This window comes from Watersipora subatra, chromosome 10, assembly GCF_963576615.1.
Source record: "Watersipora subatra chromosome 10, tzWatSuba1.1, whole genome shotgun sequence".
Taxonomy (NCBI): domain Eukaryota; kingdom Metazoa; phylum Bryozoa; class Gymnolaemata; order Cheilostomatida; family Watersiporidae; genus Watersipora; species Watersipora subatra.
In genome coordinates, this window is record NC_088717.1 from 43,189,175 (window position 1) to 43,261,263 (window position 72,089).

Genomic DNA, 72,089 nt, shown 5'->3' on the forward strand with positions numbered 1-72,089 from the left:
TTAGTACACTGGTCAATTCTGATGTGCTGTGTTGATACTGAGACGACTACAACAGAGGAAGCAAGGGTCTCTGGTTAGCACCCTGGGCACTGTTCATGAAGGTTTTGAAATAACAAAAACTTGATATGTCTTATCTCAGTTTCATACATATTAACATCATATTATTTAGCTCAAATACATTTTAAATATAGTGAACTTTTATTATGGCGGTTGGTTTCTCAGTTAGTACTAAAAGCACTGAACTTTAAGGTTCAAAGGTAATTGGATAGTTACAGGTTTCTATTTAACTGTCTCTTTTTCTGCTTTGGGAAAATTGTAAAAAATCAATGTTTGTTATAAGTATTATCACATATGCAATGCTAGAAAATGACAACAACGGCAAGTAAGGCAACTGCAAAAACAGCTAAAGGTTTTAAGAGTATGCTACTAAGAATCACCTGTTCAGACCTGATGGTACACTGTTGTTTCACTGGGTAAACAGTATGACAATTCTAACAAAACTTGACGTCGCACTTTGGGTAATGCATTTGAAGACATCTTGCATTTTTTTCAATACTAAATCTACAACTTGAACAGGTGTGTCGCTGTTTTTGGATTGTCTCACATTCATCTACATATGGGGTTGGAAATGGGATCAACTAGCATGCCTTTTTAAACCAATCAGCATACGTGTTGCAGTATGTACATACAGTATTCTTTTCAAACTCATAGATCACTGATAAGTTCCAGATGTTTTAGTAATGTGGTAGATGCAAGAGTAGTTAGGTGAGGTGTTGAGTGACAATTTGTCTTCCTTGTATCTCACAACAAAGGGTTTCACAGGGCATTGATGACATCATTTCTGACTGGAACTTTTTCAATGCGCAGAAGCTCATAGCAATTTTTTGCAGTACAAAACAGTAAAGCGGGCATATGGACAGCATGTAAATATGTGCTGTCTCTTTACCCACCACAAAACGGGAGCGTGTAGATATGTGCTGTCTCTTTACTTACCATTAGAAGGCATCATGTGGATATGTGCTGTCTCCTTAACCCTAAAAAGATAGTACGCAGATATGTTTTGTCTTTCTGCCTATCATAGGAATGCATCTAGTGGATATCTGCTGTCTCTACCTATAAAATAGAACGCAGCTCTCCTGGAATGTGTGACCCTCAAAAAGGTCAAAAAATATCCAGGATATTGTGAGAAGTTATTTATACCGGAAAGCATGGGAGAAGCAACCGCCGTGTTGATGGCGCATGACGGAGAAGAGACTGGAGATGTACACAGACTGTTTATTATACTCTGTTTTTGGTTTAAATGTGTGAAGTTAAAGATATCTGAAGTTTTTAAAGATTTCATAATGGTTTTGAGTCTTTTTCTCTGTTTCGTAAAATTTTATTCTCAATCTCAGTAAAAACGTCATTATATTTCACTGTCAGTTATTATGCAATTCAAGCAAAAATAGACAAAGTATAATGAGAGGCCATCGAAAGAAACAGTAGCGGAGTTGAAGATCAATGACCAATTTACTACAAGTTTGAAAAGAAAAAAATATGTCTTTTTATATAGGTACTACATATATTACAGAGAGTGTTTTAGTGACTGGAGGAAAGAGTGGTTTCAGGTGCAAGACTTTTTACTGTAGCAAATTGCATTGAGCTTATGTACATTGATGACGTTTCAATCAAAAATGATGGGTTCAACACATCTGTGGAATATCTCGTGGCACAAAACAAGGAATACAAATTTGGTCCAACACCCGACTGCCCTCACATTTAAAACGCTACAAAAACTTCTAGAACTTATCACTGCTCCACGTAATTAGTAAGAATCTGTACATACTGTAACATAAATGCCAATTCGATAAAACAGGCATGATCAGCTGACCACAGTTTCAAATCTATAGGTAGATTAGATGAATGCCCGGCATAACTTGTGTGATAAAAAAGTCTTTGTGCCAAAAACTTATTTGTATTTAACATATACAATATTTACATTCTAATTTTTAAACTTCATATCATGAAAAAGTGTTTTTGTGCAGTTCAAATAGGTTGAGAGAAAATATAAACAATGAGTACATGGAAGTGTGTGTGTAACCAAGGTTACTGTCGCAGCAGAAACTCGTTGTATTCAAAGTTTGGATGGACAATACTTGTACCTCCCGGTACTAGTACAAACCTAATAACAAAATATGGGACTTTCTTTGTCTGACACCTTGTTTGACGAAATAATGTAGAGACAATTCCTACTCCAAATCGTACAATTGTTTACGTTATACGCATTTAGCTTTTACAAATTTACCAAAATCAGCAATATAAGTGTAACGGTACATTTGAAATGGAATGTTTGAAAATACTAATTAAAAATAGAAAATTGTAAAAAATTTAGCTTTTAAAATGTTCCAAAATAATTACAAACGCCAAAGGTTATATCGATTATTAATTAAAAGTGCACATTTACCACATGCAATCGCGAAAAAGATATATGTATGGTATATGGAAAGAGCGATGGGAATGATGAGAATGGCTTAACCTTGTAGTTACGTGTATTTGTTAGTAAACTTGCGGTTTGAATGTTGGGAGTTCATTTCCAGTACAAAGGTAATTTTTTAGTAACGGTGCATCTTAGGTCGGTACAACTCGCATACACTATCATCACAACCACATACGATGGTCAATAGAAAATAAATAGAGCATTTGTCTAACAATTTAGACCTGTTTAATTAACAGAATATAAATAGAATATTGAATAATATAATATTATTACTATTATTATTAAATGACATGGCTATTGGCCATGCCGAAGCAGTCCTAGCTGCAAACATTGTTACTTACTAAACATGGCCTGGCTATTGTTCAGTGGTTTTGCTGGCTGTTGTATTATACGAGATTGCAGCATGTATACTCATCTACGATTGTGAATAACAATAAATAAGAAAAAAGATCATTTTGTTGATGATTACTAATGTGAATACAAAGTTACACATGTACATAATTACTAGATGTACTGCCACCCTGTCAGGTACTTTTAACATGTACTGGCTAAATGAACAGGTTCCTTTCTTGAAAAAGTACTGGCTGAGGACCTTTTATCAAGTTTGTCAAGCATTTTATTCTTGCATTTTTTCTTGTTTTGGCATAATATTTTAGCTTCTAATTCAAAACAATCTAGAATTTATAGAGATGCTTCAGATCAATAATTTATAATATGTTGGTGGTATGAATTTTGGACAAGTGCAAACCTTTAACATATCATTTTAAACCAGTTTGTCAAAACGTTTCCTTTAGTCAACAGAACTGACAACAAAATTTGTTTGCCTTGTGAATGGCTGTTTCAATCACTATGAAACATTTTGTTTTCAAGTGCACGAAGGGGATATACACTGCCCGATTGACTAGCTTTCGGAACTAAACTACAGCCATATTCAAAGGATAACTTATTTGTGTAAAGGAAACGGGTGACAACAATGCAAAGGAAGACCGATAATCATACCGGTGTTGAACTTTTCCATCTTAAAATCGCAAACTGTAGTTTTTTGAAAATTAATTTAACTGTAAATATTCTAAAAAACTGCAATGATTATCAAATAATTGTTTTCAGATCTGAAAGTGTTTGTTAGCTTTCTAAGAACTCTATTTTATACTGAACCTCTGTTTGATTGTACAAGTACTATCTATATTTCACAACATAAAATCCTAAAATATGCACTATGTATGCAAAAATTATGAAATAAAATTACATGATATTGATGCCATCTTCTAACACAGTAGCTGTGATAATACTTATTACAAACTCCAACTATAATCAAACTCTAAAATTTTCTGTAATAAAAAATGTGACTACAAATTGCTGCTCCAAACTGAATACGAATGACTGCCTGTATACAGGGGTTAGTAATTCTTCTAAGAAATCATTTAAGCAAACCAATGTTTAGTTTGTTGCTGATAAATATATTTGGGCTCTTTCATGGAACTTTTATGCACTCACTCAAAATGTTTCCAGTGAAGGATATATTTTTTAAAAGCGCTGGCTCAGTTTTGATATCTGACTATTAAATTATTTCCAACAATATTTAGAACAGTCTGGTTTTATTTATCGAACTGTGTTAATTGTAATGGAAAATTAGAATACGAAATTGAAACTTGTAGAAATCCAGTAATCATTGTACCTCAAAGTTAAGTGAGCTTCTACTGCTGACTGAGGAATAAAAAACTATAATAAAGATCTTCATTTTTAAAATTTAAATTAAGTTATATTATACCAATATGCATGAAACTGAGATAAAACATCAAACTTTGTTATTTAAAAACTGTTATGAAAATGGACAGGAACATTAACTCGAGACCCAAGCTTAATCTGTTGGAGTCGCCTCAATATCAACGTGACATATCGAACACCTTTTGTTTGAATTAAGCCACCGATCGACAGACTCCAGACAGACAGACAGGATAAGATGAAAACAAGGTAGTTGTCTACAAAAAAGGTGGGATCACCTGTATATTTGTAGACAAACATCCATTTTTGAAGATAACATTATGTACATTATCATCAACGATTAGTTTAAGGTTATTAAGGAATTATGCCCTCTTGTACACGGGTATTTTTTAAAGATGTGGTTGCGTCAAAAAGGTCGATTTAATGAAATTAAGACCAATAAAATGCTAAAACATCAGCTACAATTTGATGTCATTTTTGTCTTTGTAGACCAATCCTGTCCATAGATATATGCATTTGAATGAGGCCATCTTTTAAAAAGCTCACACTCCGGCGGGTGCTTCATGCGTGACATAACTAGTGATACATCTGAAAAGAGTCCACGAGCGTTAAATATAAAGTCGCTTCATTAGCCAATCATCAGCACGAAATTTTTATATAGGTCGTAATAAATGTTATCACTCGTAAAACGTGTTGTCTGTGATCTCAAATTTATGGATTTTAGTCTATTATTAAATCGCATGGACATCGATATCTACTAAATTTATTTACATCGTTACTTTAATGAATTACTCAATTGACACGTTTTATTGACGAACAACAGAATTGTAAAAATTGCTGTAAAGTTACCTCGAAGGTGACTTCGAGTTTTCTGGGCATCAGGTGGTTAAAGTGCTACGGAGGATGATAGAATGGAGGTAAATTTATCTTTTGCTTTGAGTCTCCTATAGATATACTGTTGAGTTTACATTCAGATTATATTTCCCTGCTTGAGGTTATAATGTAATTTCCTGCGCATGCAAGATATGTATGTACAGTGAGTTCTTGACGGCTTCTTTTTAATCTATAGCATCTAGCAATACAATGGCTTAGATTGATGAATATACTAAAGGTAATATTTTTAGTACTCATTAATACATGTACTAATTAATAAAATTATAACTTTTTGCTATCACCAATCAACGTTTTATAATCTTTTATCGTTTCATTGAGCTATATTTGCTTCAAATTTTCTGTGGCAGTTTTATCTAGTAAATTAGATTTATGATTTGACTTTAGACATTCACTTCTCACTTGTAGAAAGTGAAAAAAATCGATTGATCAACACACATCTATAACTTCCAGAACCAAAGCTGTGAATCGTTGGCTTGGCGTACTTATGCCTTTGCTAAACATTTATTCATTTTTAAAATTACACTCGCAATCTATCTAATTCCCAATTTGAAAGCTTTCAGTAGATACGCGTTAGAACGACATATCTATGAATGAAATATATTTATTGCATCTGTTTTACTGATTACAGAATGTTTATGTCGTCCCACCAGCCGAAGCAGCTTTGTCAGTATGGAAACTGCCATAAATGGGAAAGAGATACTTGGATGTGTGCTGCATAAACCATGATGTTTTGTTTGAGTTTGTTGCAGTAGATGAACTTGTCTTATTGTATCAGCTGAACCTGTGAGTGGCCACGACTTGATGGATATTTTTAATAAAAGCTTTATGCAAAGACGAAATTTTTTTTGCTTGTAAAAATTATATAATAAAATAATATTGTTGAAGATAATGCAAAACATGATTTGAAGAACATTGAATATATCATAGCCCCGTTGACACTTGTGCTGAAGTCTTTTCTAATTATTGGATTTATGAAATGCAATCAGAGCTGCATGGACAGGCACTTTTGCATCGCTCGACCATTTGTTTAGTACTTGAATCAACTATTCACATGTGACCAGTGGATTTTTGCCTACACATTGATACCAATAATGACTCGATAACGTTGCTTATTTTAACAGCTTGCTTATTTTAATTACGGTAGTAAAAAACTAGTTTTCGGTGTGGGCAATGATACAAAGCCCCACCCTCAGGATAGGTGACGGGCCTAATGTAGGCAGGGCTTTTGGGAGGCAGTATATCGTTAGTGTGGGTAGAGACGGAACTGTGCCGATAAAAAGACCTTATTCTACATAGTTTGCTTGACAGAATTACCAAAGACCGGGAGAATTGGTAGTCGGTACTAAGATGTTTACACAGTATTTAGAAGAAGCTAATATGACAAGTTTTTAATTTTTCTTGCTTGAGGCCTTTGAGACATTGGTAATAATCTATCTGTAGCTGGATTTAAATTTTTATTCTAGCCACTGCGAGCAAATACAAGATAAAATATATGCCAATAGAGCCGCGTAGGACTAGACTTTTATCGCAACAACCGATGTGAATACAAGATAGAGACAGGTTGTATCACGCGTTACATCATTCTGGGCAAGTCTGGACATGTTTATTTGGCCTGAGTTCATTTCGATCAGTAAAAATTTGATCTTATCGCGATCGAATTTTTTCGATTTTAATCTTCAGATATCTTGAAAATGAGATTGCCTAACACAACAAACAGCATATCAACTGATAGACAAAGAAAAATACTTTCTTTTAAAATAAACTCAAATTTGACGCGACCCCATATTTAACAACCAGAGACCAATCACCAACTCATGGCTGTCCAATGAGGTGCTATCAACAGTAGGAGTTTTAAGGATATTTGTCAGTGGCACGAATTTGGTCACTGCCAGCGACCAGTTCAAGAAATTGGTGAAAATTATTATATAAAAACCACTTTTATTAATTCTGTGTAATATATTTTCACAATTTTTTATGCTGGTATTTTGAGTAGTGACACAGAAAAATTAAAAATCCAGAGCTAGGAGAAGAACCTTTTCCAATAGGCAGTGCCATGTGCGCTAGCAAAATTTTATGTGAAATGGCTCAATAGTTGCTATAAAAACAATTACTGCTACCGATATAATTGTGGGTCATCCGCTAACACATCCGAATATTTTAAATACTTGTTGATAGAAAATTTAAGGCTATTTTGAGCTGATGTTTTGTTATGGAAATTAGTGATTGCTTACACAAAATTATTAAAATTTATTTTTTAAAATTGCATTATAAATATCAGCAACCTTAATTCTAGGACAGACATGCATATGAACTGTTATGTAGGGAGTAGTGAACATGTGTAGTCAGCAGTACCGGACAAAGGAAAGGCAAATTCCAAATAAGTTCATAATGATTGCGAACTGTGTCCTTTTTTTCGTTTTTTTTTTATGACTCTGGACGGCATTATTTGAAAATAACTTCTGTTTTAAATGAAATTATTGTCTAGTGAATAAAGTTAAATACACAAGTAAATATACAATTGACATAGAGTAACATGGTTTAGTTAGATAATTAACAAAAGAGAGAGGGTTGTACTGCTTACAACATGGTTGATAATAATATGCATCTGTCCAATATTGAAGTAGCCAATAGGAGGAGTGCTTCCAGCTGTGGTATTGTGACTTGTGGTAAAGGATGGCCTTGGAACTTAATTCCAGTTAGTGATTCTGTAAGTTATAAAATTGTGAAAATGACAAAGGAGAAGTTTAAGGCCATGAACTTAGAAGATCTGCATGGTTTTGGCTCTGGTTTAAAGACTCTGCAGAGAAGCTTTCCACATATCTATGCTGCTGTTGCGCTGACTGTAGAGTCTTTTCTCTGTATATCACACATAAAATTGTTGCAGAAATAAGGCAAATGCATGTAGTAACATCATAAATAGTTGGTGCTGTCAGTAGTAGGTAACCATGCCTGAAAGAAAAAAACTCGACATGGAAACAGCCAGCCATTACAGTACCATATCCTTAGTTTTGTTATTCTAACTTAACGCACCCAAATGCATGAAGGAAAATTGCTTGGCTGTAAAAATCTAAACTAGATACTCTGGGTGAAAAGATAGATCTGCAAAAATAAATTATTTTATTCGAACTATTAAAAATAAACTTGAATAGTCCGTCTTTAACTCACATCCATGAATACCATTGTCTTAGAGATTTTAGATTAGACTGGCCTTCATCTTTTAGGATCTGCTCTGGTGTGAGAGTGCTCAGTTTCAGGTAGAGATCAATTATTAGGATCGTCAGGATTTTCATGCCTCTGCCTCCTTGTATCAAGGCTATGCCATGATCTCTCTCTACTGTTTCTAGGACCGTCATCAGATTCATATGTATCTTCGTGCTGCACAAGATGCCATGGTCTGATGTGCTCTCTCAGCCTGGGTAATGGGTCCTGAAAGTACATATTACTCCATTTAAACAAGTACAAAACTGTGAGGAGCAATCAACTACAGTGATAGGCATCCTTCGAGTTATGAAAGCTCAGTAAATACAATGCATCAACAAGAAGGAACACAGGCAACAGTGTAACAGATAGAAATAGGTTTACATACTCTAGGTAGGGAAGTATAAGAAGAGGTGTGGGGAGCAGTTATATGGTGAGTCTGATCATCTAAGGTGTGAGTTTCAGTAGGTCTCCTTGCACCCTGTTGCTGCTACAATTAGAGCCATTAACTATGTCAATTAATCTGGTTGGAAGCAAAGACGAAAATGATGAAAAGCAGACATTCCAATGACATACCAGTGTTGAAGAATGAGAGCCAGGAAATGGCTCCACAAGCGGTCTTAGTGGACTAAGACTGCGTCTATGATTTTGTTCTCCACATTCATAATGTGGCCCTGCAATAGAGATATAAATATTTGGTGCATCAAGGTGTACATTCATCTCAGCATTGAGGCATTCAAGTGAGCTATGTTGGTTAATGCTAAATGCTAAAGAGTAAACCAGTTGTATGTTGATTATTGAAATGGCGTTTGCTAACTAACAAAGCATTTCATGTAATAAGCTCTTAGAAAAATTCACTAAAGACTCTGCTTCTAGGGAACAACATAGCAAAAAATCACAAACTATCAATTTTCAATTTGCTCAAATTCTGTTTTTTAATGTTTACAATTTTGAAGCCATAATTAGCCTGAGTATTTGTTACCCATTTAATGGTAGAGATTAGTCAAGAGAAGACAAGTCCTCCAGCTAGTACAAATGTCCTCGAACTCAACAAGATTGTTAAAAATGTGGTTGCGCAAAAAATTCGATTTAATGAAATTAAGACCCATAAAAGGCAAAAACATCAGCTACAATTTGATGCCATTTTTGTCTTTGTAGACCAACCCTGTCCAGAGATACATGCGTTTGAATGGGGCCCTCTTTTAAAAAGCTCACGTTCCAGCGGGTGCTTCTTTCGTGACGTCACAAGCAATATATCTGAAAAGAAACCGCGAGCGATAAATATGAGGTCGCTTCCTTAGCCAATCATCAGCGCGAAATTTGTATATAGGCCGTAATAAATGTTATCACTCGTAAGACGCATTGGCTGTGATCTCAAATTTAGGAATTTTACTCTATTACTAAATCGCACGAATATTGATGTTTACTAAATTAATTAACATCGTTACTTTAATGAATTACTCGATCGACACGTTTTATTGGCGAACAACATAATTGTAAAAATTGCTATGTGAGTGGCCACGGCTTGATGAATATTTTTAATAGAAGCTTTATGTCGGGATGAAAATCTTTTGCTTGTAAAAATTATATAATACAATTATATTGTTAAAGATAATGCAAAACATGATTTGCAGAATATTGTAGTGAATTGGATACGGTATATGGATGTCCGCAGAACTGGAGAATGCGAGTTCAAATCCAGTTTGCAGCAGACTTCTCATCCTTAAAACTCTATCCCTATGTATATTATTTTCAAAGGTAGTAAGGAACTAGTTTTCAGTGTTGGCAATGATATACAGCCCCGCCCCAAGGATAGGCGACGGGACATAATGTGGGCGGGGCTTTTGGGAGGCTGTATATCGTTAGTGTTGGTAGCGGCGGAAGTGTGCTGATACAAAGACCTTATTCTACAGTTAACTTGACAGAGTTACCGTAGACCGGTAGAATTGGTAGTCGGTACTCAAATGTTTACACAGCATTTAGAAAAAGCGAGTAAGACAAATTTTCAATTTTCGTTATTTGAGGCCTTTGAAACATTCATAATAATGTATCTGTAGTAGGGTTTAAAATTTTATTCTAACCAACATGAGCAAATACAAAATAAAACATATGCCAATAGAGCCGCGTAGGACTAGACTTTTATCGCAAATAGCCGATGTAAATACGAGATATATTGACAGATAAATTCACTCGTGACATCATTTTGGGCAAGTCTGGGCATGTTTTTTTGGCCTGAGCGTTTTTACGGCGACCAGATTTTTTCGATTTTAATCTTCAAATATCTTGGCAATAAGATCGCCTAACACAACAAACAACATATCAACTGATAGAGAAAAAAATGCTTTCTTTTAAGATCAACTCAAACTTGACGCAACCACATCTTTTAGCAAGTATTTCAAACAGTCATATAACTCATAGATTATATACAGTTACTACACTGACTTACCTTCAGAGCTGTCATAGTAACCATGGTGCACACAATGATCATTCCTAGTGACTCGTCTAAGATGGCCGTAGTACGGAGAATTGAAAGGAGAATAGTGAGGAGGGATTAGACTTGTGTAACATTCAAGATGAGCTGCAGACAAGATTGGATCATGATTGGGACTAGAGACCCGTGCTGGCTGAAAAAAGCCCCGACCACTAGCTGAATGGCGGTGAGTTTGTCTCCGCATACAGTTCTGTTGCTGCCTACAATGACACATGTTTCAGGCTGTTAGATGGAGCAAACTCTCTCTTGGTCTGCAAGGTGCCTACAGAAACTTATAGACCAACATCTCTAATAATTCAACATGTTAGTACTGAACACATCATATACATATTATTGTTAAAAATGGTGGCAGAAAGTTCACACTAATAACAATTTGACTAGTGTATATGTATAACTGTTAATTGGTAATGGTAATTATCTACAAAATTATGTTTTTTGTTACATGCAAAAGGCATGGAAAAATCAACACATGGAAATCATGAATAATTGACTTATGAACTCAATTACATTCAGTCCTGACCTCTCACACACTTAAACAACTGTACAAGCACAACACAATTATCATCAGTCAACTTTTTTTTCTAAATTACAAGCTGTTTAAAGATAAACTTAGACAACATTTTATTAAAATTTTCTCAGAAGGTATCAACATTTTTCTGTCATTTGCGATTGTTTTTGAAGTTTGAGGTGAGCTGACTGCCAGAATGTTTCAAGATTAAAATTAATAAAACTTCATCTCGATTAAAACGCTCAGAAGAAAAAAGTGTGCCGAAATGATGTCAATAACTGCTATCGTCGCTATAGTTTATATCTGATATTGAGTTCAGGTTGCAGCTTTACGGGTCTCTATTCTGTTGGTCTCTTTGCAACTATAGATGTCATTATTGGGCTTTCGCTTGATCTCATCAAGTTTTGTCTATTTTATTCCTATAAAATTCTACGTAAAAAAAATCCTATGCAAAAAGTTTGTGTAAGTTTGTTGTTAATAGTGTCGGTGTATGTAGCCTCAACTCATACTTAGACTGTGGGCAGACTACGTATTTCCTCAATATGTATCAGTAATCAGACATTAATTCTCATGTACTAGGTAACCAGTCGAACAACATACCCAGCAACTCTCCTGTAAGACTTTGACATGGGGTACCATGTTGAACTATGAGAGACATCAGAGTGTCTGTCATGTATGGGTGATAAAGTGTCATTAGGTGAAATCAGCAGTTGTTCTAGAGTAGACTCCGCTTGTTCAGGTTGCTGTCTAGCTGATCCAGAGACTTCTGGCAGAAGCTCATGTGATGACTGAAATACAATGATATTTATTAGAATGCAGCACAATATATCTACTAGATAATACATTATTGATTGTATTTATATATATTTGAGAAAATATATATGCCTTATACATGCAAAGCGGTTTGATTATTTCTGGAGTAGTGTGGTAAACCTGTAAATCACAAAAAATACTCTAGCGAACAAACTCTAGAAATTAGTGATGGTGCTGAAAATGTCATAAGAAAGCAACTCCATAGAGTAGACCAGACTAGAGTGGGTGCCTCACGTCGCCACAATACCGTTGGCAGGGCGAGATGTCCAATGCAGGGAAGCACTCACTTCTGATGGACTAATGAAAAGACAAGGCGACCGAACAGTTATATATAAACTAATGACATCTGTGACAGACGTTGAGCTATAAAAACAACAGATTTGCTGCAAATTATCACAACTTTTCGGCAACTGACAATCGCTAAAAAATTCATACCTACAGCTCGCATGTTAATGAAATCAATTTATGTTCATGAATGACTGTCAGAATATTATAGTTATATGTTCTAATTAGTTACTAGCTGCTCAAGCTTGTTTATGTAAGCTATAACCTGCCTACGCAATATAAATACATATACTGCCGACATTTATTAGACAGGGCAGCTTGTGTTTGGATCTTGAAAGAGACGAATGATGTTATTACTATCATGAAATCATTTATTTGTTGGAGAAATATTATTTCTGGCCGTTATTAAAAGACTAGCATCAAGCTTCAGACCGGATCTCAATAACATTTTGATAACTAAAGAGTTATTGTTTCTACAAAGAGTCGAGTTCCCTCCTGTTGGCTTCCGTGAATTGTATTCTAGGAAGTGTCGGGTTCAGCGCACTCTGTTAGTTTTAGTAGGCACAAGTGACTTGTTTTTAGCTTCTTCCTTTTGATTTAGGCAAATTGTATTTTAGGAAGCGTTTCATACAATGCATGCCGTCGGTTTCACCAGAGCACAAATGAGTTGGTACCAAGGGCGTATTATACAAACGCCAAAAGTTAGAATTGTTTTCACCAAATGCCCGGCATTGTACGGGTAATAGAATAATTACCTAATGAAGTTGAGTAACTTACCTAGAAAACTAGATCTTTATTAAACCCTTTACTAAAATAATACCATCCTTTTGGGTCAGCGTACCAATTGTTAAGCGTAACTGTCCACAGTCCTGGTTATTAACCCTAAGCAAGCGCTTCAGTGTGACTATCTTAACCAATGTAATGACCTGTGCCAAAAAAAATCCTTCGTATTCCGTAATGGTAAGCTTCGTCGCCTGTACAGGTACTGAGATCAAATCTACTGCCACGCGAGTTTTTCATTGCTAGATTTTGCTTGATAGAACTGGACCCAGAGTTTAACAAAAATACCAACACTGATGTGTACATATACACATATATGTAGATTAATTACAATTGTTGATTGAACGAGATAGACTTTTATGATTACGGTATTGTAGTGAAATTGCGAAAAAATTATAAAAAAGATTTTCCACTACTAAAACGAAGGGACCACTTCTTATTAGATGTTGGAGGCCCTGAGAATGGCCGAAGAGAGGATGGGAGCACATGCTAAAACTAAACTAGTAAATCAATATGGGCTCAAGTAACCAACTAGAGGATTCAAATTATGATGTGATTCAATGGCTAACGGAGCGGCTGGGCTATAGAGTCTGATTTATTGGCTCCTGCTCTGCTGGAGTTGCATGATACGTACAGTCTGTTATCTGCTGTGATATATAGAATATGTATTGTCAGGCCTTGATGGGGTTGCGTTAATATATCCACTGTCTGCTATATGCTGTGATATAAACTGATCCGTCTGATCTGAAATATGAATGAAATATGATCTGTCTGCAGCTGTGATATAAACTTTATCAGCTATTGCTAGAGTTGCGCTGGTATATACAGCGTGCTATCAACTGTGCTATAGCGAGTCTGTATTAACGGCTTTTACAATGGTAGTGTCAAAGTGTGGTTAACTATCGGAGACGTCTCGGTTATCATAACCAAGCGTCAGTTTCTGCTTGGACTGATTCGAAGTTGCCCTGATTTTACTCCAGTACATATATTGGTAATTACCGGTATATTGAAAGAGGATTATAAACTCCCATCATTCTATGTACAATAACATAATATTATTATTAAGAAAAGACGTTTATATAATTATAATAACATCGATTGAAGGGCTTAAGCCTATATCAATGTACATGTACTTTCAAACTCATTGCGTCAGTCACATTGGCATATTTAATGTGCGATGGCGAATGGTCACATTTTTTTTAAGTCTACCATACCCAGATAACAATAAATATCTTAGTTGAGCGGTCACGATTTGCGGAGCATGGGGCTGCCGCCTAAATTCATCACGACGCGAGACATCGCTGCTACTCGGTGAAATAGTTCTCGCGCACACTCAGCATAGTATGAGGATGGACATAGACGGGTGGCATGTAGAGCCAATTGAATTTATATATATGTATCGTTTCTTACTGCACCCGTCCATACCCTCTGCCACTCTGTAGCTTACCTGGTTCCCTGGAGGCTAACCAGCTCTCAGATAGTACACCTAAGAAATTGACGCAGTAGGCAAAAACTAAACTCGTTCCAACGGGATTAACCACTGATAGAGTAGTGAAGTTTTGTGCTTGCATTTGGCTAGTATAGCGACTTACGGTACTTCCAAACACTACTATGTAGGATCTATTTCAAATTGGCTGATCATACCAAGTTTGATTATATAAATATGGCTGTATTAGTGTACTACGTGTTTTGATCAATTACGAAATAACACCTGTGATTAACTGTGAGTGCAAGAGAAAGCCGAGCTGTACACAAATACAAGACCGTATGCAGACATACATAACAACAACATATTATTTAACAAAATACAACTTGCTAAAATAAGTAAAGACAAACTCACGTAGTCAAACAAACGTACTCAAAGAAACTTTTCGAATATCAATTTCAAGACAATTAATCAAATTAGCTACTATAGCCTGTCGTGTAACTAAATGGAACGACGAGACCTGTCCCGAAAGCTTTTTTTTTAACACCTCGGCTTTTCCAAAAGAAAACGAAAAGCCAGTAATTTTCTAGTTACCTTAACCTTAGCTTTTTTTAAGCTGGTATTCACAGAGATTTATAGTTACATCAATGTTTACAGCGATCAAACAGGTACGAAACACAAGCTATCAATAACTTTAAAAGATTTCATGAGCAACTAACTCTCAGGAAAGGCAGTGTTATATACTGACTTATATATTAAAGACTCGCTAATGAATAGCCTGACTACCTAGTTCACCACATTAGCTATCGTAAACGTGTATTCACAAAAGAGCTTGCGCGCTAAGTCAAGGCTGTTTAATATTTTGTTGCGTGGTTTGGTGCAATCGCTGCGGTTTCGTTCAATATTAGTCAGCGTAAGCATTACATGTTACCCAATTATCCATTTAGCTAAAATATGGATGCATTACCTTTTTATTATCATAAATAAAGGTTATAGTACATTTCAATCGCTTGCTGAAGTAGTCGCAACGATATAATTAATTTAAAATAATTTGTTGCAGGCTTTAATCATATCCTTTTGAGGCCCGAGGACAACTTAATTGTGCTGCAATGATGAAACTTGGTGTATGCAGTGTCTAAGTAGCACTTAGAACAAATATTTTGTCAATTTTGTTTTATTTATTTTATTTGAAACATAAAACGTCCCTCCCAGGGGACGCTGGACTTGGGTATCTGCAAAATTTTGACATGTACTTGATAATAAAATAGGTTGAGCAAGTAATTATGACAATTGTATTTTGTACAATAGTACTGGCACTCTACTATAAAGCATGCACACAGCTTATAAGACTAGGAGTGAAACTCCTGCAAAGTCCATGTGCCATTTAATTATGAAAGTCCAGAAAACAGTTTCTGTCCGGCACTGTGGAGAGGAAAACATCACAGTGCACACATTTCACACTTGTTTTGAATTTGCAACCTTCTCTTCGGCAACGCGCACTGTTTTTTAATCTCATTGCCATAGGTAAATGTTTTGCACCTTTTTCTCGACTTTTTTGTGTTGGGAGAGGTACGACTTGACGGTATTGACGTGGAATGTCATCAGGATCATCACTAGAGCTGTTGGAATCCCAAGCATCATCAATAAGTTGCTCTCCTAGCAAAAAACGGTAGTCATACAGCTGCATTATTTTGGAACCTGTGTTGTTCCTTCTGTATTCTAGCCAACAGTTGTTCACAGCTACATCTGTAAGATGCATAATAACTCGGATCGGCCACCGCTTTGATCGTGCCGTAAACCGATGGTATGAAACCATCTGATCACATAAGTCTACTCCTCCCATTGATTTATTGTATTCTCGAACGGCAGCTGGTCGAGGCAAAGTAAGAAATGACTTAGTCTTTTTGCACCATCTCCGGCACTCATCTCTTGGTTCTAAGCCATGTAAAGAAGAAGCAATAAGAATGCTCTTGTTGTCAAACCACTTTATGATGCTGATCTGCTCGTCTTTCTGGTTTGCAGAGACAAATTGCTCCATGGCTCCTCTATCTTTCTTCTTCATGACTTTATCTGCTGAGAACGTTACTGGAACATTCTTGAGGCTAATAGTCCCTGTTAGGGATATGTCCTTTTTGGCCAAGGGATCTATCAAAGGTATGGTAGTAAAGAATCTGTCACAAAATACATGACTTCCTTGCACCACATCTTTAGTGAGCCGCAGGACCGCTCCTACTCCTTGCCCACCCGAACCATCGTCAAGCTTGTAATCTTTAAATGTATTTTCACCCTGATATATTTCGAAGTCTAGTACCATGCCACTAGGAACTGCTAGCACAAAGTTTTTGAGGCCTGTTGGGGACGGCCTTCGCGGCACGTATTGCCTAGCTGGACATCTTCCGGTGAAAGATATCATCTGCTCATCAATGCTCACTTTGTCTCCCCTAGCTACCTGTGTGCAAGCAGTTCTTATCTGTTCAACGAAGGGACGGACTTTCCAAAGTCTATCTGCTTTTTTCTCGTGCTCATTTACCGAGAAGTTGTCAACTACTTTAAGATTATTTCTGATTTTAAAAAACCGTGTTTGAGACATTGAATTTGCTATAATTGGTACCCTCGTCTTCTTAGACCAATACATTCGCAGTCTCTTCATGTTGATGCAACCCATTATCAGGCTCATCCCAAAGAATTTCTTAATCTCTGCCATCGTTGTACAAAGACTTTTGCCATGGTTCTGGGCATGATACTGATTGGTCAGATCAGCTATTGTTTTGAATGTGTCATCATTCAGGTATGCTTTGAATGATTCCAGTGATGTCTTATCAAGCACTGGTGGGTTGGAGAGCGCAGGATGTTGGGAGAACCTACTGGAAAACGTGTCACCTTTCTTGAAATTATAGCTTCTCTTTTTGCTCGCATCCTTTTTTTTGGTAGGAGGTTGTGGTTCGGCAACATCATCATCTGTGTCAGCATCATAATCTTCATCACTGGTGTTTTGAGAAGCTACATCTTGTTCTGGGTTGTACTCATCTTCGCTTGACAAGTATTCAAGATCAGACTCATCCAGTTGGGCTAATAGATTATTATCACCATCCCCATTTAGTGACAAATACCGCTTTTTTGATGAATTTCCTACAAAAAATTAGTTTTATTGTCATAAAAACTTGGACAAATAAAATGCACACATGAGCATTGTTGACAAGTCAGCAAAATAAACTGTGACTGATTGTACTGGTACATCCAGAAAACCATATAGTAATACATCAACTGGTCCTCTCATAAAGGATGCTACCTCTTTTATTATTAAGAGAACCGTGCTGTAAGAAAGCAGTATTGAATTGTTATACAAACGGAAACAAACTTTTTACATTATGGATTGCAGCAAATAAATGAATTATGGTTTTACTTTATGACTCAAGTTAAAATTTCACAAATTAAAACATTAATCTTACTTACAAAAAATTACTGGTCTTTTGGAGTGTTTACACAAAACAAGTGCCCACTGACACAGTTGGAATAAAGAGGTTCTAAAATAAAAGTATTAAAAGTAATGAAAGTTGAGCTAACATTTCACAGCAATCTTATCAGAATTGTATACAAAGAGCAATTACACAGTATACTAAAGCATTTATCAAGAAAAAGACAAGTTACTGATAGAATTTGACATAATTTAAGTACTTACAGCTTTTGATGCTACATAATTGTATATGATTCTTTGCAATCCAAGTTAAGATAGGTATTAGAAAAATGGCTGACTTATTGGTTCAGTTACAGCTGAAAAACTGAGGAAGAAACAAACAACCACTTGGCATAATAAAAACTGGCTGTTTGTGGTCACACAAAAATTGCATTAGTAGCGATGACACATATATGATACACACTACGCTACGTGTATACTAACTATGTTTTATTATGTTTGGCCAACTCAAACTGTACCCATTAATTACTTCCAATACATCGGAGGGGTAGGGGTTGGTCAAACACGGGTTAACATATATTGTATAATGAGATAAAATGGTTGAAGACTAAATGTACTTGGTGCTACACAATACTAGTACTTGATTAATTGTACTATCTAAGAGATGCCTCAGCGATATACAAGCTCGATTTACGTTGTAACAAAATAGTTTGCCTACAAATGGTTATGTAGATAGAGTGTTAGATATAATGCATATATATGTCAGAGAAAGGGTGTATGCTGAGTGATAGAAGTGAGTATGTGAAGACTAAATGTAAGGAGCTGATGGCTATATATGATAGTGATGAGATATAATAAGATGTATATATGTCACTTACTGTTCCTCAACTGGAACAACCAAAGCCAGCCTATGCACACTTCTTGTGATAACTACAGACGCACCACCTGTATATGTTTTCATAGACCTACCTGTACTATAACTGCGGTACCGAAGGTCTGCACGGCGTACTAGCCCTTTTTTGTCAGGGTATGTTTTGATTACTTCTGCATGATGGTATTGGGATCGCAAGGCATTTGAGTCGCTCACTAATACAATATCCCCTACCTGTAGGTTCCTTTGGTTTTTCAGCCACTTGGTATGAACTGCCATGGTTGGTGCAAGAAGTTGTAGCCAGTGCTTCCAGAATCTATCACTTACCTGTTCTACTAGATCTGCTCTCATAGAACTGGAGTCTGCCAGTTGAGTGGCATGACCCAGACTGTTTGAAAAACATCTTCCGAGTAGAAGACTGTTGGGTGTGAGCATGTTTATTTCTCCATCGTCTGATGGGATTCGACCAAGAGGTCTCTCGTTCATCACGTTCGCCGCTTCTGTGCAGACTGTCAGAAACTCTGCGGCTGAAAGTCTCTGACCGCTCATACAAAAGCAGAGGCACTTTTTGATTGATTTGATTAGCGCTTCTGCACCACCTTGATACCAAGGAGCATCAGCGGGTCCAAAGATCCACTCCATGCCACTGTCGGTGCCAGCCTTGTACAGAGCATCTCTGTCAATGTTACGCCAAATAGACTTGAGTTCTTTGTCTGCATGTGTCAACTGTGACCCAGGGTCTGAATACAACACTTTAGGCCATCCTCTGATGTTGGTGAAACGTCGCAGGGCCATAAGGAATGAGCTGGTATCATATGAAAACACAGGTTCGATATGTACCGCCCTTGAGTAAAGATCCATGAAGATCACACCCCATGCTTTGCCAGTAGATCGCTTTTGAACCTCTCCTCTGATGGGGAAAGGTCCAAACAAATCTAGAACTGTGTTGGTGAATGGGGCTGATTGCTGCAACTTGCCCAGTGGAAGACTTCCCATCTGTTGGCTGAGCAGTTTGGGTTCCCGGATGCGACACATCCTGCAACTGTTCTTTACCCACTTGGCCAAGCTGGTTCCTTGTGGTACCCAGTAGTCATGACGAAACCGTGCAAGCGTTGCATCTCGGCCCCTGTGTCCTCCTTGTCTATGAGACTCTTCCATCAAAAGCCTGGATAGTGTGTGCATACTAGGCAGTAGTCTTTGAGGAGGGTCTGTTGGTGTGCGTTTCAGAGGATTACTCTCCACCATTCTTTCACCTATTACCCATATCCCTTCACTGTCCTTAGTCGGTTTGAGCCAGGCATACCTACCATGTTTTGATTTGGTAAGTTCATCTGTCATAGTTAGTTGCACATCTTTTATGAGTAGCTTTTTGCTTTGCTCGATGTGTCTTGGGGTGATGTTACTGGTTCTTCCTGCCTTGAATGATTTGGCTTCAGCCATGGCGACTAGGCGTGCAACTGTCCATATCAGTTTCTTAGCTGACCCGAAGCGTCCATAATCCAGGTCTAATGTTGGTGCTTTTGTTGCCCTCGAGTGGTGGGTTGAGACAGACTTTTCACCAGGCAGTGGCCCTTTTTGACCAACGTCAGCTACGGTTTTCGTGGGCCACTCGCCCTCCGCTAGATAGAGAAATGAAGGACCTCTCCACCACTCCGTCTTGGGGCCGATCTCACAAGGTTTGCAACCACGCGAGACCCAGTCAGCTGTATTGCTGTTACCATCTACCCACTTCCACTCATCGCTGTTGGTGCCAGCTTGTACTTCACCCACTCGGACACCCTCATAAAGCTTGAATCGAGTGTAAGTCTTTGCCAGCATACACAGCACAGTCTCTGAATCTGTGAGATGGACAACTTTATCAAAGTTGTACCTCATCTCTTTCAGAATTGTTTCACGACCTCTCTTGGCGAGGACTGCACCATTCAACTCAAGTTGAGGCGTTGATAGTTTCTTGAGAGGAGCGATTCGAGACTTTGCCAAGATCAGGCGACAGAAGTAGCTGTTGTCCTCCAACTTCCAGCGGACATAGGCTGCAAAGCCATATGCTTTATCGCTAGCATCACAAAGGATGATCAGAGTAGGTTTTCCCTTTGCTTTAAGAGGCATGAGACACCTGTCATATTTCATTTGTTCCAGGTCTCCCATCTGAAGCAGGAACTCGACCCACTTTTGTTTCATGCGAGGAGGTAGGGGGTCATCCCAATCCCAAATCCCAGGTTTCCCTGAGATAGATTTTACCAACTATGATGAATGGGGATAAGATCCCGAGTGGGTCATAGAGCCTCATAATTTGGCACAAAACAATGCGCTTGGTCAGCGGAGGCTCCAGTGTTACTGGGATATCTTGTGGTCGAATATCTGGTCCAGAGGGTTTACCTCTTTTCTTGGTTGAGAAATTGAGGCGGGGTGTGAACCGAATCTCATCTTGAGACTGGCTCCATTCTACACCTAAGACGTGAGTTGTCTCCATATTTTCTCCATTTCCCTTGAAAACCCAACCTTTGATGTTAAATCCTCCTTCCTTTAGCACTTGGGTAGCATCATCTGCGAGTGATTTAGCTTCTGCCTCACTGTCTACTGACTCAACAATATCATCCACATACATGGATTGTTGAAACTGTTGATTGATTGACTCGAGGGTATTTGTCTTTCATAAGTTCCCCTGTTTTAAGAATAGCCTCTGCACTTATGGCAGGGGCCGGTCGATCCCCCATGTTGACTCTTGTGATGACATATATCTCTGGGTCCCTGTTGGCATCCATATCTCGCCACAAAAACCTGTGGCAGTGCTGTTCTTCTTTAGTGATTTTGATTGAGTTGAACATCTTTCTAACATCACCAATCATAACAGCGGGCTTCTCTCGCCAGCGTAGTAAGATGCCCATGAGATTTGTCTGATAACAATCTGGACCTTTCGCCAGTGCATCATTCAAGGACTGACCCTGGAATTTCTGGCTGCTGTTAAAGACGATTCTCACTGGTGTGGATAGAGATTTCTGATTCTCAACTGCAAGGTGGCTGATGTAGAATTTTGGTCCAGCCCACTTCTCTATCTCATCCGCTGTAAGCTTACGTGCCACATCTCTGCATATCATATCTTCAATCTGTTCTTGATACACTTTGACCCATTGTTCCCCCCTTTTACGTAGGTTTTGTTCCGTGCTTCTCATTGTGGCAAAGACAGCATTGTAGTTGTCTGGGAGTGTGCTCGGGTCTTTGATCCAAGGGTATGCCGTTACCCACACTTTCTGTTGACTGTCATAGGACAGATTGTTTCGTATCAGTTCCAGCTCTTGCTGTTCCCGAAAAGAAAAGTCATGGCCCCTGATGGGGCATTTACCACATTTACATCCACCACAACGGGGGTGCACCTCTGTGGCCATTTCCTCAGCCTCGATGAACATGTCAACCTTTTTATGTCAGCTTTTGTCATAAATGAGTCAACAGATGATTTTTCATCTTCTTCTGTGCAAGATGACCCTATCAGATTACTCATTACACCTTGCTTGAGGGACGGATGACTACCTTGGAGGCACCTTCCAAAGGCTCCACTCATAAGACTTAAGTGGGTTCCTGCAGTGTCTATTTCTACTTTGGGATGAAATCCATAGTAGTCATTGCCCAGAAGGATATCTACCTGACACCTTTGCCGCACCAAGTCAGACAAGTCATTCCTATGTGGAAAGAGTGTCTTGAGGACATCAATGTCGAGACCCGGTACTTCTGTGGTGATCTCCTCCATTCCATATGCGATAACCGGTACTACTTTACCAGTGGTGGTCACTAATCTGATTCGGTAGACATTAGCCCGTTGTTCTGGTGTGGTATTGCCGACCCGAGTAATTCGGAGTAGGGTGGTTCCCATCTTTTTCCCATTGAGCTTTCTCACTGAGCTGGTGGCGATGTATGTAGCATTGGAACCCCCATCAGAGAACACTACAGCCTTGTGTGTAGATCCTGCAACAGGAACAAGTTGAATCGGGAACACCGAGTCTGTCATGTCCCGCTTTGCATGGTTCGTTGTTTTGTCATCTTGGGTTTGAGGGGCTTGGTGATCAGAAGATGGTCTGGGGCATTTTGCTCCTTGGCCGTCTCCACCATTGCCTTTGCAAAGTAGAGTGTGGTGGTCCTCTTTGCGGCATATTGAGCACCTGTCAGTACTCTTACAGTTCTCCCTCTTGTGCAATCCAGCACAGCGGAAGCAGGCCTTATGCTTGATTAACAAGCCTACCCTCTCCTTCCTTCCCATCTTTCTGAATTGACGACACTCCATTGTATTGTGTATGACTTTTGGATTAGTATGTACCAAGCATGATGAAGTTTGTCCATCTGGTGCATCTGCAGTGGAGGCAGCATGTGTCCTCACTGCTGAAGCTTTCTTGTCCTTCTCTGGATGCTTGGTTGGTTTTAAAACATCCTCTGACAATTCTCGTATGCAAAAGTCTCGCTCACTTTCCAAGAATTTCATGAAACTTGTGAAAGGATGTATCTTCTCCTCTGTGGGAAGTGTGGAGTAAACTCTCATCCATTCGCGTCTAATTATCGGTGGCAGCTTCGACCTCAGCACATCAACCTGTGTTGGTGTGACTGCTAGGAGTTGTCGTACCTCACCCAATTGACTGTAACACAGCTCAACTGTGTTGACAAAACTTACAAGACCTTTGTTATCTCCTTCAGTGAGCTGTTTAAGCCTTTCAAGCTCCAGGAATGTACTTTTAACAGCTACACTGGCATCAGAGTAAAGATCTTCCAGGTGCTTCCACATTCTCTCATGTGCATTTGGCTGATTGGCCAAAATCGCTCTGACATGCGATAGAGCTTCTCCTTTGAGACACTGTTTCAGTGCCCAAGCTCGTTCTTCTTCAGAGTCTATTTCATGGTATGCATAAGATAACCACACAGCCCTGAATTCTGCCCACTCTCTTCTGTTTCCACCGAACGTTGGAGGGGGGCTTTTTGGAATTGACTATTTTCTCTTCTTGTGGAGGTATTGTTCGACACAATCCCTGTCCCTGTCCTCAAACTACTATCATATGCGGCAGTAATACTGAGATTTAGAGGTCTTACCTGTGACTCACTGTTTAGTGGAGTGCTAGTTAGGTAACGAGAGTTACGATTTGTCAGCCTAAAACTTGAAACATCTTGGGCTTCTGGGATGGTGGCTAATCCACTATTTACTAATGGGCTTGGTGTTCTCGAAGAAAAGACTACCCGATCTGCATTCATATTTTGTCTTACCTGACTAGTACTCGGTGCACATGCACCTGGTAGCATTTGTGTGTTGCTCAATGATGCTGACACACCTGTGTCAGTCACTGACACACTTGTGTCAGTCATCACGGGCGTACTTAGACTGCTTACCTGAATTGTACTAGGTGCACTTGCACCGATCTGTGTTTGAGTGTCGCTCAATGACGCTGACACACCTGTGTCAGTTACTGACACACTTGTGTCAGTTGTCACTAGCATACTGTTAGCAGAGGTAACATTGACAGAATCAGAAGGGCTGGTGAGAGTATTCGAGTTGTCTCCACTGAGACCAGAAGTGCTAGGATTGAAGGCAGATGATTGATGGGTTTGAGGGCTGGTAATGATATTCTCTACAAGTTTGTTTACTGCTTTAGTTTGATGCTGATTTGCCTGTGGCGTCACTGCCTGTTTTTGGCTTGCAAGAAGATGAGGCATCTGCTTAGATACTACTACTTTGTGTTCTAAGTTAGTAATGCACTTATCCACACTAGAAAATAAATCACTATTATCTCCGCTTGCATCAGCAGCCTTTAGGCTTCGTACACTATTGCGTAGCTTGTTTAGAAAAATATCCACTTCCCCAAAAACAACAGCTGCCTGTGGTTGGCTAGCACTATTACTTGAGATGCCATCTAATTGCCCTAGCATAAAATCATTACTATAAAGCAATGACTCAATCTCTTGCTTCAAGTTGGTCGCCGACTGACATTTGATTGACATCTCATAATCTACTATTAAAGTCACAGTACTGTCATACACTGTCTGGGCACTATGCAAAAATTCAGAAACGGATTTCCCTGCAGTCAGTTTATAGGCAGAAAAATTTCCCTCTACATCATGATTCAGCAATGTATCATAAAGAATGTTTGCAGATGTTAAATCAGCCATCACCTCGGTCAGACTTTCTAAGAAGCTGTCCAGGACATCAACTGGTTTGTGTCTCTTTATTGCCAAAGCGATTTTGTTTGAAATAGAGTTCACCTGAGTGATGCCGTTGACACGTTGCTCCCTGAGCTTCTGCAACTGTTTCTCCATGATGTGCTAAGTGTGTCGGTCTCCGGTTATGCGGTAATAATTTTTTCACTGTACTGGTACATCCAGAAAACCATATAGTAATACATCAACTGGTCCTCTCATAAAGTGTGCTACCTCTTTTATTATTAAGAGAACCGTGCTGTAAGAAAGCAGTATTGAATTGTTATACAAACGGAAACAAACTTTTTACATTATGGATTGCAGCAAATAAATGAATTATGGTTTTACTTTATGACTCAAGTTAAAATTTCACAAATTAAAACATTAATCTTACTTACAAAAAATTACTGGTCTTTTGGAGTGTTTACACAAAACAAGTGCCCACTGACACAGTTGGAATAAAGAGGTTCTAAAATAAAAGTATTAAAAGTAATGAAAGTTGAGCTAACATTTCACAGCAATCTTATCAGAATTGTATACAAAGAGCAATTACACAGTATACTAAAGCATTTATCAAGAAAAAGACAAGTTACTGATAGAATTTGACATAATTTAAGTACTTACAGCTTTTGATGCTACATAATTGTATATGATTCTTTGCAATCCAAGTTAAGATAGGTATTAGAAAAATGGCTGACTTATTGGTTCAGTTACAGCTGAAAAACTGAGGAAGAAACAAACAACCACTTGGCATAATAAAAACTGGCTGTTTGTGGTCACACAAAAAATGCATTAGTAGCGATGACACATATATGATACACACTACGCTACGTGTATACTAACTATGTTTTATTATGTTTGGCCAACTCAAACTGTACCCATTAATTACTTCCAATACACTGATAAATACTTCAACCTTACATTTCTAAAATGTATGCTAAAAATTGTTTGTAAGCATTAAGCTCCAGTGTCCCCCGCAGAGGACATCAGATTTAAGCTTGAGCAAAATAACTTCTAATACTAGTAAATAAACTTTAAACTAGTTCAACATTTTGAAATGCATGTTAACAACAAGAATATGTAGTTTAAAATTATAGATCCACTGCTTGAACAACTATACAGATAGACTTACCTGGAAGGTTTGAAGTTTCACACTTTGAAGTGGAGGCAGCCATCTTGAATGTTTTCTACCTCTCACAAACGAGAGTGAAGCAAGTACCAACATGAGAAGACAATAAACACATTGTCCCCTGAGGTCATTAGACCTTAATACCTACAAATTGCTAGGCTCAATGGTATCACTAATAAAAGAATGTCCTCTTCAGGGGACTCATGGCCTCAAAGGGATAAAAGCCGTAAGCGTTTCATTATCTGCTTGGTGATGAATAAGTATCACCTTGATAAATAATGATACACACTTTTTCGAAAGTCCATGAAACTATATTCGCTGTTGTTCTGTGGTCTTTCAGTTTAAAAGAAAGTGTATCTGTCAAACTAATAAGAAGCACTGCTAACCCAAGCCAAATCAATGGTGCTCTCAGAAATGTGTGTTGGTTTCCTGATAACTTGTCACCTGTTTTTAAGCATTGTGTCGTTGTTGTCCAGTTGAGTTATTTGCCTGAGTATGTTGTTCAATCAATGCCAGTAGGTTAACTATAAAGATGAGCTCACAGTCTAGGTTCTGTTGGAAAAATTGGTTTTATGGTATCATGTGGTAACAATTATGTTTTAGCTACAATTAGTTCGTTTTAGCTACATTTTACATACTCCCAAGGTCCTCTAGTGTTTCTGCTAAGTATAGGCACATGCATGACATGGCCATGTGTTGCTGTAGGCCTATGCTACTCCATCATTTCTTTACAGTGATCTGTTTTTAGAACATATTTTGGTTGTTTGTTGTGCACATAAAAAAATGCAAAAGCATTAAAACTGACCACTATTGTGCATGTTCTGCAAAAATAAATGACACAACTTTTTGATTTATCACAAAATAAGCACTGGCAAGTGCTCCAATGTACAAAATTACACCATTAATATGATGCAATTAACTGGTGATTAACATGGCCGCCAACGTGATTTGTTATATTTGGTGTTACACCTTTTTAATTCAAGTTGCTCAAGGGTTGTATTTATGATCAGCTTTCAATTATGAAGCGGTAGTTGATCGATTTTACCAAGTTAAAATGCATCATCTCATCAAAGATTATCGATGTAAAAGATGGTATTTTTTTCTAATACATCGGCGAGAAATTGAAGCACTAACTAGCTAGTTGTTGTCTCATTTAAACCAAGATGGCTATAGAGGCTGTACTTTAGATATTATCTGCAATAGGGGAGTTTTCAGGAAATTAAATAAGTATATATGTATCACACACATAGTAAAACACACATCCCGTACAATTGTTTATTGTTATTGTCAGGGAATTACACTGTCTTGCTACATACCTCTTTAATGACTGTAATCGCTTTAGAAGGCTTGATGCAAACTTTAATCAGAATCTTTCAAGACTCAAAACTTGATCAAAATGCTTATCATGGCAAACTCATTATGTCTGAACTGTCCAAAATGAATTTGAAAGATTATTCTGCAGCTATTGTTAGTGAAAGTCACATCGAGTTTAACAAACATTGATGGTGGAATAAGAACAAGGAATAATAGTATCTCTTACAGCTCGAATAGTAACAGTGAAATAATAATACAGTCTAACATGGATAACTCGGCCACGGATATTTTGAGCACATTGTTAACTCGAGCAGATTTCTTTGGTCCGCTCCTACGCAATGATACATTGCTTTAGATAACTCGAACTTAACATCATTAACTCGAACAGTTTTTGGCCAAAGGAACAAACTTAAAGGTTGACTTGAAACAAAATTCACATTACAGTTATTTGATATGAAAAGATTCACCATGTCTTACTCTGTTGTGTTGTAGGTGCAAAATATGTGGGAATGTGATTACAAGCTCTTAAAAGCTCAAAAACGAACAGTTAATCGCAGCCACACAAAACCGCCGTAGTTTGGCTTCTCTTTCCAAAACGGCTCAAATGTGACGTAGCTGTGTTAGATGGTTTCTGTTTACACTTTCATGCAACCTTGTCTGTCGAAATACTTCACAAATATACTTCACGCATTCAATAAAACCATGTCTATTGTTCTTACGCGTCTGTTTTATCGTCATTTTAATGCTGTCACTTTTAGCAGTGGTATCTTATAACTTACCGTAAAAATTCGTTTAATTTTTTAGCCTTAGCTTGAAGGAGTACATATCATTGTCTGATAATCATGACGAGCATGTTGGTCATTTGTGATAATCGAAAACTGCTGCAGAAATAATTTGCGAAGTATTAGGTCACATGATCAGATTGCGACTTGCCGATTAGACCAAACCGAAACAAAACTGTAAAGTAGCGAGCATCTATATTTGATACGGGGTCTTCGGTGAAACCCGAAGTGTTTGTCATAAACTAGTGCTACAATAAGTTTTATATTGAGCTTTTTATTCTCCTTTCAATTCGCGGGAGAACATCATGTGACAAGACGATAACCAAATTTCATGACTACTTCAGAGAAATAAAGAGATTCCAATCTATGGCGACTTTTAGTTTTTGAGCTTTTAAGAGCTTGTAATCACATTTCTACATATGTGGCACCTACAACACAACAGAGTAAGACATGGTGAATCTTTTGATGCCAAATAACTGTAATGTGAATTTTGTTGCAAGTCACCCTTTAAAACAAACTAAAGTTGGTTTTAATCCGAAGGAATTTACATTAGTCGCGGAGCTACGACTATTCTGCCTTCCTAGCAAGGAAGGCGCTCTCTATGTGTATATAGTGTACATATATGTGACGGTGGCCGTGATTTTCGGACTTCGCGGTAGATTTCTATATGTTCAGTATAGAGCCGTGAAGTGGAATCTTCGATCGTCTGATGTACTCATGGATATTTTATTATGTCTTCCCATTGGTCAATTGCGACCTGCTCTTTCACCTCGTGACCTCTGTTTTATCATCAGTCCACCGCATCGATCGGAAAATTGCGTTTTCTCCGTAGTCAAGCGACCATATCCGGTTCAAAATGGCGGATCGTGTAGGAAAATACGTAAACACCGATAATCTAGAAGAGTACTTTTACACCGAACAAAGCGCAGTAAGTGATGATTCAAGCAGTGAAGATGAAGAAGAAGCTGATGACGAAGATATTGAGGAAGAGATGGCTACTGTACTTGCTTTGAGAGAGTTTGTAAGAGGTGAAGAAGAGAATGCACCGGTAGTTGTTGCTGATGACGATCATCATGATAACAACAACGGCGCTGGCGTTGCTGTTCCTCCACAACAAGATGAACAACAACACGGTGCTGATAACATAAATGATCAGCCCCAGAGGCAACAAGAAGACATGAAAGAACTATCGTGCTTTCAATGCTCTACCTTCTGTTTAGAATGGCTCACAGTGGAACAGATAGATGACAGCAGAACAATCAACCAAAGTTATGACAAACACAGTCTAGATCTTCTAATTCTTGGTAAAATCTCTACCACTATGCTCACTGCAGAACAAGTGAAGGATCGAATGACTAACCAGCTGAAAGGGAGGTCTAGAAATAGAACTCAGTATACACATGAAGGTGAGTGTGTAGTCAATCATGCTTAATATTGTAATTGTATAGTGGGTAGTAGTTTAAGTATTCTAAAATTTATTAGTATACTATTAGCAGTAGTTTATTATCACAATCTCTCTGCTAGTTATCATACATTCACTCAGCAACAGCATCGATGCCTGGTAGTAGTGATTGCAGTGGTAGTAGTTGTAGTAGGATCAATCGCCTTTAAAATGCTGTAACTACGGATTGTAACACTTGCTGAACTACTGAAATTTTCAATATCAATTCAGAGTGTTTCTTCTCTTTCAGGTCATAGTTTATGCCGGAATGGATTTATGTATTTGAATGCTATTGGTAAATCAAGACTCCTGGCATTGCAAGCTCACTATAAAGAGAATGGTTGCTCACCAAGGAATCTAAAGTATAAAGGCCGCAATAAGAAAGCTATCACTCTCGAGGAAGCTACCCGCATCGTCACATTCTTAAGAAATTTTGCTGCCATCCATGCCTCAGCCCTCCCTGGTCGAGTTGCTGGTAAGCATTCACTAAAAATTACCACTACTTATTCAGTCAATAGTGACTACTCACCCATCTATATGCAGCTTTGGATCAGAGTGAGGCCCTATTATCAGTGATTGTGTTATGATAATTCAACTTGAAATTTTGTCCATCATCTTGTACAGGTCGCATGCTGGGACAGGTAAATTTCTCTGGTGTGTTTTTTATTGTGCTGGTGTCAATGCTTATCAAATTCACGAATGATTATGTATGCTAGTATCACTTTCCTACAACTGCCTATTGCTTTCCAATTGTGTGGTGTGTGCAGGAAAACATAACGCTTTGTCTGTGTTCCTCACCGGCCCTTGCGTCAATCCAACTTTTGTTTTACACAGGATTTAGGAAATCTGATACTAAAGTGCTGCCTTGTCACTACACTGTGATCCAGCTTTATGAGGATTATGTGGCTAGTTGCACAGCAGAGAATGTAGATCCTAGAGGTATAAGATCATTCCGAAGGATTTGGAAGGCTGTGTTACCCATGCTCATAATTTCAAAACCTTCATCTGATCAGTGCTGGACATGCCAACAACACACTTACAAGTATACAAAGTGAGCTAGAGTTAGTTTTAGAGTTTTGTTACTGTTTTTTCATGGTGAATGCGTAGTAATTGCACCTTCGTATGTGAGTTTGAACAGTTGTCGTGTTTGAATTCAGATTGGCTAATGCTACAGTGGAGGAGAAGCAGCGAGCTGTCTCAAACCACCAAGATCATTTAGAGCATGCCTCTGATGGAAGGAAATACATGTATGCATGCACCCAAGCTGCCAAAGGAAGCTTTGAATAATAATACAGAGTTAGGAGCACATGCTCCTCTGACTGGGCCGAGTGTAGCACACTACTGATTTGACTATGCTCAACAGGTGTGTACAATGCACTGTAACTGATATGGTGAGGCCTCTTGTCAGAATTTATACTGAACTTTCACTGTATGTAGCCTTTTCTTGTTATTCTTTCAGATTCACTACCCATGTGATCCCCACCAGCCTGGTCCTATATTTTTTAAAACACCGCGCAAGTGTGGAATATTCGGTGTGTGTATGCCAGCTATTCCAGTACAAGTAAACTTTCTTATCGATGAGGCAGTGATGAACGGCAAAGGAGCTAACCCTGTTATATCATACTTCCACTCTTTCCTTGAGAATTATGGCTTAGGAGAAAGGAAACTAGTGATCCATGCAGATAATTGCAGGTTTGTTTTTCTCATAGGTCTGTCCCTCTAACATTCAGTGTATGTAATCCTTGAAAAGTTTGATAATGAAGTTATATGCATGTCTGATTTGTAGTGGGCAGAACAAAAATAATGCTATGATGAAGTATCTTTTGTGGAGAGTGGAAACTAGTAGGAATGATCATGTCGAAATTAATTTCCTAGTGGCTGGACACACAAAGTTTTGTTGCGACTTCTGTTTTGGCTGGCTGAAGAAGCAAATCAGAAGAACCCAAGTATCTTCACTACGAGAAATTCAAAATGTAAGTAATGCAGGTGACATAGTCCAATGACATATCACTGGCGCAGCTGTACTGCATCCCAGTTATGCTACAATTTAAATGTTTTTAATTTTATAAGCGTCCCTAATCACTCGTTCACCCACTTCACAGGCGGTTTTGAAATCTTCCACTTCTAATAGAGCTCAGCTTGTTGGAGCCCAAGATGGATCTGTCATTGTTCCAGTTCTTGACTGGTCCAGCTTTCTTGAAGGCAACGATATTAAACAGCTGCTCAAGCAACACCAGTTCACCATGTCTGCTACTAATCCAGGTATTAGTGGTCTTCATTTCGATGTTGTGTTCATTGCTGTGTGAATACATCAGATAATAACTATATTATTGATGTATCTGGTCTTCTTGAAGGTATCATCACGACAAAGTTGCACCAATCTTCGGTGGAGACAACATCTCATCAGATCTGGTCTGCTATACCAGAGGGCATGCCAGAGACGATCGAACCACCAGGTTTGGACTATGACAGACGTGTGTACTTGGCCAAACACATTAGGGAGTTTTGTACAGAAGAGACGAGAGACCTTGTCTGCCCACTGGTTCCAGGTAGGTATCGTTTCAACCTTGCTTATTGAACGTCTCTCGTGTGAGTTTACTCCTGTTCCATGTTTGCTAAATGAGTCGCTTTGCCTTCTTTTGTATTGAAGCTATGGTGGCTTGATTTTGTCTTGTGATCAGACCATTTGAAAAACTGATATATTTGTCTATTGCAGATGATGAGCCAATCCCATCTACATCCAAACATTGTAAGGAATCGAAGTCTGCAGTAGATGTTACTAAGAAGTCCACAGTGAAGAAAAGAATAGTAAAAAAATCGGCAAGAGGAGGAAGGAATCAAGAGAGAGTGATGAGAGTGATGAGTACACTCCCCAGCCTACTAGGCGCCCTCGGGCAAAGAAATGACCATCTATGTTATCTCCCCTGAAAACTGTTTTTCGGAGTTATCTCCTTACTAATAAGCATTAGTTCTCTAAGGATTGAAATAAATACATCTATTCCTCTATTGTAACATACCTGGACATATGTAAGTAAGTTCCAAACCCATTGAATGTGTGCATGTTATATTTGACAGAAAGACATAGCAATCATAAGCGAATGCTTATCGTAACAGGTGGCAACCTGTTTTTAAATTTAATTACAACCATTTAATCATTTTTATCAATATTGGCTGATCTTGTCTTATTGAGATAGCAATGATGGTCATTCATATCAATTTTGGGGTGTTTGCTATTGCTATTGTGCAAGTAACACAGGCTATAGATAGAGAATATAGTTTGATGTAGCCGCACCAAAGGTCAAAGTCAATACTAAGGTCGCGACCTTAGAAAATCCATCGATCAGGTCCGCAGCGTCAAGTTTAGTCTGTGCTCAAATTCTCATTCCGAATGATGCGGTTGATGATGCCGTTGCTAGGGACCAAACAAAAAAGTTAGCGCTTTGCTGACTCTCCAGATTTAAACTCTTTAATTCTCAGAACAATGGATAATGTATTCTGCTGACATTCGCTGTCAGAAAACTCAGCTGACAAGGGTAGGATGGCCGGATTTGAAAAATTTAAATTGATTCAGAATCCTCACAAAATTCTGCATCTGATTATACATCATACTCAGAAACTCCAAATTCACCTCAAAGTCTGAAAATGACAGCCCCTGTCACATATTTTCCCGTACCGTATAATGGAACCGATTAGGAAACCGTATAAAACCTGATTAATAGGGTCGCTAATGCGTCGGCTAAGTTACGGCCAAACTAAAAACATTAAAAAGTATCAGTGATAAAAGTTTAAATAAGACCGACACAACATGGAAAATGCATATTGTAAGAGTGATTGTGTGCGGATATATAAGAATAAATTGTCAGAAATAGATTCATGGCCCGGCATCCACTATACCATACATCCGCTTTGCAATGGACTCACAAAAACCAGGAAAAGCGTGGAAACCTTTAGAAAAACTTAAAATAATCGAAGAAATTGAAGCAGGACAAAAGCCATCTGCAATATCAAAAAGAGAAAGTCTTCCAAAAAGTACAGTGCCAACATGGATTGTCATGCCAACAGAAAGAAAAGATAAGATTGTTATGTGACCAAAGTTCATCAAGGCTAAGAGATCGTTCAATGTCGCACGATGATTGGGATGGTGTGCTATTGACTTGGTTTAGACAAATGCGTGGTAAAGGCGTACCTATCGATGGGCCAATTTTATTAGAAAAGGTTAACGAGTTTCTACAGGATTTAGGGAAAGATACTATTGTTTCTCGCGGTTTGATTGATAGGTGGAAGAAAAGGCATTCTATTGGCGATCAGAGAATTGATGGAGAGTCAGCTGCAGTTAATGTTGGAGAGGTGAAAAAGTGGAAGGAGGAAGTGCTAACTCCATTACTCCAAACGTACACTTATGATGACATATTCAATATGGATGAAACCGGGTTGTTTTACAAGCTCATGGTTGACAAAACGTCGCACTTTAAAGGGGGGAAGTTTAGTGGAGGGAAATTGTAAAAAGAAAGACTGACTGTGGCGCTTTGCGCTAATATGTCGGGCAACGAAAAGGAAGTTCCTATTGTAATAGGAAAGTTTGGAAAACCCCGCTGTTTCAAAAATGTTACTAACCTTCCATGTCAGTATTACCACAACAAGAAGGCTTGGATGGTAAGTGACATCTTTCAAGCATGGGTGAAAGATTTTGATCAGCTGATGACCAGAAAAAAACAGAAAAGTGCTTCTCATCACTGACAACTGTCCAGCACACCCAACTATGAATAGGCTTATGTCAATCAGGCTTTTATTTACACCACCCAATACCACAAGTGTGCTGCAACCTATGGATCAAGGAAATATTCGAAATTTCAAATCTCACTATCGTCAGCAAGTTTTGCAATTCACTGTTGATTACATTGACACTTATGGAAAGAAGCCAGATACATTTATCAATGTCTTACAAGCTATACGCTGGGTGCACAGAGCATGGAACTGTGTCATGAAAGAAACCGTAGTCCGTTGTTTTCACCACGGGCTTGGTCATACCAACCTTGATCAAACAGATGTTACTTCAACTGTTGATGGTAAGGAAGAAGGTGACACAGTGAGAAATCTAAATCTGCTACTACATCCATAGATCCTACATCAAATGTGACAGCTGGTAGGTACTCTTGAAACAGCCTATGCTGTTAAATTATGATGAATTTGACCCAATAAAGGGCTACATTTATGACCGTCAGTGGTGCTTAACAAATGCTTTAAACATAGTGTTACTTTCCCTTAAATTAGAGTTTTGTTTTGCAGATGAGCTTTTAGCGGTTGATGCAGACATCACTTTTGCTGAGCATTTAAGTGATGCAGAGATTAAGCAGTCTGTGACATTTTGGGGTACTCTGGATGATTCCGATAGAGAGGATGTGGCTGAGATTGTTGGCCTACCATGGCTGATGCAAACAATGCTTTAGATGTCCTCAGACATTTTATAGATACAAGAGAGTGAAAGGACTATAACTGCTTAAAATCTATATCTACACTCAGTTACACTGTTGATCTTTCTCAACAAAACATCTTTTCACAGACTACACTCGATAAGTTTTTTAAATGAAACAACTGATCAGATGTAAAGCATACGTTTTTGCATTGGTCGTAAATGTGTACTCGCGTGAAGTTTTAAAAATCCGAAAATTTAGATATTTTTTTATCAGCTGAGATTTGTTTGTAGTTTTAGATGATGTGACTGCCAGGATGTTTTAAAATTAAAATTGGCAAAAGTGATCTCTGTTAAAACACTCAGAAGAAAAAGATGGGTATTTTTTCTGAGTGTTTTAATGGCGATTAAGCCTTGCCAATTTTAATCTGAAAACGTCATGGCAGTACATCACCTAAAACAACAAACAAATCTAGAGTGATAGAAAAATATCTATACTTCCGGATAAATACTTTTGAAACTTTACATGAGAGGCCCTCTAACTTGCAACAAGCAATCTACGATTTTGCTTTATACTTAGTTTGTATATGTACATATATCTTCCGTTAAATACATGCTCTTGTGTCAGTGCTCTGATAACTTGAACGCTCTGATAACTCAAACACTTTCGCTTGGTCCCGTGAAGTTTGAGTTATCCATGTTTGACTGTATAATCAAATCACTGTGTTACAATTATAAAAATATTAAGGTTATGTTAATTCATTATCTATATATTCTTTTTTTTCACCTGAATAGTTTTAAGTATTTTACTGCTATTCAAGGCTAGTCTATTTAAAATAAAATAATATTTTATCATTATCAAATTTTAAAGAACTTTCAATTAAGTAAGGCAGTAGTTACTTGTAATGTTTTGTTTATGCACCAAATAAATTGATGACATTATTTACAAGAGATAGTCATCACTTTGAACATTAGTGATAAACCTACCACAAATTTTAGTAGATTTCATCAGAAAGTATCATTATTTTTCTAGCATTTGCAGTTGTTTTTGATATTTGAGGTGATCTGACTGCAAGGGTGTTTCAAGGTTAACATTGACAAAACTTGGTTACGGTTAAAAACGTTACAAAAATACGGGTGAAATGGTGTCACTACTTGATATCGTTGCTATAGTTGATATTAGCTATTATGTTCAGCGTTACGTGTCTCTATTCTGTCAGTCTCTTTGCAGTTATAGGCATCATAATCGAACTTTCGCTTGATCTAAGCTTTTAGCCATGATCAAGTTTTGTCGATTTTAATCTTGAAACATCCTGGCAGTCAGATAACCTCAAATATCCAGAACAGTCACAAATAGTAAAGAATACCAATGATTTCTAATAAAATCAACTGAAGTTTTGCGTAATTTCACCATTAAAGAGTGATTAAAAGATTAGGTTTTTAGCTGAGGTTCACAACGGGTAACAGTTTGTTGTGGCTATTAATTCAAACATGCTTTAGTCAAAGTCTGCATATGGAATCACTCACTCATTGCTTTACTGCTTATTTTTATTAACAATAATTATCTACATGTAGAATGGCTGAAGATGTTTATGGCAGATTGAACTATCTCTACCACGCTATCGAGCATTTGGTAAGCACAGATCTGTCCAACAACGCTCCTCTAATCCACAGCTACTGTCGTACATTTGCTCAAATAGTTGAAAAGAAGGTTCTAAGGCTAGACCCGCTCATGCGCAGGAAGATATGCAGGAACTGCAGTATGCTGCTGGTGCCTGGAGTAACGGCTACTGTCCGGTAAGTAATTTGCGTATATCCTTTTCTGCGTGCAATTTCAGCACTTCCAATTGCCAAACTTTCTTTGAGTGGACAACTCCCATCACCTTGACACTTCAAGCATTTAGTATTCAGATAGATTGGGCAAAGTGTCGGTATGCATACCAGTATTACGCAAAAGAGTTCTATGCCATATTATATGCAGTGATTTTTTTGTGTTTTGACGATAATTTATTACTTTTTATGTACAGTAAACGCCCCTTCAACATAAATACTTTGTTGTGAGAATGTTTACGTTAGAGGGTTTTTAGGTTATACAAAGCGTAAAATACATGTAAATAGCTTAATATGTTCCAAGATTGTTCCAAATTCATCCCTTTGACTCTTTCAAATGGGGACAACTAAACTTATTTTTTTAATTTATTTAATGTAATTTAACTTCTTACTCCTTACACTTGGTTTATGGTCCATGATGACAGTAGTTTTATGTTAAGTCAAGGAGAGCACACACCTTCAATATCCATTTAAATTGATTTTTTGACTTATTCTCCGCAACGAGATCCGTGATGCAAAAAATTAATGTCTAAAATATAGTAAAGCTACATATAAAAGATGCTCTGAATAACCATAAACATCGTTTTCTCTCCCAAGTGCTGCAAGAGAAAACAATATTTTTAGGACAACTATAGGTTTTGTGTTATTCAAATCAAATTTGAAAACTTGACCCGACTTGATATTTTACGTTATATAGAATATCCTACATAATGTGCTACTGAAACTTCACATCAGTTCTTCACATTCAGTGTAATTGTAAAGTGTAATGTACGTAAAAAAGGTTTATGTTAAGCGAGATACTACAGTTTATCTGGTTAGCAATAGCATTAGATTTCACCTTGCTGAGTTATTGTGAACTATTGACCTTTTATTTTGTTTATTCCGTTTTTTATCGTGGTAGAGTATGTTTAGCAAGTTCATGTCAACCACCTTGATTATATTATGTCAGCTTTTGACAGGCTATTAACTCTTTCACTACCGCAATCCATTGTATCAGCTCTGGTTGCCTTCTCTTTATGGCCGGAAGCTGATACATCGAGACAGTGCGTTAGTTTATCTATGATTACTCATGTACTCATGATTACTCATCTATGATTACCCTTTCGCTTCAGATAGACCAATAATATCTAGTTTCCATGAAAATAAGTTTGTTGCCAAAGATATAGACTAATCAGCTAGCAGCTAGCTAGCAACTCTCACTAGCGGCTCACTGATTATCAAACGGAAAGTTCACCACGTAAAAAGCACGGACAAAAAATGAATACAGACGGTTCCCTACTTACGAACATTCGAGTTACGAACAACGGTACATACGAATGTATGTACCGTTGTTTGTAGCTCGAATAACTTTCGAATTATTTGTTTGAACTTTGTTTGAACTTTACATACGTATTGTAAAGGGATTTGCTGGCCTTTACTTGGCACGACCTCTACTAATAAATAGAAGAGAGTGCGTGTAGTTTCATTCAGCTTTTAATTAGCGAAGAAAATTTCGCTAGCCGTGGAGCGTACGGCTATCTGCTCTGCTCAACTAAATGAGCGCACTCATTTATATACAATAATATCAACCGTTCCGGCTAACGGCAAACGGTAAGAACACCGGCTAACAAGGTGAATAAATAGGACCGCTAGCGCGTTGGTATGGCAACAATCTAAGTGACGATAAGTGATGGTGTTATGACGGTATATCAGATATAACAATAGCATAACGTGTGAAACAACGATATAATAAACGGACAACACATACAAAAAATAAGACAACAACGATAAGTGATAGTATAACGATTAAAACAACAATATAATAAAAAGGACAAGACATACAATAAATAAGAAATGCAGTGTCATGGCCCGGCGTCCACCAAAGTATTGTCTCCATTTTATTAAATTTTTTTTTCAGTACAAACCAATACAGGTTACTTATACAAGCCTTAAACATACTTATATAAACCTTCAATATACTTACATGTATATAGGCCTTAAACATAAATTATAATACAAAATATAGCACTGAAGCAACTTACGAACAAATTCACCTTTTGAACAATCGTTTGGAACGTAACTCGTTCGTAGGTTGGGAACCGTCTGTACGGCGATCGTTTCCAGCTGTAGATGCTTCTAACATTCTTAGCAATTAAGACTCCAGTAACTCTATATCGAGTGATTCTGACTCTTCTAGTGCATGAATTTCATGTGAAAAATTGTAATAGTAACAAAATATTAAGGCGACAGTCAAAATACAACTGTCGAAGTCGCTGGCAAAATATTGTTGCTAAAGTTTGTAAAAATTTTTACTGCTTTATAATGGGGTTAGTTTAAGATTTTTCTGAATTTACTTTTAATATACCTTTTTTTCAACAACCTGTTTCTAAATTAGGTGGATATATTAATTCTTTCTCAAGCTATCACAAAATTAGTGACGTTATGTCAGCATTTGAGTGAATAGAAAAAATAAAATTCAGGCAAAGCTAGAAATAAATGTGTTAGCGAAAGAAAGTAAGATAGATGATTCTTGCATCTGGGAAGACAACTCTTTATGCACATAAACTCTTACATCCATTAGCACCCTAAAAGTCTAGTGTTCTGTGAAAGTTCGTGAGGTGTGATGGTAGAGCACAGAGAATAACTGCACACAATTGTTCTAAAATACCAGAAAACTGTTGAATGGTGCAGATGTTAGAATCACTGATTTCAAGACGCTTATGATGCGGATTTGGAGTTGTTCACACCTTGTGTTACCACGTGATAGTGTTTCAATGTACATTGGCATGATGAAATGTGAATTTAATTATTTAGCATAATGTGGGTGATTTGTTTATAAAGATAATGATTTCTATGCCAGTGATCATAGTGGCGCATTCGTTTCCATCCGTCTCCATCTTGGGAAAGACGGCAACCTTACGATTAACCGTGTCATGGAAACATAGTGTCCGTCTACCATGCTGAATGTTTTATCAACTTCCAGCTGTGGCTTCTGACGAACTCGCTCGAATCGTATCAAAGCAAATATGACCCTGACAGTGTAGTGTGCCTTGATAGAATTTCAGGTGTAACAACTATACATACAAATGATACAATTATTCCGGAATACCAGGGAGCAATCAATTAGTGTAGATGTTTGGGTGTCGGTCTATCATTCCAAAAGCCATGAGTTTAAATCTAACACGATGCAATTGCTTTTCTCAACATCCAATAGTTGCGGGCAGCAGGATGGACAGACTGGCACAACCCTTATTATAGTAAAGACTGAGTCAATTATCTAGCTTAATAAATGTTGAGTAAAATTTGGTTTAGATCACCTTCCTGGACTATTCATTGTGAATCTTGATAGCCATTACCTTGGATATTAGTGATCAGCTCTGATCTAAGGTGCTGTTGAATGATTGCATCCATGTTATTAGTTGTAGATCAAAGAGACAGCGACTCAAGGTGACTACATGTAATATCTGTAGCAAGCAGAGGAAACTAGTTCTTCCTACTAACCTTGAGCAATTACATACTAATAGTTAACACTCTGTAAGTTTTATCAGCGCCGTTTGCTACAAATGATACTCTGTTGGAATATCAGTTTGTTTTGACAGTTCTGGTTGTTTAGTTTTTGGAAAGAATCTTTGTTTTGCTATTTCTTTATTTTTTTCTGTTTTTCATATAAAATTGGTGTGTAATTTTGTTGTTGATCAAAGTGTATTGCAAGTATTATATCGACTTTGTCAGTCATGGGATAATAAAAGATGAGAAAATATTGGTTTCACTGCATTAAAATTCATGTCATACAACCCGGGTATGTAAATGCTAGGTATTTACATTCCCGAGATAGCGCGGCTGAAAAATGCAACGTGGTTTTCTAATTTTTATTCATTTATTTTAGTAAATTTCAAACAAATACAACAAACCAATAAACAAATCAAAGATATAAATTAGCAAACATACCGTATTAGTCATGTTATGAAATCCTTGTTCACATCGATTTTTTCAAAAATGTCTTTCTCCGTCCCAGCGCCATTTGTGGGTGGTGTATACAAATTTATGTTATGCCTAAAACCTCAAGAAGCATAAAAAATCAAATGCAAATTTTTAGACAGATTGTTTAACTAGAATTTAGTTTCTGTGAATACCCACAAAAAATGAGGACAAATATATTTGGAGATATGTGCACCACTAGCCCTTCTTCCTAATACCAATTCTTACAACAAGCACTTCTTAATTTCTCCATGACCACTTTTTAGTTTGATCCTTTCATTGACAAACATAAAGATTAGGTATTTCTTTTCACTTTTTGCTAGTATTGGCTGCCTTTCCATTACCTGCCTGCAGCAGTAATTCATGTTCATAACATTCAATATTTGTCTTGCCCTTATATCGGCTTCATGTACTCACTTTTGCCATACCAGCTTTGATGTTTGTATTGTCCCTTGGTTTTTTCATTTCAACCCGCTTTGCATATAATAGAAATGCAACACCTGTGAGCGTGCCAGAAAATTGTATATGCGCACAGTTTTGGAGTTGAATCTTGAATCTACAATGAGGCGCACACACTATTTAGATCAACAGAGACTGGAAAACAGCTCAGCTAAAGTGACAATCATACCATCATCCATACTGTCCACTAGTTGGAGTTGAAAAGAGATAAGGTAAACAGATCAGCCGGATCAGCGTGATGAAAAGGCACCCCAACATGCTAGCTCTTCTAGGTACCCAAGTTATTTTATCGATGGGTCTGATAGGTATACTAGCACTGCTAAAATCTTTTAAAACCAGAGCCAACCACAGTCTTATGGAATTATTGGAGGGTTAGAATAACAGCATTCCACGTTGTCAACTTGATGAGTAACTAGTTCTCACTTTTAATCGAGTTCATGTTAGATACATGGGCACAAAATAAAAGGTCTGTAATACAATCTTTGAAGGTCGTATAGCAGTCATTGTCTTTATACACTAACTTTCTTGTAAATAAGCCTCAGTAACTCTCTGTAATTACATGGACAACCAGTTTTTACAGGGTTGCAATATCGGTATTCATTTCAAACTATGGCATACACTGAAGGCAGGTCTAAGTGAGGAAGAAAATGGAATTCGCACCGTTGCTCCTAACAGTATATGGCAGTGTTCTTTATGATTATGCATCGCCCTCCTTTCATGAAAAGTTCTTGTCACTATCATTCTTTACTATTAACACTTCAAGTCACTATCACTCCTTACTACTAGGGTGTGTTAGTGTGACCGCACGTGTTTATAGTAAGAAATGTTAGTGCGACCATGGGTGTTCATTGTAAGAAATAAAAGGCTTATCAAAGTGGCAGACAAACAACTTATGTACACAAATAGTTTGCACCCATCGACAAAAGATATACTTCACCTCTAACAACTCCAGATAACTCGATCATGAATTAGTAAAATCTCATGCTTGTGTTCAGTACTACGCTTTGTTTGCTATAAAAACACCAAATAAATTCATACATTTTATGTGTGATTTAGTGCACTACTAGATACACCAACTTCTGGGATGCCTAACGATGAGAACAAAAAGAAAGGAATGAAAATTTCATGCCAGGTTTTTGACGCTGATGAAGACATGGAACCACAAGCAAGTTCAGCTCGGTATGTAACTATGTAATGCTTTTCATGAAGCAACACATCCAAATGTTTAGTTGAGTTCAACAAGTGACTTGAAAGACAGTCGGAGTTCAAGGGTGGGGATTTGGACAACCCTAATATAGTCTTTAATGTAATATTTTGCTGATACTAGTTACTGTAATCTTTTACTGTTACTAGTAACTGTAATAATTTATTTTTACTAGTTACTGTAATATTTAACCGTTACTTGTAACTGTAATCTTTTAGTGTTACCAGTTACTGTAATTTTTAACTGTTGCTAGTTACTGTAATAATTTACTGTTACTAGTTACTGTAATCTTTTACTGTTACTAATTACTATAATCTTTTACTGTTACTAGTTACTGTAATGTTTAACTGTTACTAGTTACTGTAATCTTTTACTGTTACTAGTTACTGTAATGTTTAACTGTTACTAGTTACTGCAATCTTTACTGTTACTAGTCACTGTAATCTTTTACTATTACTAGTTACTGTAATCTTTCACTGTAACTAGTTACAGTAATCTTTTATTGTTACTAAATACTGTAACCTTTTACTGTTACTAGTTACTGTAATATTTTACTGTTACTAGTTACTGTAATATTTTACTGTTACTAATTACTGTAATCTTTTACTGTTACTAGTTACTGTAATCTTTAACTGTTACTAATTACTGTAATCTTTTACTGTTACTAGTTACTGTAATCTTTAACTGTTACTAGTTACTGTAATCTTTTACTGTTACTAATTACTGTAATCTTTCACTGTTGCTAGTTACTGTAATAATTTACTGTTACTAGTTACTGTAATCTTTTACTGTTACTAATTACTATAATCTTTTACTGTTACTAGTTACTGTAATGTTTAACTGTTACTAGTTACTGTAATCTTTTACTGTTACTAGTTACTGTAATGTTTAACTGTTACTAGTTACTGCAATCTTTACTGTTACTAGTCACTGTAATCTTTTACTATTACTAGTTACTGTAATCTTTCACTGTAACTAGTTACAGTAATCTTTTATTGTTACTAAATACTGTAACCTTTTACTGTTACTAGTTACTGTAATATTTTACTGTTACTAGTTACTGTAATATTTTACTGTTACTAGTTACTGTAATATTTTACTGTTACTAGTTACTGTAATCTTTTACTGTTACTAATTACTGTAATCTTTTACTGTTACTAGTTACTAGTTACTGTAATCTTTAACTGTTACTAGTTACTGTAATCTTTTACTGTTACTAATTACTGTAATCTTTTACTGTTACTAGTTACTGTAATCTTTAACTGTTACTAACTACTGTAATCTTTTACTGTTACTAGTTACTGTAATCTTTAACTGTTACTAGTTACTGTAATCTTTTACTGTTACTAATTACTGTAATCTTTCACTGTTACTAGTTACTGTAATCTTTTACTGTTACTAGTTATTGTAATCTTTAACTGTTACTAGTTACTGTAATCTTTAACTGTTACTAGTTACTGTAATCTTTTACTGTTACTAGTCACTGTAATCTTTAACTGTTACTAATTACTGTAATCTTTTACTGTTACTAGTTACTGTAATCTTTAACTGTTACTAGTTACTGTAATCTTTTACTGTTACTAGTTACTGTAATCTTTAACTGTTACTAATTACTGTAATCTTTTACTGTTACTAGTTACTGTAATCTTTAACTGTTACTAGTTACTGTAATCTTTTACTGTTACTAATTACTGTAATCTTTTACTGTTACAAGTTACTGTAATATTTTACTGTTACTAGTTACTATAATCTTTTGCGGGTACTAGTTACTATGACCTTTTCTTGTTACCAGTTACTAGAATCTTCAGTTACACACCAACTTCAATCTAATAATGGCTTATAATGCTCTATCGATGGCTCTATTGTTGGCAGGTAAAGATCGCATGTACATTAAAAAAATTTTCAGTAACTTTAGTAGTTGCCAGTTCTTTAATTCCTTTTGCAAAGAATTGGTTTGCTCTCACCTTCCAACTGTAAATGATTTGGTGCAGAACGTTAAATCATATCCATATGCTGTATTTTATTTTGCAGAGAACAACCTAATTTGCAACAACTGTCGCAAGTTATTCTGGAAAAGGAGTATGAAAGAATATCTCAGTACGTTGAACGGCTAAATATGCCTGGAATAAAACGCCAGTTGATTGCCGAAGTAGATCAAGTTGATAAACACAATGCCCTCCAAAAGGTCATTTACCTCATTGAAACAGGATAATCTCCTAACAATGAACACTTTCATAAACTGAAGGAGTTTTTAATCAAGCTTGAACCTGGACTAGAAGATCCACAGAACAGAAATAAAATGGGAGAAACAGCTCTACAACGATCTCTACTGGGTCGAATAATATATTGTGTATGTTTGCCCGAATCAAATGGCAAATATTGCGTACATCATTTTTCAGCTAGAGGCTTCAGATGAGCAGTGTAGGGAAGCTATAAGTTTGGGTGAGGAGGAAGTCGGGAATGAAGGGTCTGGTATCAGTGAGGTACCGAATGCTGTATCAGTAGCAGCGAAGCACGAAGATTGAGCAACCTTAGAAAGACTCAAAAATTGGTTGACTGCGAAATTCTTTAATAAATACAGTATTTTAGAAAACATACGTTTGGCAAGCCCTTCAGTTGAATGGTGAAGGCAGAAGATGCTGAGATCTTGTTCAGTTTGCTGAAAGGCACCAAACTCGACCTTGCAACCTCGGTGCTATAAATCGTTTTACTTGCTTGGGTTTTGTGAAAAAGATTATTTATTGCCACAACCTTGTGGTATACAAAAACTGAGCCATCCTCAGGCACTGATCTGCTACAATGAATTTGATTATTCTTATAAGTTTATTATTCTTATTGACCCAATCGAAAGTTGGTTCGCAAGAAATCGGAAAAGCTCTGTACGCTCTTGGTTGGCCAACTGTAGAGGAAATAAAAAGCTCGACTTTCCAGGAGCTAATCAAAAAGACCAAAGCCTTTCTCCTAAATAAAAACTTAGCATCAATTTTTTTGCTCTGTGTAGCTACACATGGAGGGGATGACAGAATTTGCGGTCACAGAGACACACAAGTAGAACAGCAAGGAAATTTTATTAGAGGTGATATTAACAGGGTTACAGATGTGGTCGTGAGCCACACGGATCAAAACATGCCTTTGTCGACGGTACTTTGTCTGACCAAACGGAGGCAGAATATAGAGGCAATTGCTACTTGAGATAATAAAACAAAAAACTGTCCATGCTAAAAACTTTCAGCGCAGTAAAATTTGAAACTGCAAAGGCAAATTTGAAAATTACAAATTAAAACAAGTTAATAGATTTTGAGGTGGCTTTTAAAAAACTAACGCAAAGGTAATATTAATTAATGATAAAGAATACATATTTAGCTTGTAACACGCAATTGCGATTAGGATAAGATAATTAAAAATAAGTCGGTTGAGCTTGGTCAGGTGCGCTTGTTTGCGGGTATGCGATTTAAATGTCATGATTTCAACTCCAGTGCCATTTTAAGGCTAGATTTTAATGGCTATAACTAAACACAGAAACAGAAAACGCAAAACGAGCAACAGACAAGCGCTGAATATATATAGAAGTTGGATAGATAAATTAAGATTATAGTAAATATTAGACAGTTGAGATGTTTTTATGCATAGGCTCAGTGTAGACATTATATAAGTGAAATTGTGTGAACAAAATATAAAAAGAATAAAGAGTGGATGCAAAGTTGAAGGGCATTTGAGAGTTGGAAGCCCTAAACTATGGTAAATGTTATCAGTTTAATGTTCTAATGAATTTCAGGTACTGATCATTGAAGCCTGTCGAGGTTATGACCCTAGAACCGAGTGTAATCCAATGACACTGAAAGATAACGATGTTTTGTTGCTGCTTGCGACTAGCTTCAAAGAAAAAGGATGTACAGGTGTGTATTTCACAAAACTTGCAGAAATGTTGTGCAAAGCAGACAGAGCAAAAACTCTTGATGACATGCCTCTCGCAGCTAAAGATGCTGTCCGACACAAACAAACACCTCAAAAGCTTGAGACAGTCAAAAAGATCGTTTTGCAAAACTGGACATTTTGACATAAAAAGTGTAAGATATGTTACAAAGAAGCTAAAGAGGTTAGTGGGCACTGTGGTGATTGCTTAAAGCCGATTTGTGACGATTGCTTATTTGAAGGACTTACAGACTATGAAGATTCGCAAGCTGATATACTGGCTGCTCCTTCTTTCCAACCTATTTGCAAGCAATGCAAATTTTCCAAAAAGGGGAGGGCTGCTGGATAGGACCAAAATTGAAGACGAGTAAGATGAATTAAACAATTTTACCTTCTTTGAGTCCAAGATTCATGTGTGTTGGCAGGAGAACAACTTTACAACAAAAAGACAGTTACCTTTCAACCTTTTGATTATATTTGCTGACTATATTATGTTTGCTGACTCTTATACTATTTTTATATTTCCAGAATATATTCCTATATAATCAAGTTCATATATATATAAGTAGGAAAATATAATGATTATAAGAAAATCGTGTAACAAATAACCAGCATGGTCAACCAAAAGAGAGCTAAAGCAGAAAAATAGATATGCAAAACATTAAGAAAATATAGCATACAATTATATTCCAGCAATCAACATACACTTAGAGTTCATTTAACTGTCTAATAAAACGCTAGCCAGTTCTATTGAAGAAGATTAACATGTAACAACTGGGATCACTAGATGATACATAACAAAGACATTGCTATTTAGCAGGAATAATGCTTTGTAATATGCAAAATGCCGTAAAACAGATATAATGTTACGCAGCAAGCGAAAGAATGTGCAATAATAATGGTAATTAGCAAATATGCAATATAGTAAAGATACAGTATAGCAAATATGTTATATAGCAAAAAGGCTGTATAGCTTAGGCTATATAGCAAAAACGTTACATGGCAAAGAGGCTAAATATCAACGATCCTATGGAGCAAGTGTAATACTACATCAATAGGTAGCCTCTAATATGTTATGTAGCAAAAATGGCCCTATGTAGCAATCATGATGGTGTACAGCAAACATAATGCAATGTAGCGAGCATGATACTTGTACCAGAATGGCAGCAAACAAGAAATTATCAGAGTAAAATCATTTAACAATCTAAAGAGTTGCAAGACTGAAAGTAAATAAAGTAGATAATATGAATAAGATACCGGAAGTAGTGGAAATGGAAGTGTGTCAGATGTCTTTCAATGCTTGATCCTTGAGAACTCTCCTCAGGATCTTACCTGATGCAGACTTTGGTATAGCGTCAATCACTCGTATTCCACCTCGTAACTGCTTGTGATTGGATGCCTTCTCTGTAATGAAAGATTCATAAAGTGGGGACCAAAGTTCATTTATGTCTATCAACCTATGGTTCAGTAATAGGTAGTCCAGTAGCAACGGAATACACAGTGTTACCAGACAATATACAGTAGTACCAGACTATACAGTAGTACCAGACTATACAGTAGTACTAGACAATACAGTAGTACCAGACTATACAGTAGTACCATATGATACAGTAATATCAGAATATACAGTAGTATCAGACTATATAGTAGTACCAGACTATACAGTAGTGCCAGACCATACAGTAGTACCAGACTATGCAGTAGTACCAGACTATACAGTAGTATCAGACTATACAGTAGTACCAGACTATACAGTAATATATAGTAGTATCAGACTATACAGTAGTACCAGACTATACAGTGGTACCAGAGTATACAGTAGTATCAGACTATACAGTGGTACCAGAGTATACAGTAGTATCAGACTATGCAGTAGTACCGGATTATACAGTAGTACCAGACTATACAGTAGTATCAGACTATACAGCACTACCAGACTATATAATAGTACCAGACTATACAGTACCAGACTGTTTGACAATAACAGTAACTATGCAACAGTAGCATATAAGGAGAGAGTGCAGAGTTCCCTCATAACCACAGTGCGAGGAGATGTAAAGGCTGTCAAACACTAACCCTTCATGTAAGTGTGTATTTCCTCATCAGACACCGACTGACCAATTTTAGCCACAATATAAGCTCTTGGAAGCTCACCAGCCTCATTGCAAGGTACACTTACAACAGCTGAGTCAAGGATCTTATTATGAGCCAATAAAAGAGCTTCCAACTCTGCTGAAGCAACCTATCACAGAGCAGGACATGACTGCAGTTCAACACAGACGCTAAATTTGTCTCAAAAAGATGTTCTTGGCATGTATTTACAAACCATGCATGCCTTACTTCATGAGATATAGTTACTTGTATTGATAAACCAGCTGAATACCCCGGCGTTGCACCAGTAGTAAAAGAAGTTATTGAACAAAAAATTCTTTTTTATTTAATAGGAAATATTTATCATTCTAACTTTTAAAGGAAGGCGTTTATTTGCTTTTTTGTACTTAGTCAGCGCGTTTGAAATGGCTGAAGCCTAGTTTTATAACTCCCACAACACCAGAAGGAAGACAAAGGATACATCATAAAATTTTTAGGGTGCCAGGCTCTCCAGTAGGCAAACCAGCCACCAAAGTTTTATACAATTTTTAATATCTAAAAAATTTGATTGCTGTACACAAACTTCATTGTGTGAAAAAGGAACTAAAAGTCCTCTCAAACTTTATTTGAGAAGTGCTTTTTGTGCAGGTCAAAGACTACAGAAAAAATAGGACAACAGTAAAAGTGTTTAAAAGTTGACTCGCAACAAAATTCACATTACAGTTATTTGGTATCAAAAGGCTCACCATGCCTTACTCTGCAGTTTTTTAGGTTCAAAATATGTGGAAATGTCATTACAAGCTCTTAACTCTTTCACTACCGCATTAAATACGCTATTCTGACCAAAATAATTCAAGTTACGGATTTTCGAAAAATCGATATACCGCTAGTATTTACGCAATATATTGAGAATCAATGCAGATATTGTTTTGAGGAATCAATGCAGGAATTATTTAGTTGGTGATTTTGATTGTTTGATAGAGTACGAAGCATCTCAAGACATCACATGTACAAAAGTTTGATTTAAAACTTTTCAGTCAGTTTTTAACAAGGTACTTGCACGAAAGTTTCGTAGATTTTATCAAAAATTATCGGTATTTTTTTATCATTTGCTGATTGTTTTTGATGTTTGAGGTGATCTGATTGTCAGGATGTTTCAAAATTAAAATCGACAAAACTTGATCGCAGTTAAAATGCTCAGAAGAAAAAGACATGTGCAGACAAAAATGATGTCAATAGTCATGTATATTGTTTATAAGTGATAAATAAATGATCTCATAGCATCGGTAATCAATGAAATAAATTCCAACCAACTTACCTTTACAATATTAAAACCATCTGTAGCAATATATCTGACGCTATGTTAGAAGTTATATTTCAACAATCATGAACAAAATTAATACCAAATAAAATATATGCCAATAGAGTAGTGTAACGCTACAATTTGAATGCAATAGCCGGTGCCATAATTTAGTGTGGAAAATGAGAAGTGCGACTATTGAAGTCATTTTTGGAAGTCTTTTTTTCGTTTTAAGGGTAATCAAAAGTTTGGTCGATTTAATCTTGAAACATCCTGGCAGTCAGATCACCCAAAACGACGTCTAACGGTGGCGTGAGAGAGACTCGGCGGCAACACGTTTGGTATGTTACACTTTTGCAACGATACGTAAAAAAATCTCAAAAATATCTATACTTTCTGATAAAATCATTTAAAATTTGACATGGTAAGTAATTGACATTTGACAGCGCTGTCTCATATTCAATATAACAGCTGACACAGTGGCTACTAGATAACCTAAGTTACAGTTTATAGGACAACGACCTAAATGTACAAAGAGAAACCAATTTTCTCATTACTCCTTATTTACCTGAACACTCATTATTTACCTGCACACCTCATTATTTACCTGCACACTAATTATTTACCTGCACACTAATTATTTACCCGCACACTCATTATTTACCTGTACACTCATTATTTACCTGCACACTCATCATTGACCTGCATACTTATCATTGACCTGCACACTCATTATTTACCTGCACCCTCATTATTTACCTGCACACTCATTATTTACCTGAAAGCCTTTATATTTGATGAGCTCCTTCAGTCTATCTACCACGTCGAAAAAGCCCTCCTTTTCATAGTACCCGATATCATCTACCAAACAAACGGCATAAACATTGTGAACTGTAATTAATTTTACTGAATGATTAAATATAAAACGGTTATCTCTAACTCTACTAAAGAAAAGTCTAACTACGTAAAAGATCAGAGAATTTAGTTGCATTACCAGTTCTAAACCAATCGCCATCTAGGCAATCAAGAGTTGCCTCCTCATCCCTCCAATAGCCTTTCATTATGTTTGTACCATGGAAGTATAACTCTCCCTCTGTGTTTACTGGTAATGACTTCCCACTATCCAAATCAACTACCTATTGAAAAATACCATAATATTCAAGGAAGAACTTGAACTTCCATGCAACAATACAAAACAATATGGTATAGCGGATATTGTTTGCAACATTAGAATAATATTCAAGCAAATAGAAATGATGAAATGCTGGCAGACTCATGCTAGAAGATAAATAAATACGGAAGCAGAACCAAAGTCCTTATATAGCCTGTTTGCAAAGCGTCCAGAGATATTATGGTATTGACCTTGGTAAGATATTTGTAGCAATTTCACGAGGTGCTTTCAATTAACTGTACTACAGTATTCCCGCGCTGCTTTGCTGCTACCCTTTCAAGGTTCAGAACTTTGCGAGTAAAATTTCTCATTAAAAACAAAAAAACTAAAGAAAACAACTGAAACAATTGAAATACATAAATATACATGCGTAAAGTGCAGTAATCCTATAAAGTACAAATATGTGACTTCCTTGTAACAGCGAACACAAATAATCACAAGCGCAAATTGTCAGACCAGATTAAGTCCAAACTACACTCGTACTATATAAGTTCAATCTCTGGCTTAACATAATAGAACTGAAGTCGAAATATAAACTGAATATCAATGAATATACCTTCAATTTACTCACTTATTATATAGGAAATAAATATGTACAGTATGTTTAAAACCCAGTATAAGTGTTCTGGTATTAAATTTGTTAAAATTTACTTTAAAAAATTGGTTTGTAACTCACAGGTTTTCACTCATCGTAAGGACGTCTGGTCCCCATCAACCACGAAAAGTGAGGCAATATGGTATATACCACCAACATAATAATATCATTGCAACCTTCAGACTACAGTCCTGTTAGCGAGAGGAGAAACTCCAATGTCTCTGCAGAATTTAAATGAGCTAGTATGCAAACATTACAAAAATTTTGGGAAGCAAGATTTCGCAACGCTCAATGGACTAATGAAAAGTAGAAGAGAGTAATATTTACCATATAAGAGTGATCCTGAGAGACATAGTTGTAATGATGTTTCCAACCAATCAGAACACTTCAAGTTATTGAGAACACAACTCTGGAGATTCTGATAACTAAACAAGTCACGAATATCATTTTTGTTGATGATTACTAATACGACTAAAAAGTTATACATACATACGTTAAATAATATAATGTGTATAAATAATAATTTTTTTATATACCATATTAACTGCTAACCTCTGGATAATATATTTTTCATTATGATAATGATAAAAATGTGCAACGACTTAAAAGACCAGAGAATTTAGTAGCATTACCATTTCTAAACCAATCGCCATCCAAACCAAACCAAACCAAAATATTCAAGAAAGAACTTGAACTTCTATACAATGAAACAAAACATAATGGTATAGCGAATATTGTTTGCAAAGTTAAAACAATATTCAATAGAACTAATGAAATGCTGGCAGACTGCTGGAAGATAAATGAAAATGGAAGCAGCATTAAAGACCTTACAGATCCTGTTTACAGAGCATGAAGCGATATTATGGTATCAACCTTGGTAAGATACCGGTAACAATTTTACGATGCGCTATCAAATAATTGTACTACAGTAGTCCTTTGCTGCTTCGTGGCTCACCTTTTGAGGTTTCAGTACCTCACGGTTAAAAATTGTTCATTGAAAAAATAAAAATCAAAAACAATTTTTTAAATAACCATTAAAAAATTAAAATACCTAAATATACATCCGTAAAATACGTCAATCTCATAAATTACAAATTTGTGACTTTTTTCTCACAGCCAACACAGTTAATCACAGATACAAATTTTCGGACTTGGTGAAGTCCAAACTACACCTATGCAACATAAGTTCAATCTCTGGCTTAAAACACTGGAACTAAAGTTGAACTATAAACTGAAATTAAAAGAAGATAACTTCAATTTGCTTATGTAGTGTATAGGAAATAAAAACAATATGTTTACAACCCAGTTTAAGTGTTATGGGGTTAAAGTTTGGCTCGTACATAATTATACTTCAGAAAATTGGTTTCTAATTCACAGATTTTTACTTATCATAAAGACACCCAGTCTTTAGCAACCACAAAGAATTAGAGAATATTGTATATACTACCAACATAATAATATCATAGCAACCCTCAGGCTACAGTCTTTTCAAGTGGCACAGAAACTTCAATGTCTCTGCAGAATTTAAATGAACTAGTATGCAAACATTAAAACAATTTTGTGAAGCAAGACTTCACGACGCTCAATGAACTAATACATTGAGCGCAGTGAAATTGTCCGCATTGTTACGTTTGCAATACAACAATGATTAGGTGAGGCACAATTGTGACGGTATTTTTAACCAATCAGAATCTTCAAGCTATTGAGAACACAACTCGTGAGATTCTGATGACTAAACAAGTTTTAAACATCATTGTTGTTGATGATTACTATTGCAAATAAAAAGTTATGCATTCATGCATTAAATAATACCATGTGCATGAATAATAAAATTCTTATATTAACTGCTGGATAATGTTTTTCGTTACATGCCAAAATGATATAAAAATGAGAAGAAAGAAATCAGGTACTATTGAGTGCGCTGAATTGGCCTGCTTTGAAAGTTGGTAATCTAACAGTTGGGATAGTGAATTGTAGGTTGTAGTAACAGAAAGTTCATGAACTGAAACATGATTGTAGATGTAGTAAGTTGATATCACGCAGTAGATAATGATGTTTGTCAAATGTGTGGAAGTATAAGTACAGACAGTCTGGGTATAGTTTATGAAGGATTTTAAAATGTTGTAACACAAGTGCAAAAATAAATAATTAATGATTATTATACAACACATTTCAATGGATGTTTAACATTGAGAAGTAAATTATCAAGATTTTTACACGCAGAAATTTTACTTAAACCATGCATTACAGCAGTATTGTTTATAATTAGCTATTCGAAAAATGTTGTTGAGGTTTTGGATATTATATATAGGTCAATCTATAAAGTAAGAATCAGAAATTAGCAGTTTTTAAGTTTGATTATTTTCAAACTGATACTGAACTAATGTGGATAATGCATCCAGACAGCTGACGCTTTGTCATCAACCTCACAGTCACAAATGTCTAGGACTGAATGATTTACTCTCACCGAGTCTCCGTTACGACTAAGACAATATGAAAACATGAATGACTCTTTAAACATATATTAAGTTCTAAATTTTTCTAATCAATGATTAAAAATTGATAACATCACTCCAACCAAAAAGTAGAACCAGTTGCACATTCTCGTCAAAGTTGTCATGGTTTTCATGCTTCAGCGTCTCATCCCCAACAATGTGATATTTGAAAATTTATGTTTCACATGTTTTGCAACAGAATACCCAATCTCAATATTTTGACAAGGCATGTCCCCAATGATGTCAGCTATTGATATATGCAAGGGCCTCAATGCACGCTCACTGTTTTTTTAACTTGTTATATTTTGTTATGGCTGTGATCATAACACTTAATTGCAAGATCAGCAATGCAGTGTTATTATCTGTTCATCAGGAGATTAATCATGTTATTTTAAGAAAATTCAAAGTCAGCAGTTTAGATTAATTCTCAAAAACAATCAAATTTTGGCTATGACCAAATGTTTACTTTCACCAAATATTTGCTATGAATATGACAACAATTACACTTTATTGATTATTCATATATAATATCAATTATTAATTAAGATTTCAACTTGATACAATAATTTTAATGAGATAGATTGAGTTTCTAACTTGTTACAAGAGTGTTGATGGAACAAACTGAACTTTTAACTTGAGACAATTATAGCATTGGTGAGATAGACTAAATTTTCCACTTGATAAGAGAGTGTTGATCAAATAGACTGAGTTTTCAATTCGATTTGAGGGCGTTGGTGAGATAGACTAAATTTTCCACTTGATTTGAGAGTTTAAATGAAATAGTCCAAGTCCCTAACTTGAGAAAAGGTTTTTGGTGACCTTAAGAAAGTGCCTCACCAGATATGAGGGTGCCGTCAACAAAGACAGTTTCACAAATGATAGTGGCCTACCTTAGCCTTGACATTAGCTAGCAAATTTCCGGCTGAGCCGGAATTGGTTTTCCGTTACATACTAAAAAGAAGAAAAGAGAATGACCAGACAGAAATAAAAAAATATTAAGGGAGTTGAACTAAAGTGTTTTTAAAGTTGATAATCTATTAGTACTGTATAGGAGTCAGGATAGTGAATTGTAGTAACAGAAAGTTCATAAACTGAAACACATGATGGTAGGTGTGGTATTTTGGTGTCACAAAATAGAAAACAATGTTTTCCTATGCGTAGAAAGATGCATACAAATATAACTGGCAGTTATCACTCTAAAATTATCATTTAGTCTCAGGTCCTCAAATTGTTATGCTGGTTACCAGTTTAGTAAACGATAAGAAGCACTACTTTAGAATACGATTAGGTTAATAGTGTCTGACATATTTGGTGACCTGAAAGCAGCACTTGTGGGAATTCTAAAAAATTATGTTGACCTTTAGGTCAACCTTTAGCATCTCAAAATGTTTGCAGGCATACGTAACTTCACTTCTAAGACATGCAGAGGTAAAATGTCACACTTTTCAAGTGTTATGATCCAGAAATGAACACCATACTAAATTATTTAATGTATGAAGTTTTCTATAATGTATGTGAGTGATATGAGATTTTTTAATAGCCACTTGAGTTTTTAAAGCATCATTTGCATCATGTATTTATTTTATGGTATATATGAACTAATTTGTAGGGCCTGAGGCTTGGGGAGGTTTTTACCTCCAGTGGAAACTGTGCGGAACAGGGAAGAGACAATCTCCAATAGACATAATACCAGAGGACTTGCTCTATGACTCTAATCTCAAGCGTATCAGTCTTGATGAACACAAAGTAAGTTACACAACTACATGCAAGGGTATTGCACTCCAATGAGGCTCAGACCTTTTGATATTTAAATGTGTTGACCTCTACATTTGTTCAAAACCCAAGTTACTTCTGATTGAACTGTAAGTTTTAATTTCTGGTTGCTATAATATTTTATAGTTCCACGCAAAAGTATTATTAGTAGTAGTTAGTCATTAATTGCTGCTGATGATGCCCAGCTTCCCCTCTGTATTTGTTTTCTTGAACGTTTTGTTCCAAGATAGACCCTGCCAGAATCCTGGGAAGATTCTACATTTGTTCAGATTCCTTTCTGTAGCGTATTTGTATCTTAGCTTTGTACATTCTATTTGTACTCTCTGAGTGGTGAAACTAGAGTATAAGCTCTGGTAGTCTAGTGTTATGCAATCTGTCAGCATGTTGAATGTTACATGTTGAATCCTGAATATTGGGAGGATTTATTTAGCTCTGTTCTAAAATGTTAAGATGTGTAGTATCAGTTACAGCTCAGTATGTTGGCAGGTATTTATTAGTGTTAGTTATTATTCTGTTGCCAGCTAGGTTCAAAGAGTGCTTAAGAACACAGGCTATGACTTGACTGTGGAAATTCATAGTTCAGCCCATGATGCGACACTGAGGCGACACCGCTAGGCTACAGTTATACTGTCTATAAGATAGTTATACACTTTGGCATAAGGACACTCAAGGCAGCGAGCATAGAATAGAAGGAAAAGCCTTTCCAGCTGAGGTATGTCTACTGATAACTCGTTCGTTAGTTTGATTCTTTTTTCAAATACTTATGACTGTCACTGTTGCTATTATTCATACTCCTTGCAAAAGGAGTTATTTCCTCTACTTGTGAGTAGACAACTCTGTTTAATATTTATTTAATTTATTTAAATTTGCTACCATCCTAGCAATAATCTACTGTAACCCTCTTTTTTCTGACTTGTTGCTTAAATTGACTCAAGACTCATTACAAAACCTTGCTATCTTGTCTCTGATGATCGAGCTCAACAAAAGCAGTGTGACCAACTTGGGAGACATAATTGAGAGTGCCTCCAGCGTATAATATAAAGGTAGACCTCTCAATTGCAGTTCACAGGATGTTGAATAAGAAACCAATAATACTTCAGAAACAAAAAGATTCAAAATGAGTCTTGCCTTTGACATTTACTGACATTTGCTTACATATATTTTGCAGACACGCTTTAAATCATTAGGAACATCATTTCGTGTAGAATTTGCAACAAATTTAAATTAACTGCTAAATAAAAAAACTTGGTTTGAACTTTGCTCTATATATGTTTTTGCTATAGTATCAGTAGAGACTTCAATGTAGTGTCTTTCTCGTGACTAAAACCATCCCAAGATTTTGGACTTTGGTTTAAATTTGCAACAAATATCCCAAACAATTTTTGAGGATTTAAAAAGTTTATCTGTAAGATATACATATGTTGTGAATCTTCAAAATTATCAAATACTTTAAATAATCGTATTAAATCATTAAAATATGTATAATATAATAAGATATATATTAAATATATACATATATATATCTAATATATATATTTAATATATATTGAATATATACATACATATATTTAACATATCTTATAAATTATAACATAGTTAAATGATACAATTTATAATAATTTAATGTACATATTTACATAGATTATATCAAAATTAATATAAATATATTTAGGTATACATTTCACAGACAAATACTTTAAATAATCATAAGTCAAATAACTTTGGAATATTTGTTACAAATTTGAACTGAAACACAAAATCTTGAGTAGGTATTTGGTCTCCAGATTGAATAGGCAGGTTTTACCTCCATGGAAAACCCACACTTCACTCCTGTACTGTATGAATAGAAAAGCCGATTTGGCCAATTAGAATGCGCAATCACGATGTCAAAAGTTCTCATTAAATAAATAATTTTGCTTCAATGCTGCTACATCACCACTACACATGTAAATTTTCATTAGTTTGTAACTTGTAGCCAAGATTGAATTACAAGCAAATGGCATCATTTTGTATAATGGCTTTTACTTTGCTTTAGTTTTGAAGGTCTACTAAAAAGGTTTTCCTTGATAAAAAGCTAGGCATAGTCTAAAATTATTATGTAACTTTTTACCTCATTGCGGACAATAGAAAAGGTAACTGCATTTTATTAAAAATTTACGCAAATATATTTCCAATGTATTAAGCCGCAAAATAGTTCAGTAACAACTTTCATTTTATCAAAATGCTTGTTAAAGTCTACATGTGTTTGCAGTAAAAAATCACATATGAAAAGCCTGAGGTTTTTGTCATTGAAAACCACAAATTGCTCTTTAGAGATAGCTGCAATAGTGCCAAAAGTTTAAAGTGATAAAATGGAGGATAGGAAGAGTCTAGGCTGACACAGCTTGTGAATATTGCTCCGCAGGTGAATCCAAGTCATTGGTTAAGTCTTTGGTACATGATCTTCTACCTGATACCCATAATTACATGACATACGAGGGATCAGTGACTCGGCCCGGATGTCTGGAGATTGTAACATAGATTATCATGAACAAGCCCGTCTACATTACTCTTGAACAGGTATGTCTGTCTACATTAAACTTAAATAGGTATATGTGCTGACATAACCACAAAACAGTTATGTGTGTCTAGGTCAACCCTCAACAGATAGACATGTGTCTACATCACCCCTGAATGGGTAAGTGTGTCTACATTCCCTCTGAACAGTTATGTGTGTTTAGGTCACCCTTCAACAGATATGCATGTGTCTACACCATCCCTGAATGGATATGTATTTCTTCTTTAGCCATGAGCAAGTATGTGTGTCTTCATCCCATTTAAACAGGTATGTGTACACCTACATTATCCGTAAACAGGTATGTGTGCCAACATTACCCCTGAATAAGTAGGTGAGTGTCTACATTACCCCTGATTAGTTTTGTGCGTCTATATCATCCCTGAGCAGGTATGTGCAAGTTTACATTACACCTGAACAGTTATGTGTGTCTACACCATTACTCAACAGGTAGGTGTGTTTTTATATCATCCCTGAACAGGTACTGGTTTTGTGGCAACACTGCATTCATATTTTTGTTATGTAATCTTATAAGAAATCTAAAAAAATTGTGTAAAGATAAAAATTTGAGATCTGAGAAAATTTGTATTGTCTAAATTGTCACTTGAATATGAACTCAGCAAACAGAAAACAAGCAACAAGCATAGCAAGATTTTTTTTAGTTATTCTGATCTATTGCTAGTCCCAAACATGTGTTCAGTATTAATGTGCTGCTTCGTTAGGAATTCCAGTCCAGAAGTTTTTGTCGGCACGTTGCAGACCGAGTGAGATTTTACTCAATCTGACAAGCTGAAACATGTGTCATTGTATGCTTGTGTTATTGTAAGTAACATGTGTTATTGTAAGTATACATGCTGCAATCTTGTATGGTACAACAGGCAGCGAACAGCTGAACAATAGCCAGGCCATGTTTAGTAAGTAACAATGTTTGCAGCTAGGACTGCTTCGGCAGACTGTAAACACGGAGAAAGACTCATTAGTGAAGTCATCACTCTATGACAACTACAGACCAGTGCAAAGTGTTAACAGAAGGGCTGTAAGAACAAATGTCAACTTTCCACAGCAGATCTGTTTTTGATTGATAACATAACGACATTACATAACATGTGCTAGCTGATTAAACATGGAATAAGTTGTTGCTTATGATAAAGATATATTCAACATTTCTAAATCAAGGTTTCTCTGGCTGCAAAATATTACAACTTGGGATTTATCTTTCCTTTAAAATTATAGTTCTAACGCTTTTCTAAGTACTGATAACTCTTAACAATGAATAACCACACCGCAAACCCAAAGGCCTAAGCACACAGAGGTACAAGCCAACTAATTTTCTGTTACGCCACTTAGGTGCCTCTTGAACAAGCGTTGATTATTTCTTCCAAATACCTCTGGACAAGTCCTGCAAGTGGAAACCTATTTTAAGAAGTATGCATATGACACACCTAGATCTATATTTGCTGAAGCTCTGAGAGTTTGCAGATCCATACCATTCCTTTCCTTTTTTATTTAAGACCGTAGTTCATTGCATGAGTTATAATATTTTGTGTCTGTAGACAAGCAAGGCAGGTGCTTTGCCAAGAAGACTTGATTACATGCTAAGCGTATTACTTCCCTCCATCACACACACTCTCTGCGTTTTTGTTACAGAAATCTACAGCTTGCGATTTTAAGATGGAAAAGTCCTACACCGGTATGATTAGCAGCCTCCTTGCATCGTTGTCACCAGCTTCCTTTACACACATTAGTTAGCCTCTGAGCACAGTTGTAGTTTAGTTCTTGAACCTAGTCAGTCAGGGCATAGTATAGCCACCCTCACACACTTAGAGGCAATAATTAACCAGTTATTGAAACAGCCATTCACAGAGGCAAACAAAGTTCATTGTAGGTTTTGTTGAGTGAAGGAAATAATTTTACAAACTTTGTTTAAAATGATATGTTAAAGGTTTGCACTTGTCTAAAATTCATTCAACCAACATATTATCGCCTATTGACTTGAAGCACTTCTATAAACTCTAGATTGGTTTGACACAGAAAGTAACACCGTGGCCGTAACAAAAAAGGTGACACCAAGATTCTTGATAAAGGTTTCAGTATGAAGAAACATTAAGAAGTCTTCAGTGAATATCAAGTCATGACAAATGTATCGAGACAGTTACAAGAAAAAAATTCAGTAAAATACTTTTACCACCAAGGATCCTTGTAACTTGTGTCTGAAGGATAAGCTTGATATACAAATTTTAGAGATCAAGCTTGAGCTCTGTAACTCGAATACCTTCAACAACCAAAACGCTCTTTCATTATAAATAATAAAACAAATTCCTCAATATATCCTAGTTTATGTTGCGTATTCACTCACGACGACTTAAATCAAAAAGCAGGAAGAAGCATGCCCTCATATACACCCTTCTCGACATCTATTTAGCTGTTCCTTAGCTTTATCAATAAGCTGAAAACCTACATAATCCTGCAAGCCTGTGTGAAAAGCTTTGCCTCCCAAAGCCTATCTGGCTTTCTTAGCCCAAGTACCTGTAACATAGTCAGGCGCACAAGAGACGCCTGCATATTCAACAGTTTATTACATGGAAGTAAGTTCCTTGGCCAAAGTAATCTACTTCTCGATACGAGCCTAAAATTCATTAAAACATTATTATTATTGTTGTTGTTATTAAACCTTATTGATGATTTACAAGACTGCTGTCATTTAGCTTTTACTTGAATAAATTTAATCAAAAACATTTACCAGTCATTTATGAAATTATAAAAGGCGTCACACATGGAAGTGTGCAATTTGCTGTTTTATTTGACTTGTTATTAAAAATTATCTTATCATTGTTAGCAGACAACTTGTGATATTGCTTTGTCCATGAGGAAATAATATTAAATTGTCATAAAAAGATGTCTTTTCCTACATTTTCATCATAATTACTGCAACTTATGATAAGCAATTGCTTCATATTTGTACAAACCATTATTCAGGAGAAGGTTTCATTTAAGGAGCCAACCAGACAGAATCAGTTTGAAAATCTCACAACTGTCCATGCCATTCCCTCCTTCACCAAGTATCAATTTTAGTTTTATAAACTCTCACCATGTCACTAAAATACCGTATCCATGGTTGAGTTTGTCTTCTGTAGGCGGTGTCATCGTGTGGAAGCATTTTTATAACTCAGATTTCTCTGAGAACTTTTCATTAAATATTAGCAAGTGAGATTATTACTAAGTGATGACGACTTCTACTACAGCATTTAAAAAGCAGGCATAATTGTTAAAAATGCTAGTGATTAAAAATAAACACAATCTATTTTTGTGTGGGGAAGCTTTAAAAATGTTTAACAATAAAATTCAGCCGTTCAAAACATTGCAAAAATATAAAAAATAAATATATGTATATGTTTGCTGTACATATAAATATAAAACATTGTAAAATAATTGACTGCCATAATCTGTCAGCATTTGCAAGTAAAGCAAGGCTTAGCAGTACTCATCAAAAAACAAAAATATGTTTCTATTTTAGGAAACCCGCAGATTTTAGAAGCACTCAATCCAATTCTATAGAGCAGCTTTTCTGTCTGCTCATCTGGTCTGCAAATTTAGTCCGAACTTGAACCAGCTGTAAAAGATGATGACAGGCCGAAGAAAGGAAGTTTTATTTTTTGATATCTATGAAACCCGAATAAAGTAATTATGAACTAACTCTCCTCAGATATTATTCTACATGTAAAATTTGTTCAGTGTTAAGAAGTTATGTTATTTTTTCTCTATTTTAATATATTGTAAACAATTGCTGCGCTAAAATATATACATTTAACTCTCTTTAGATGATTTGCTTCAGCTGGTTTTTCCATGGTAGCACCAACTTTCTACTCAGTTTTATAAATTATCCAATATAATTTTAAAAAAGTCGTTATATACAGACAACATTTGCAAAAAGTGAAATGAAATATAAAAGGGCTTGTTAGCAATCAGCCGAAATACAATACGCACAGAGGATTCTTGTTCAACTTAGAAATGACCATGTAAAGACGACATTTTTTATTAGTTGAAGACGGTTCTAACTTTTTACTTTAATTGTTTGAACAAACTACATAAAAGGTATTTGTTACCGTACTTTATTTACATCAAAAACTGCCATAAAACCTTGTGACACATTTTTCAATTTATTTTTGTGCTTCATAACAGTAAATACGCCGGCCTACCATGCAAAACTTTGCGTCTTGTAATCATAGATTTAATAGAGTGAGCGTTTTATGAAGTCAAAGAAACACAAAAACAAGATATAAACACTCAGAAACACACGTGTATGTCACATAAATATTAAAACGCAAAGAGGAGGCCACACTTACAATAATAGGCTATGGGCCGAGCAGGCAAAAAGAGCTCTAGAAATGATGTTCCGTTGGCACCCGCTTTCAGTGGCAATTTCTGCAGTGATTCAGACTAATTTTGGTATGGCGATTTCAAAACTGAAAAGTTGCCGCAGCTGTCATTCCATCTTCTATGAGAAATTTAATAAAAACTATATTTTATAAATTATCTCCCCTGTAAATAAGATTTGTTCCATAGAAGCATCAGATTTGCAATTTTTTATCATCGTTATTTTGCAGTGACTTAGGATGTCAGTGGTGAAATCAAAATTTATCTTCTTTCTATTTTTGAAAGTTCCATATCCTACGATTATTACAAACACCTGTAAACTATATACATGTATTTACGTATATGTACATGTGTATATAAGTGTATGGTTTAATAGCTTCATTTTACAAAAAGAAATTCGAAACACTGTAATTATTTTTTTTATAACCTGACACTGACCAGATTCACAGAACATGCTATCGGAGACTGACTAACAACAACAAAATTAGGCTTGCTAGGAGCAAACACAGTGAGGTCAGTATTTTTTTAGACTAGAGATATTTTACCACTTAAAAATTTAAGGTGAGATAACGGGACGTATAATTATTCTATAACACACATAATATGTATTTTAATTACATAATTATTAATTATGATTAAGATGACAGGAATGCTGACATGGTAATGTGTACAAACCAATAGTGGTGGCTACTGATCAAGATGCTTGTATTCAGTTTTAAAAAAACTACATTTCCATCCAGCTAGGCATTAATCATTAGTCTTGCCCTTGTTTATCAAATGGAAAAATCATGCATGTATTCACTTTAGTTTATTGGTCTAAACTGACTAAGTGATTTCCCCAGTCAATGTTGTCCTGGCATTCATTTAGCTACCCTAGCACTTTTTTCTTACTGGTGAACCGAACATGAGGAATCTAATTATGTTTGCTCTACTGCATTTATTTTCACATCACTATATTTTCGCAGTCATCAGAGCTGTGAAATTGAGTTGCAGCAAAACTTTACTCTGTATGCTACTCACGAAACTAAATACTAGCGAAATATAAGTGTCCTAGGGTACATGAAGAAAATCGGAAACCTGCTACTCATGATACACCTTGTCAAGATGAGGACGAGCGAAAGAAAATTACAAGATCCAATTCTGCTGTCCTCTTATAGGCATCAAAACCTACATTTAAACAAATAAGCATGGTTTGTGAAAATAAGGTGCAGTACTACTCACACAAATCAACTACTTGCAAAGCTGTCCTTCATGTGGCCAAAACTGTGTCTCCTGGTATGTTCACCTACACTGTAAATTAACCTAAGATATGATTTCTTCAGTTGCTTTGACTATGATGAAGTAATTGATAAGTAATTGATAATCATTGCCCTGTATAGTTTGCAGACCAACTTGTAGGAGTAGGGCACCAATGATCATATCCCCCTACAAGCGACTATGGCCCTCACAATGGATTTAAACTCCTATTGACATCTTCAAGCATGGTTTCCAGTAAACAACTTAATAATTTTGAAAGCGGTGCACCTGTCTGCATATGCAGATAGATTGAAGAATGTTGCTATCATCAAACAGGAAGAACGTGTAATCTGTAGAACCTTGATCAAGATGTGGTTGCTTTAGAGATGGCCTCTCATAACAAATATTATGACGAATATATCTGCGTAATTCTCGATACACAACTGAGTAAGTAATGAATATGTTGATCAGTCTTGCCTCAACAGAATCAATTAAGATCACTACTTACATTTGGTATCTTAAAACTTTTTATAAAGGAGACAAGCGGAGAGCTGTGCCTCTAACTGCAGTTTGTGGATACTACACTCCAGGTTCCTAGAGGGCAACTGAGTTAGAAACCTTCTCAAAGGACTAGTTCATATCTTTGGCAGACATGATCAAACTACCATAAATGCAGTGACGCCAAGCTGTTGAGGATGTGGGGCCATCCTCGTGGATGCCATAGGGCTTATCCAAACCCTGCTTGCCAGTGCCCTACCTTCAATGTTCCCTCAACTTGCTGATACCATTCTTGATGTGCTTATTGCTGATGCTAAGAAGTACAAGGCTGCTTGTGTGGATTTTGTGATCGAAAACTATTGCAAGAATAAACCTATTAAAGCTACTAAGCTCGGAGATAAACTTCCATTGTGAAAATCTCATAGGTTTGCATGGTTTCTCTAGCTGTGATGCAGTTTCATCCTTTGCAGGTTAAGGAAAAAATATTCATAGGAAACTCATTAAAACAGAAGTCGACATTCAGCAGGCAATGAAAGGACTCTGAGAATCATCTAAGTGTCGAGGCAACTTTATTCTCTCTGTGAGACTTACACATGCAGACTCTATGGCCAAAAAGATAGCACCCAGGAAAATAGCACAAACCTAAACTGACTAAGGGACAGGCTTGTGGTGTCTAAGTCTAGGCCAGTCAGTCCCTTCCTCCCTTCAATAGCTGAAAAAACATGTGCATTGTGTCAATTATGTAGCAGCTGCCTACATGTATATGGAAAGAGGCAACAATACAACTTGCCACTGAACCATTTCAATCTTTACACGGGTGGATACTGGGTAAGAAAAACTATGAGTATGCAATAAAGTGTCATACGAGAATCATCACCCCACTTGATATTCTACCAGCAGTTCTATGGAAGTGTCAAAAATATAGGTGGCGAGGAAACTGATGTGCCGGTATCATGGCAAAGCTGCCTTACACAGAGCTTTGCACGTGCACTAAAGCAAAACTGAAGCAGGAGTAGAAGAGGATGTCGATAGTGAGGATGATGACTAAAAACTCAACATATTGAACAAATAGTTAGGATATGCGATATTTTGAAATATCCCAACTCGTTTTGTAAGACTGTTGATATTAGCTACTAATAATACTACTAATAATAATGCTAATAATAATCACCAATTATTATCTTCGATGATTCATCAGTGTCAGGCTATAAAGCATAATTATAGTGTTTTGAATTTTTTTGTACAATAAAACTATTAAACCATGTACAATTATATACACATGTACACATACGCATTGACAAGTATATAGTTTACATGTGCGAGCAACAATCGTAGGATATGGAATCTTCGAAAACAGATAAAAGATGAATTTTCACTTCACCGCTGAGATCTTCAATTACTGCAAAATAATTATGATGAAAAGTTGCAATCTGATGCTTCTAAAGAAGAAATCTCATTTACAGGGGGAATAAGTCCTAAAAATATTACTTTGATCAAATTTCTCGTACAAGTGGGAATGGCAGCTGCGGGAACACTTAAGTTTTTAATTCTGCATACTAAAACTAGTCAAAATCACTGCCGAAAGTGCCTCTGAAAAGAGGCCAATGAAAACGCAAGATAAACTGCATTGGCCCACGGCCTATAACAGTAATGAGTAATTACACTGCTATATATTAATAACATGAAGTAGTGTGGTGAACCTTTAAAGTATTTTTATGCAAAGAGTGGATGTTCATGTTAATATACTTTAGTGTGCTCATGTATGTCCTTATAATTTTTCATCGATATTTTTAATAATCATCAACAAAATTATGTCTTCACTACATTCCAAAAATGGTAGATGTAGTATGTTGGTGTCACAAAATAGTAAACTATGTCGGTTATGTGTGTGGAAGTTGTCAATAATCTGACACTTCACAATTTCAAAATGATATGTTTCAAAAGTTTCAACTTCACCAACGATTATATGACAATGTACAATTTTAAAGTAAAACAGCAGTGTTGTCTGTCTGTCTGTTTATGAAATCTACGTTGCCTAATAAAAAGTATTTGATGAAAGCTTACTGCAAACATGATTAATATGTTTGGGCCGTAAAAGATCATCACTTATGACAAAGACGATTCATTTCTTTGATCTCCTTCATGACTGAATGTTATCTCCCTCATAGAAGTTCAAAAATACAGTATTCACATTGAGATAAGAGATCAACAATGTGTAACTTTTGCATAATGACCTTCATATGATTGGTGGTACACCACTAAAGATTATTATTGATATCAGAATCAACCTCTCGTTTTAGCCAGGTGATGCCGTTGATTCTTCAGATGAAAACAGTGTATTATGAAATCAGTGTATGCGTACAAGGTAGTGGAAAACGATATTGTAAGGAAGTTGTTTATGTACATTAGAAAGAGTATAGGAATAAGACTACATATTACCTGTAGCAGGTAGTTTCACCTGACCTGACTTGGTTGAGGCGCAGACGCATATAAGGCTGGATGCACCTTCTAACACCACTAATGGCTCTTGTATTAGTAAAAACACTGACCCACTGATCATAAAGCAGTATACTAACCACTTATTACCCTTTCAGGTTAGAGTCATGGTATGAATATTATTGTTTTATCATCACTCGACGCATTTTTATGAAAAAAGCGGAGAGTTTTTCATAAAAGCACATTTTAAGGCATTGCTTGCTCTTTGGGTTGTGTTTGCTCAGTCAGGCAGTATGCAGAGACACCAAATGAAAGTTTAAGAAATATTTAAGGAATCACACATTCCCAGACTGACAGTTCTGTTGACAAATTATGAAATATCTAAAGCATTTTGGCTGAAACTAGGAGAACAGTTTAAAGACTTAAAGACTTTAACGAGTTCTGTGTAATTTTTGTTCTCAACTCAATTTTATCTCATTTTAAGACTCCATAAGTGTAACAACTTCTCTGGACTCATTTGGATTAAAATATAGCTAAAGTTTATCCTTCTTTTGTTTGCGAGTCATTTACTCTCCTATTATCTATTGGTACCTATGGTTGATTGTCTTTGTCTGTTAGCTAGACATTGGTAGTTATCTAATAATTACACAGAGATTGTCCATGACTTTAGTTTATGAGTCTGAATATCTACTCAGCTTTTAATTCCGACTGCAGTGTGACTGCAGTCGGGTCTTCAATCAGTTTATGTCAGTAACTCATCCAATAGGAAGAAAAATCCTTCACACTAGTGAACCTTTACTAAATCTTCATTGTTTTTTGCAAACTGAACTAGTTTTAATACAGTTAATGCACTTTTATTTAGTGTATTCAATTTATTTTTTGCTTGTTTGCCTAATTATCTATCACCATGGTTTTAATGTTTTAAATGCTGGAATAATCTACTTTTTCTGTGTAGATTGAGTCATTATATGTTTACTCTCTATTTTACAAATCTGTTAAGTACAAAATTACCCTGTGGATGTCAATTTGTGTATTGATATAATTATGATCTTTTATTAAACCCAATGCATTGTTCTAAATTGTTTACGCTGCAATGTTGGTGTTGTAACACTTCACACTGAGAGCGGAAAGAGACAGAGGTCTTCTTCAGTTGTCAAAATAGATTTGACCGGAATACCTGCTGTTGCTGCTGAGCTTGCTCATTTGACTACATCAGACGAATAGATGGCTACACCTGTTGATAATACGATGGTGAGTGTGTGTCAGCGTATCTTTAGGTCGTAAATGTTGACCTTTGCAGTTTTATCTCTTTGTTTCCGATGAATTCTGTCATACTGTGGAGAAACTAGGAGTATAAAGTTAATTACACTTACATGTTAACTCTAACCGATTTCGAATATCAAAATTTTCAAGTATTACATTCCTACACAATATGTATTCATATAAGGCAGGCTAATTTTAGAATAGTCCATCGTCAGTTATAATATCTCAATTAGGTTTTTATCAAGTGTTGTACAGAATCTAGTCATTTATGAGACGGAATAATGTAGAGTCATTTGTGGTTGGTTGTAGTTAGCAATATTTGTTGGCATGGTGAGTCACTTGTTATTAATCATGACAAGGGCTGTGAACCATTCATGCCGTAATCACTATCTTGCTGTAAAGAGATGTGAGAACTTTTTTGGGACTTAATTTTTCTTTTCAGGTTTATTAGTCCTTGCCTAGTATTATAGTCTTTTTATAATCTTTATGCATTCCAGTCATCTTGTGTAAATAGTTTCATGTCTAGTTGCTTTTTAACCAATTTCATTTTGATCATAAAACTTTTGTTTTGTATCATCTGTTTATATTTTATTACGAGTTGGAAGAGCTAAGACTTTCTCACCATTTATAAATCTAGAATTTCATCAAGTAGACATGTTGTGCTGCAATCTAGCAAATGTCATTGTATTTCAGCCATCACAAGAGCACCTGCCTGAGGTCTCTGCATCAGCTAGACAGCGACCTGAACAGGCAGAGTCTACACTAGAACAACCGCTGACTTCACATAATAATACTTTATCACCCGTATACAACAGATTTTCTGGTGTCTCTCATAGTTCAACATGGTACGACATGCCAGAGCCTTACATTCGAGTGGCTGGGTATGTTGTTTGACTCAATTTGTTGTGAATATACCTAAGGACACTTTAATTTTGCAGGTATTTAGTTTCGTGAGTGGCACACAGAATAAGATTTCGCTGCAACTTAATTTCGCCGCTTTGATGAGTGCGAAAATATAGTGATGTGGAAATAACTGCAGCGGAACAATTATTAGATTCCTCAGGTCCAGTTCGCTAGTAACAAAAGATTTTCACTTTAGGACTAGTTTGTATTTGTAAACCGCAGGTAGAAATGTGTGGGTGAGAACGATAATTCCATTTGATCGATTGCTGCCATTTGTTTCTTGGCTATCAATGACGTCTAGGTCCCTCCTGCCGTGACTTTCATATGTATTTTCCACTCAATTCCCAAGAAAAACAATAGATAACAACTAACTTCACAACCAGAACTGTATAACATGGTTAGACCTGGTGAAGGTTGTTATTGTTTTCGGTTGGTAATAAAATTCATCACTACAACAATTATTATTCAACTTTATGATTTCACCTACCAGACTTTCATCTTCATCAGTTACAAATTCAGTGACTAAATAGATATCATCATCTTCTACATTTGTCTTGGCTTTTCCAAAACAAACTTGTTATCTTAATTTGCTTTGCCATGCTGCTCATTCGGTATTAGCTATACCGAGTTTACCAGAAATTTCCCAGTGAGCCCAACCACACCCGAAAATTACCTGCATTTCTAATATGACGATTCTATTGTGGATATCAATGAACAAAGCCATTTAATTTCGCAATGTCATTCGTTCGTTATGATGGTTTAGTTTCGATCATGAGATTTTCTCGAGAGGATGACTCCGCGAAAATGCGAAAGTTAGATGACACGAATCCATAAGTGTCCTAGGGTGGATGCAAAATAGAACAGAGACGTTTAACTCTGCAGCAAACACAATAGCCGATATGATCAATAGTAACAATGGCGACTAATGATGTCATTTTGGCACATAGTTTTCTTCTGCGCTATTTAGACCAACTAGTTTTTGTCATTTTTAATCTTGACACATCCTGCCGATCAAATCACTTAAAATATCAACAGCAATCGCAAATAAGAGAAAGATATCATTAATTGATGATAAAATTTACTAAAACTTGTGTGTGAGGTAAACAGACTGTTACTTTAACAAAATAATTGACAAATAAGAATATGTTTCAGTCACTATTGACCATTGAGTCTACTAAGTTCACTTCTCATGAATGTAACCTTTCTGCCACGTTTTCAACATTAACATGTATAAAGTGTGTTGTGTTCTAAGACTTTGATTCATTAGAGATGTCAGTCTAGAAGTTTCTGTAAGCACCTTGCAGACCAAGTGAGAGTTTGCTCAATCTGATAAGCTAAAACATGTGTCATTTTAGGCAACGACAGAATCGTGACCTGAGACCAATCCACCACTATTTAGCCAGCAGTCAAAGCCATTTTCAACCAGAGCGATACTCCAATCCTAATCATGACCCAGTCTTGTACGCAGCTCCTCATCTTGGAAATCACTCAAGTCCAATGCTTCCTAATTATTCTCCTTTCCATTATCCCTACTACAGTCTTATTAGACCAGTCGCTAGGAATGATCATCGTGTGCACCATGGTTACTATGGTTACACTGAAGGTAAGTCAGTGGAGTATTTGTGTATGTACACTACGAGTTATATGACTGTATGAAATACCCACATTAACAATCATGCTGTTGAGTTTGAGGACATTTAACTAGCTTTAAGACTTGTCTTCTTTTGACTAACCTCTACCATTAAATAAACAGCAAAGATTCGTGCTAATTAAGGCTTATAAAAGTGTGAAGCGCCAAAAAATAAAAAAACTTAGAGAGCAAATTTAATAGTTATTAAGTAATTTTTCTTATAGCTTTCCTATTAAATGTTTATAAGAGCTTTTTACATGAAGTCCTTCGGTAGTTAGCAAACTCTATTTCAATAACAAACATACAACTGGCTTACTCTTTAGCATTAGAAGGTGCTTTTAACCAACATAGCCAACATGAAGGCTTCAATGCTGACATGAATGTACACCTTGATGCACCAAATGTTTATATCTCTATTGCAGGACCACATAATGAAAGTGGAGAACAGAATCATAGACGCAGTCCTAGTCCACGAAGACCGCTTGTGGAGCTATTTCCTGGCTCTCATTCTTCAACACTGGTATGTCATTGGAATGTCTGCTTTTCATCATTTTTGTCTTCGCTTCCAACCAGGTTAGGTGACATAGAAAATGGCTCTAATTGTAGCAGCAACAGGGTGCAAGAAGGTCTACTGAAACTCACACCTTAAATGACCAGAGTCACCGTATGACTGCTCCCCACTCCTCTTCTCATGCTGCCCCACCTAGAGTATCTAGGCCTACTTCTATATGTTACACTGTTGTCTGTGTTCCTTTTTGTTGATGGGTTGTATTTACTAATGAGATTTCACAACTGCAAGGATACCTTGCACTGTAGTTGATTGTTCCTCACAGTTTTGTACTTGTTTAAATGAAGTAATATGTATTTTCAGGAACCATTACCCAGGCTGAGAGAGCACATCAGACCATGGCATCTTGTGCATCACGAAGATACATATGAATCTGATGACAGTCCAAGAAACAGTAGAGAAAGACCATGGCATAGCTTTGATACAAGGAGGCAGAGGCATGAAAATCCTGACGGTCATTATAACCAGTCTGTACGTGAAACTGAGCAATCTTATACTAGAACAGAACCTACAAGGTGAGTGTCTGTTTAATCTGATAAACTCATGAACAATGTAATTCATATATGTGAGTTGAAGACTCACTATTCAAGTTTGTTTTTTAATAGCTTGAATAAAATAATTTGTTTGTGCGGATCCATCTTTTCACCCAGATTGTCTAGTTTGGATTTTTACAGCCAAGCAACATTTCATAATGCATTTGTGTGTGCTAAGTTAGAATAG

At 36.3% G+C, this 72,089-nt stretch overlaps 3 protein-coding genes and 1 pseudogene across 4 annotated transcripts; 2 read left to right on the plus strand and 2 right to left on the minus strand.

The window, feature by feature from the left end:
* Positions 1–7,672: 7,672 nt before the first annotated feature.
* LOC137406433 (uncharacterized) lies at positions 7,673–15,133 on the minus strand. Of its 2 annotated transcripts, XR_010979870.1 has the most exons (7): positions 15,008–15,133; positions 11,890–12,077; positions 10,737–10,981; positions 8,867–8,964; positions 8,679–8,780; positions 8,258–8,518; positions 7,673–7,797 (listed from the first exon to the last, which is right to left on the minus strand). XR_010979870.1 is itself a non-coding variant. In XM_068093018.1 (6 exons), exons 2-6 carry the CDS (start codon positions 11,916–11,918, stop codon positions 8,354–8,356), a joined length of 639 nt encoding a protein of 212 aa, XP_067949119.1. In that variant the 5' UTR covers positions 11,919–12,077; positions 15,008–15,133; the 3' UTR covers positions 8,136–8,353. The 2 variants fall into 2 exon arrangements, 1 of the variants encoding a protein (XP_067949119.1); XM_068093018.1 differs by lacking the exon at positions 7,673–7,797 and having other exon boundaries at positions 8,136–8,518.
* A 14,483-nt stretch (positions 15,134–29,616) lies between these two features.
* Positions 29,617–32,016, plus strand: LOC137407101 (uncharacterized; annotated as a pseudogene).
* Positions 32,017–33,829: 1,813 nt separating this feature from the next.
* LOC137407102 (tigger transposable element-derived protein 4-like) lies at positions 33,830–34,213 on the plus strand. Its single transcript, XM_068093706.1, has one exon. The coding sequence runs from the start codon at positions 33,830–33,832 to the stop codon at positions 34,211–34,213; it is 384 nt and encodes a 127-aa protein (XP_067949807.1).
* A 13,163-nt stretch (positions 34,214–47,376) lies between these two features.
* Positions 47,377–55,030, minus strand: LOC137406505 (uncharacterized). Its single transcript, XM_068093084.1, has 5 exons — positions 55,025–55,030; positions 50,868–51,009; positions 50,652–50,734; positions 48,559–48,724; positions 47,377–47,886 (listed from the first exon to the last, which is right to left on the minus strand). Exons 2-5 carry the CDS (start codon positions 50,932–50,934, stop codon positions 47,765–47,767), a joined length of 438 nt encoding a protein of 145 aa, XP_067949185.1. The 5' UTR covers positions 50,935–51,009; positions 55,025–55,030; the 3' UTR covers positions 47,377–47,764.
* Between the last annotated feature and the right edge of the window lie 17,059 nt (positions 55,031–72,089).

What these genes read in the sequence shown, in the direction of transcription:
- LOC137406433 (XM_068093018.1), bottom strand. Translation starts at nt 11,918, where the DNA reads ATGTCAAAGTCTTACAGGAGAGTTGCTGG. An exon ending in TCTTACAGGAGAGTTGCTGG is followed by an intron (nt 10,982 to 11,889) that starts GTATGTTGTTCG and finishes GTGTCATTGTAG; the next exon opens with GCAGCAACAGAACTGTATGC. An exon ending in CTTATACTTCCCTACCTAGA is followed by an intron (nt 8,519 to 8,678) that starts GTATGTAAACCT and finishes ATGTACTTTCAG; the next exon opens with GACCCATTACCCAGGCTGAG.
- LOC137406505 (XM_068093084.1), bottom strand. Translation starts at nt 50,934, where the DNA reads ATGAAAGGCTATTGGAGGGATGAGGAGGCAACTCTTGATTGCCTAGAT. An exon ending in TGGCGATTGGTTTAGAACTG is followed by an intron (nt 50,735 to 50,867) that starts GTAATGCAACTA and finishes TTTGTTTGGTAG; the next exon opens with ATGATATCGGGTACTATGAA. An exon ending in AATACACACTTACATGAAGG is followed by an intron (nt 47,887 to 48,558) that starts GTTAGTGTTTGA and finishes CTTTCATTACAG; the next exon opens with AGAAGGCATCCAATCACAAG.
- LOC137407102 (XM_068093706.1), top strand. Translation starts at nt 33,830, where the DNA reads ATGTCGCACGATGATTGGGATGGTGTGCTATTGACTTGGTTTAGACAA.